The following is a 72,089-nucleotide window of genomic DNA, read 5'->3' on the forward strand; positions in this document are numbered from 1 at the left end:
TTTTGGAGGGGGGTGAGGGAGTGAGAGAATCTGGATTTGTGCAGGAAATGGCCTAACTTCATTATCATGCACATTGTGTAAAGAGTTGTCACTTTGGATGGGCTATCACCAGCAGGAGAGTGAATTTGTGTGTGGGGGTGGAGGGTGAGAAAACCTGGATTTCTGCTGGAAATGGCCTAACCTGTTGCTCACTTTAGATAAGCTATTACCAGCAGGACAGTGGGGTGGGAGGAGGTATTGTTTCATATTCTCTGTGTATATATAAAGTCTGCTGCAGTTTCCACGGTATGCATCTGATGAAGTGAGCTGTAGCTCACGAAAGCTCATGCTCAAATAAATTGGTTAGTCTCTAAGGTGCCACAAGGACTCCTTTTCTTTTTGCGAATACAGACTAACACGGCTGTTACTCTGAAACCAGGCAGCCTGTGCAGATCTCAGAGCACTGGTGTTATATGCTCCTAGCAAGATGCCCTACTCAGTAAGCCAGCTAATGTTTTCTGCACCCGCTTCCGTTTTTGAATGGCTTAAGGGTATAGTCCACGTAGAGCCCATTGCAATAGTCCAGCCTTGAGGTAACAAAAACTGGAACAATGGCAATGACCACATCAGAAAGGAAAGGTCTCAACCTTCTAAAAAGGGGACTAGGTTACTGTTTAATGCTTCTTTCAATACAGTAGGTGGTGCTGATTATCTCCACAAGCAAGGGACCCAATAATTCACCAGCTAGGAAGGGCATTGCTTCAAAAACTGAGGGACAAAGTTCTCTCAACATCTCCAGTGCCTCAGGGAGCACCAGTTGAAACTCTAGCAGGCAAGATGCTGCCCTTGTTCCTTCAAGATTTTGCTCTGCCACCACAGACGCAGACAGCCCATCCATAATCTGATTAATTTTTTCTACAAAATGACTAGCAATTTGCTTACAATGGGGTGCAGTCAGACTAGTGACTGAACTGAGATTGTCTGGATTCACCAGATTATCTACCATCTGAAACAAATCTGTACTCAGATTTTGTGGATATTGTGGTGGAGAAAAAAATAATTTTTATTTGCCTCCTAAACAGCCATGTAAGAGTTTTAAAAAAATCTTTATGCTGCAACTGATCAGCCTTATTATGAGACTTCCACCACCAGCACGCTAGCTACCTTGTCTCTCAATTCATCACTGAACAGCCACAAACAAGATGACCTATGAAAATGAAGTCAGCAAAGAGAACACCGAGGGGTCACCTCACTAATGGTGGAGGACAAAAAGTATATTGTTCTACCAGACCACAGGGAGGGTCTTTTAGTGAAACCAGATTCTCCTTCAGAGCAATCTGGATCTTTTCTTGTTCCATTAATCTGAGGACAAATCATCGAAACAGATCCTTCACCTTGACAGGAGATGAGCTCCAACCTCAAACCACAAGAGTTAATTGTTGGTCCTTGACACAAGCTTAACAGCCAATTGTCTAAACTCCGATCTCAACCCAAAAACTGGAACCAAAGTGTGGCCAGCTATATGAACAGAGTCAGTAACTACCTGGAACAAGGTCATAGTGACCAGGAAATCCTGAGCTACCCAAGAATAGTCATCATCTACATGCAAATTGAAATCAGAAAACTATTAAATTTTGCCACTGTAGCAATCAGTTTAGTCAGTTCAAAATGGCATAGTAGTGCAACAGGTCAAGCAACAAACTGAAACCAGTCCTATCTTAATCCCAACCTGGGACTTTCCTACTAAGTGAACATACTATCAGATCCAGTTTTCGAGAAGATGCCCTCATTAGGCTGGATGCAATCAGCATGGCCATACCTCCTCCCTGCCGAGTCCCACTAGGTTTATAATGTACCAAATGTCCCACAGGTGGTGTTAACTGTGCTATCCCTAGACTAGCAGAATCATTCATCTTGATTTCAGTGATACACAGGATCGGGAGTTTAAGCTTTTATTAAAACACAGATTGTTGAGGATTTATTTCCCTCTAAGGGTTTTCATCATCAGGAACTGAAGACCAGGAACCTTGTCTCTTGACAATTAAGCCTCCTGAGGCGACACCAAAAATAAACAGAAATTAAATATGTTGTTTCTGTCTTACACCATCTCCTTACAAAATTATTACTCCCCCACCCCAATTGTCACTGAGATCAAGGAATCAAGCCCTGCAACCATACCCCATCCTGGGCTTCCATATTCCAGCATACAGCAGCACTGTTCTGTGATTTTGTCCATTTGACAGTAACCTCTAAAGGAATTCAGTCGCTGCAACTAGGTACCCCAAACAGCAAGCCCCAGGGCTAGCTGTAAAAGACATCTTAAACTCTTCCTAATCCATCGTTACTTTGCACCACAACTCACTACTTCACACTGACAGTCTCTTACATCTTAGGGCCCCCCACACCCTATAATGCCATCCCTCTCAAAACATAAATCCCCCTCATCATTACAACCTGTTGTCTCTCCCCACCATAGTCACACTCAGTGCAGCTCAGCCAGAAGCCAGCGAGTAAGGATACTGCCCATTGTTGACTGCCCTGCAGTGAAACCTGTTACACTTGGTGTGAGATCATTTGGCTTGTACAAGGAAACTATAATGCCATCTTTCCATTCTGCTAGTACTTTACCCTCTGGTTTCCGACTCAGCTGCGCCGAGAATTTAACTGCTCTTTCATGTGGCACACATCAACGTCAAAGCAGCTTTTGGTTCAGTTGACAGGTCTCCACTTTAGCTTATGCCAAAAAGAGTTGGTATTCAAAAGCAAAATGTTGCGCTAACTCTGGAGCACAACTTTCACACCAGTACCAATTCACAGCTTTTGACATGTTACTGCACAATCTCAGGCATGCAGCAGGGATGCACTCTCACCGTGGCACTGTTCTGTCAAGCTATTGACTGGATATTAGGACTTGCCATGCCACACATTGGAACCAAGGCTAGTCAAGAAGTGTTTACCAACCAAGACTACGCCAGTGATGTCACCCTGCTTGTGGAAAAGTCAGACTGAATTTCAGCCCTGCCCTCCAAGACACCACCTGCACTATGGGGTTGACAATCTCATGGCAATAGATCAGGTCCAGAACCTCAGAGCTGGGCTACCAGAACCCCAGTGCAGGTGGGATCGAGTACCATGGAGAGCACTGATGAGAGTTCAAATAGTAGTAGCAAGCCGGATGTTCTTCAGCAAATAGGTCTTGCTGCCTCTTGTATGAAGTCTCGCCTATGGATGCAAAAGTCTTTGCGCTGAGACAAAGTTCAGGATCAAACCTGTGTACTACCTGCATTGTTAGAAAGGTCAGAAACTTGGACCCTCCTACAGGCAGACTTGGAGCAGCTACACGGAGCCACCTGGGAGGTCTTCTCCAGAGATTCATGGATTTGTAGGATCTTCACTACAATACCATCACCCATGGTCACTGTGGCTGGTGCACTGATCCCTGGCAGGTCTATGAATGTGTGTATCATCACTCTGTTGCTATTGCCAAATATGGAAAGCAACATCAACACAATCACCCACTCCCATTGTCTCTGCATCCCAGTCCAACTTCCATGAAATTAGCTGAGAGAATTCAAGATCATCCCCACCTCATAACCCCAAAAACTTGTTCTCATAATGGTACAAACCCTTTCATCCATCCTCTCAAATTTCAAGACTCATTCTCAAAAAGACAGACTGCACTCAAGTTTATGACACCTCCTGGCTACTCACATTTCTGATCTCATCACCACCTATAACCGGCGTCCCTGCCAGAGTTTAGACCCATAGGTATCTCACCAAGGGAGTCTTACCTTAATGATTTCTTATCCTGCTGGCCTCTCAACCCAACAGGGGAAGGCGGGGGGGGGGGGGGGGGAGGAACAAAAAAAAAAACGAAAAACCACATATACAGCATACTACTTTTCCTCCATCTAAATCCCTCAACATAAATGATCCACTATTAATACCTTTTTTAAAAAGTAACTGCCTAGCTAATTCTAGAAGTTAATGATTTGATTAGGTTTAAACTTATAAAATGGAGTTAGGTGAATTGGAAAAATATTTACGAAGTAATCTCCTGAATAGTACAAATAGTTCTGAGAATACTGATACTTTTAAGTCACTTGGAATCAGAACAAGATACCAGGAAAGGCAAGGAGAAGAATTGAGATATCTATGGTATAGAAGAGAGAAACTGTACTGGAAGTAGGCTCTGGGATAATAGATCCTGTTATATAAGCAAAAGAAATATGTAAAAAAAAAGTCTATGCCTTTGGATAATTTAAAATCTATTATATTTCAAGGTCCTTTTGTTAAGGTCCAGTTATTTACCAAATAAAATGGCACTTAACACAGAGTTTCCAGTATTAAAGTGCATGTTAAAAAAGCAACACAAGATCTACAAAATCTTTACGAAAACTTCAATTTTTTTTTCCTAAGGCAGACATGAAGTACATAGCACAGTACATAGTAAAGCACAGCAGAAGCCCTGAAATAATACGTTTAGAGCACGAGTGAGAAGCAGTGATGGGGCTGTACGTTAAAAAGGAGCTGTCTACCTCAAACGAGAGAGTAAACTATTATTGGTTTGTTTCAAAACACTAATTGGAAAAAAAAAGACTGCACTGTAACGAACATAATTAAAGGTTCCAGGAGGAACTGGTTATCCTGGAACACAACAGTTAACATCTGAAAGACTTGGGGCCCAGTCCTGCACTCCTTCCTCTGATAAATCCCCCCTCTGAATTCAATATGCATTTTGCAATGGTAAAAATAGGTTGTTGGTTTTTTTATTTTTTTTTTTAAACACCACTAGTTTAAAATATTGACCATTTATATAAAGATTATCTAGCGTTCTACAATTTGAAGTTAGAAAAATGTGATGCCACTCCACACTTTAAACTGGAAGCTTCATTAAGTCTAACACTGCTACTTCTGAAGACTTCTGTCTGCACTTTGTGATGGTTTTCTTTCACTTCAGAATAAATTTGAGTCCCACAGGGGCCCTGAATTAATATTTAGATGGCCACAAAGCCTCACTACAACGCACTGGCTCTAACATGTGGGGAATCTGCACGCAGAATGATTAGAAGATACTAAAGTTTTGCTATGGGATCTATAAAATCCAACCAGAACCAAAATAGGCAAATTTAGATTTGTGTTCATAGGTTATTTCAATCAAGACCAGGCAAAATCCAAAATGAGATATACTGTACCTAGGACTAGACCTGTACAAGGCAACAGCCTCATCCATAACTCACATCTAGACCCGGCAATGACTATCTCAAGACACCACAGACAGCGATAAATATCCACAATGGCTATTGATCATATTCAAGGCAGCATTATTAAAAGCGCTGGGTTGCTATTTCAACATCGAGAAGAAAAAAATACCTAGACAAACAAGACAAATTTTGTGACCTTCCATCTCTCCCAAAATCTTTAGTGGCAATGTAAACTCAAGATTCAGTAAGTGCAACAAATCTTTTATACATCTAGACAAACTTGTTTATTTTCTTTGTTTGAAATAAAGGAGGTAAAAAAAACCTCTATGTAATCAGAAGGAAAAGGAGACTTGAGCTTCAGAAAGAGCCAAACAATAGACCTCACCCCACCACAAGATAAAAAGGAACCAATTGTTGAGGCAGTTGCTGGCTATTAAACCTCATCTGTAAGTAGAAACACCACCAAGTAGAGAGCAATTCAGTAAATCACCTATGAGCTAGGGCCATTTTGACCTACCATATATATGGACCAAGGGTGGAAATCTGTTACGTGTGGCTTACCTTTAGAAAAGATGTAATTCCACTTTCAAGTATCTCAGCAGCAGACTTTAAATTTAGCCAAGATGGAGTCAGTAGAAATACTAGAGTTAGCTGAGTAACCCCCACCTACCTACCATCACTCCTGCATTTTATTTTCCTAATCTCAACACAGAGAGATCTAAGAATAGGTGCTAGGGAGCTGGACACGTAAGGGCAACCAACTTTTTAATTTATTAAAATCATAAGCAAACAGTAGGGGTTCTCTGTGCACATTCTAACCAAATGAAAATGGGTAACTGTTACAAAATACCCACATGCATCCAACGAAGTGAGTATTCACCCATGAAAGCTTATGCTCCAATACGTCCGTTAGTCTATAAGGTGCCACAGGACTCTCTGCCTCTTCTACAGATCCAGACTAACACGGCTACCCCTCTGATAACGGTTACAAAAGCCTCTGTCATTCTTTAATATAAAAATAAGGATCTTAAAAAAAATTATATTCAGCTTCCTGAGCACCAGTATTTGAGTCACAACACTATTAACAAGGACTAACATTAAATTTGCTTAACTAAAATCAAGACAAGGATAGTTTTTTGTCACTTGTAAAAACTAAGATTAGACAATGATTTCTTAATTACATAATGGAGATCATTATAAGTGTAGAAGAAAAGGGTTCACTCCAACTGCTAAGTTTCTCATAAGGCAAAAAGTATTTTTAATTCCAGTGGAATAATACAACAAACCAGACCCAATGATAGAGAAATAAAGTTTATAGAAATGCAGATGTTGAAGTGTAGCTGCTGGTAGTAACTGAATTTGTTTGAAGAAAAGCATTCCAGTTTCACTAGAATACACCTTTTGTCTAAGCACACTTTGTTAAAGTAACTTCCAGTCTGATTTATTTCCAAATACAGTACATTTATCCAAACAAGAGCATGTACATTCAATATAGAACATTTCCAGCAACAGTTACAGTCCAGTTCCCATTCACAGTGTATTTTTTTTTAGTGCAAAGCACTAAAAAGGCCAAACATTTTTTATCCATAAAAGCATTTTTTTTTTAATTCATGACCTTGTGATCAACATTTTTAGATTTTTTTTAATACAAAAAGTATATATGACAAGGCACCTCCCTAAGCAAGAGAGTGAACCTATATAAAAACATGGTATTTCTTCTGATGTACAGTACCTTTCAAATTGTGGCAATTTGACACAAATCACTAAACAAAGTATCTTCTAAAAAGTAAAAAAACATTGATGCACAGAAGCCTGCCAAGATTTTCATAATGGCAGGTGTGCTACTGTTTTGCTAAAATCTTGATTATAAAATAAAATAGACAAAAGGATCAGTAAGCATTTTGCAAATCCTACAATAAAGTCAAGTGCTACCTAAAGTGGTCATTTAAGATCTTGCGAGAAAAAAATATTTTGAGTTTCTCTCACACTATCTTCCCTTTTATTAATATTTAAAGAAATAAAACTAGCATTATAAGAAGTGGTTGTGCATGGATTGTCTGTGTCTATAAAACATCAGAAAATATTCACTACCTTCATATTAACATTAGTGTGTTTTTTTAAAACAATAACTGAAAAATTAACTGCAACTATCATTAAAGTGCTTGTGTATAAAATTTAAACACAAAATTAAAGAATATGGAATAGGGAATGTGGGTGTTTCTGTAAACTTCCTAAATGTTTACAAATGAAATGCTGTGCTGTGAACCATGCATGGAAAAATAAAGTATTGGCAATATCTCTGCAGCAACTTTAGTACAGTGAAATTCAGTACACCCCAAAGTTGGGAAATTAGTCAAACTGAACAAACTGAAGTTATGACAATTTCTAAAAATTAGAACAATTCAGCCAATATACACTAATATGGTGTTTGCTCTTATACATTCATTTGTAATAAATTTAAAACAGTACATAACAAAGCAAAGGTTTGCCAGCCAAGTAGAATACCACATAAGTCACAGAATTGGTTCATCAGCATTAGCAGTACTAAGGCCAGTATCTGTGGTGACCTCTCAAGTTGATTTCCTAAATGAAAATAAGTTTTCTTCTCCAAAATGCTTTTTGTAAAGAGTTTTTTTATTTTTGAAGCACAAAAAGTTCACTTTCTATTGATAACTTTGCTGAACTGCATAGAGACAAGGGTAGTTAACTAGTCTATAGATGCATGTTGTGCATTGCAAGTCAACAGTTACCTGACAGTGTTGGAATGAGGCACTGTCATATAACAAGCCATGAGAATAGGTATTAATTTAGTAAGCAAACAATAGTTTATGAAAGTATTTCCTCATTTTTCTTATGGTACCATTTTCAAGATATTAGTGGTTCTAACACCAAATTAAAGTCTTTCCACTCAAATGAACTCCAAACTTTCCGTACATCACTTGAAGTTATCTGAGGAGAAATGGGAATAAATTAATATTTTGAGTTTACCAATACAACTTGTTTTCTAATTATACAACAGTGAAATCATTTTTAAACACAAGGTGGTACCTAAAATTTACCACAAACAAAAAATTTAAAAACGCTCTCTTCCTCAGACAAGATTACTGTAATTTTAAGAGAACCCAGCTCATTATTAAGTTGCATTTTCTTTAGCAGAAAGTGGTTACTAAACCACTGAAAACCCACCTACGTATGCCTGACTGGTAATCCACTGCAGAAGGTGAACCAAGACAGAGTTGCCTTCGGGAAGAGAGCACTTCTGAGTTGAGGTCAATAGCAGGTACAGAACAAGGCATATGTATTTAGCCTTATTTTCACTTAACAGGTATTTGTTATAAGGAGAGAGTTCCAAAGTAATAATTTAAAGACTACTCCTCTCCACCCCCCCGCCCGGCATGCCTGTTTTTATTACAAATCTCTGCAATATCCAAAAAGCCTTCAGGTAAAAACTATAATGATTCTGAAATCTAAAATGGCCATCTGTAGGTTATTTCCATTTAACTAAGATACAATATTTTATTAGAAGACTACCTCTGTGTCACCATTTTTTCTTTGAAGCAGGACTTCAGAAAAACAGTAAGTCATCACGATAAAAAAAAAAAACATCCAAATTTAAGGCCCTATCCTGGAAACTCTTACTCATGCAAAGAGATGTTTTTAGGATTATACCAAGATGTTGGGAAGGTGAAGGAAACTTAATAGAGTAAGTTAAAAGAAAAATAATACAGTTTACTGCTGGCTGATCATTCCAAGTTAGATGTAGAGATTTATTTACTCTGCTGTAATTAACTTTTACATCAGCTATAAATGTCCCATAATATTTTTGTAACTATCCTACAAATGTGTACATTAGCAGGACAAACCATGTGAACAAGTACCAAACAAGTGCAAAACTAATTGTAAAATGTCTACTGTAAACATAAGCCAATATAAAATTGATTTTTATAATATTAAAACAGTTTAGAAGAACTGTACAGCCTAACTGTATTAGGTTGCAACTTCCTGAAGAAAAAAATTTAGAAATTGACTTGTCTCCAAGCCACTGAAAACGTTTTACTGAAGAGGCAAATGAGATAGCCACATTACTTTTGTATCTCCCACACCATCAAGTCTATTGAAAAGTATCTGTTCAGGCAACAAAATAATAAAATTGGGGGCGGGGGGGAGCGTGTTTTTGTTTTGTTTGTTTTTAAATAAAGGCAAAACACTAGTTGTTTCTCACCAGACAAGAGCTTTTGATCTTGTACTTCTGCCTTTGGTTTTGTTTTCTTCTGGTGAATGAGATGCATTTGCCTTGTGAGTTTTCTTATGATGTTCTAGAAAGGTCTTTTTGGCAAATGCCTTTCCACATTTATTGCATCTGTGAAGAGAAAAGTTTTTTGTGACTTTTACTTCTATGCCAACATCAGCTCCTTCAAACTTTTTACTCGGTGAGTTACAGGTGACATCCTGTTTTGAACCAATCTGTCTTGCTTCATCCCTCTGAGGGCCTCTTTTTGCCACCTTATTTAGAACAAAATCAATAGGCTTTTTTATTGCTCTGATTTCTAAACTTGCAGTTATTTTACCAAGGTAACGTGATGACTTTTTATGAACTACAGTTATATGCCTTATCACATCACGTTTGCGACGTGTTTCGTAAGTGCAGAGAGGACACCTGTAGAATTTAACATAAATGTTATTTCCATCTGTGTGCAACTCAATGTGTTTTGTCAAGTTCTGTTTAGAAGTAAATTGACGTTTACACAGTTTACAGTAAAGCTGCTTGAAGTCAAAGCCAGCTGAAAGTTTTGGCTTCCTTGTTTTTTGCTGGCCACCTGCAGCAGATGGATTGGTTGATTTAGGGGTTTCAAGGTCTCGTTTAACTTTATTTTTCTGTGCTGCCGGTGTGTTCTTTTTCTCATTTGAATGACTTGTTCCCTTTAATTCATTCTGTGGAGAAAGGGTTATGGAAGGGGTTGAAGATTCTACAGAATCTGCTGGTTCAACTTTTACTTTTATTTCCGTGCCGTTGGCAGTATTATTGGGTCCTTTCTCTCTTTTAGAGTTCTTTCCGGAAAGCGTTATCTTGTGAACAATTTGCATGTGCCTTTTAAGCATTATTTGTGAACTATATTTTCTCTTGCACAGAAGGCATTTGCATGCAGTTAAATTGTATTCAGCCTTTGACGAAGACTTTTGTTTTCGGGTCTTAAAAGATTTTTTAGCAGAAACTGTATCCAAGAACAAAGGTTGCCCAGGCTTTGTAGCTATATCAGGAGTAATGGAATCCCTCCTTAACCCCCTATGAACTTCATCAAAATGCCTCCTTACATTGGCTTTTGTAGCAAATGATTTATAACATACAGGACAACTTCTACCTAATGTTACAAGCACATTCTTATTTCGTCCTTTTGTGGAGCGCTGATTTGGTTTCTTTTTCGTTTCTATGTACTTCTTTAGTTCTTCCATCTTTTTTTTGTGTACTTTTCTAATGTGCCGACGTACACTTCGTCTGGAATGAAATTCTTTTCTACACAGACAACAAATCAACTGGTGGCCAAAATCAGAATTATCAGAAGAGTCCAATTCAGGATTTAATGCTGGAGGTTGTTCGTCAGGAGCAGGCATTACATTTATTACAGCATCAGCAGCTGGCGACTCTAAAGTTTCTGTATCGGGAGTTGAAACAGTTTTGGGCTGCTCAGTGGTAGGTTCCTGTATTTGTAATGGATCTTGATCAGGACTACTGCTAATCTCAATATTCTCTTCTGGATGGTCAGTCCTTGAAACATACTGAAACACAGCATTCTGATTTGTTTCTATAGGTTCTAGCTTAATTACATATTCTTGTTTGTCCACTCTAGGATAAATGGCTTCCAGGAGATTATTTACAGCTTGGCTTTGTTTATCATTGACATCTGGGAGGTCTGTAAAAACAAAAGGTTATTGTTTAATCATCTAGAAATCTCAAATTGTTTGAATTTTGGCCCAATCATTGAATTATGTGCCCACGAATTTTGTTTTTAACTCAAAGTTCATGTTTGTACTACCTTCCAACAATTGCTATAATTACATCCAGCCTAACTGGGGAGAAATCTTGCTTAATTTGCCAATTGAATCACCAGTTACCATTTCCAGTAGTGGATTTTCTCTGGATAATCAACGAATATTTTTATTACATCAGGATAAATGTCCTTAGAATTATTAAGGAACTTAGTTTACCTCAGAGATTAACTCCTTCTGGTACACTTAAACTGGCAGCCCCCCAGTTTAAGATGTCCTTTGTATCTGTAATGAATTTCTTTTCTAGGAAAACAACAAACCAACTACTGGCCAAAGTTAAAAACAACAAACCAACTACTGGACAAAGTCAAAATTATCAAGATGCAACACCTGACCTTGTTCTTCATGAGTGTTACCTAGTGTACAATATCATTAGGGAAAACTTTTCCTGGGGCTAGAGGTAGAGTAGTCTCAATGAAGGACCTGCAACTCTGGATGTTACTTCTCCCTGCCTCCCTTCACCCCACAACTTTGTCCGTCAGATCCCAGATGTACTGACCTTTTAGGACACACTACAAGGCCTATACAACCACAAGCTTTCCATAAGGGAACAACATAAATAGGGTACGAGGATGAAAGGAGAATTTCATTTGTGGTGGGTTGGAAGTTTCATTGGCAGAAAGAACTTTTTATAAAATGGGTAGTGCCTAGAGTGCTAGATGGGTGCTTGGTAAATTGAAATAGATATACATAAAACAGAAATTCGATCAGCACTTTTCAAAATAACCTTAATATGATTAGCGTTCAGATCATTTAAATCTGTGTAAACAAATCAAAAATTGTTTTAATAAGCTACTTTAAATTTTACTTTAAATGTTTCAATTTTAAACAGCTATATTAATATTAAAATAACTTGCGATGGAAAGGTCAAGGCAGCATAAGGTGTTTTAAGCTCAGATGAAATTTTGTTTGTAGATATTTACGACAGACTAAAAAGGATAATTATTGATCCACCCTTCCAAGTGAAATTAGTTATATGTTCAATTTATAATGAGCCCTCAACCAATTAACAAAATACTCCTCGTATGTTCCTCAAAATCCATTATCCTGAAAGTCTTACTGAATCACCAAAACTAAATTAAAAACTGGGACACATTTCCCTGCAATTCTATTATTTTCAGGATATATTAATATCTGCATATGACAGTATATTAGAATATATTATAAACTACCTCTAAAGATGTTTTTAAAAAAAGAGTTGTCAATAACCTTACAGTTAACTAGAGATAAAGCTCTATTAGATCATCCAGAGAAGATGCAAGTTTACAGTTCTTGATATAGGATGTGAACATTAAACCAATACTACATTTCTCGGTCTCTCTCAAATCCATTGACTAGCTAACACCTTTCCTAAAAACAATCAGTCAATCGATTGGCTAAAATGGCTGGTTATGAAAAGAGACCAGAATAAAATGGCTCTCTGAAGTAATAGCAGAGCAACTTGCCTCCATCAATTCCCGAAACCTACTAAGCTCCACCCGCAAAAAACAGATCAAAGTTGCAGAGGATGGATTCTCTAAGAAAATCCGAAAATGTAAAGATACCTCACTCAGAAGACTGTTTCTGGCAGTGTGGTGGGACACATGGCAGCCAAATCAGGCAGAAATGCGAGGGCTGAAAAAAAATCAAATTGCTTCCGAAGCAGACATTCTGGAGATGACCTCAGAGTAGAATTCCATCAGAGATGGTATCACAACCAAGCTTCTTGCAGTCAAGAAGGAAGTTACGGACTTGGAATAGTGAGCACTATGCTAGAGACTGGCCTAAGAGAAGCAAGTGAGAGTAGGTCTACAGCGCGATTAGATACCCACACATGGCTGGCCTGTGCCAGCTGACTCAGACTAAGGGGCTGTTTAAGTGCTGAGTAGACTTCTGGGCTCAGGCTGGAGCCTGGGCTCTAGGACCCTGCAAGGTTGCAGGGTCCAAGACCTTGGGCTGCAGCCCAAGGCCAAAAGTCTAAGCTGCAATTAAAGAGCCCCTAAGCCCAATCCAGCTGGTGTGGGCTAGCCACGGATGTCTAAATGCAGCGTAGACATACACAGAGGGCAGAGCTAGAGCAGAGAGTTATTCTGCTTATAGTGGATTACACAGAAAACAGAGTGAGAAGGATCATCAGAATTAAGGAACTGCCTGAAAATGCTGAAGGAGGAAACCCAATCTGGTAAGTAAAAAGGTTAATTGTGGAGTCATTACAGCTGAGCTGTCTGTAAGAGGTAAAGGTGGAGAAAGCACACAGGGCACTACGCCTCCCTTCCTGCCCTTCCCCCCACAGGCCTCATAATAAATAATAAACCCAGAGACCTAATGCTGAAATGTTGCAATTATCAGCAGAAAAATTTAATTATGAAAAGAAGTTAGAGCATTCAGAGTTCAAACTCAAGGGCCATGATCTCTCTGCCCTAACTTTAAAAAAGAAAAAAAACAGCACTGGGAAAATTACAGCAGCACTTAGCAGGGCAGATATCCACTGCAAAAGGTGATTCCCACTTAGCTTTCAAAAATCAGTATTATAAGACTTTAAACAAGGAGAAAGTACATTCAAGATGCTTGGGATAGAAATCCAAATCTCAAATGTACAAGACGACTCTCCAGAGGTATCAGAGTAACAGCCGTGTTAGGCTGTATTCGCAAAAAGAAAAGGAGGACTTGTGGCACCTGTAGCTCACGAAAGCTCATGCTCAAAGAAATGGGTTAGTCTCTAGGGTGCCACAAGTCCTCCTTTTCTTTCTCCAGAGGTTGTAACTACAGATAAGCCACTGAAAAACCCTTGGCAAATAGTAAAACCCAGGAAAAGGGAATTAGGAAAAGAAAAAACATACGACTCTAGAGACCATACTGGCAATGGCAGAAGTGAAACTGAACAAAAGAACTCTGATACTAGAGGAGTAACCTAAAGACTAACCCGATTTCCTGGGAGTCACCAGGAATGACCAATTGAACAGTAATTATGTTAACATTACAAAGAAAACAGTATGAAGTATGCTTTAATTGGGATGATCAGTAATAGCTGTGTTCTGCATTTTAAAACAGACCAGGAGTGGACAAACCACGGCTTGTGAGCCATATTTGGCTCTTTTACAGTAAAAGTGCGGCTTGTGGAGTCCCCTCCACCCCCACATTTTCCACCTAATAGACTGGGAGCAAAGCTTGGGGCTTCTGCCCTGTGGCGGAGTGGTGGGGCTAGGGCAGGGATCAGCAACCTTTGGCACACAGCCCATCAGGGTAAGTCCCTAGCGGGACAGGCCGGTTTCTTTACCTTCCGCATCCGCAGGTTTGGCTGATTGCAGCTCCCACTGGCAGTGGTTTGCTGCTCCAGGCCAATGGGGGCTTCGGGAAGCGGCATGGGCCGAGGGATGTGCTGGGTGGTTTTTTTACACCCCTGAGCAACATAAGTTGCATCAACTTAAGCAGTAGTGTAGACAAACCCAAAGGTGCAGGGATGCATATTCACCTGAAGTGGAGCCCCACAGGGACGCTCCTCGAACAACTTTCTGTTTCAAGTCCTGTCCTGTAAAGGACCCCCAGTTCCTTAAATGTATAACTGCTCTTTACACCAGCAGAAGAGCAGCTGTGCAAGTAATGGGGTTAAATCTCCCATTGAATTAAAAAATTGCTTAGTCTCCACCTGTAATTTTTGCACTGGCCATCGAGTCTTTTGCTCAGCGGATAAGAAACAAGGAATTCACTGCACGAATGAAACCTGCAGGAGCACATAATAAAATAACACTCTATGCAGATGTAATAATTTTATTTAAACCAAATATTTCCCTAAAATTAGTCTCTAACAAAGTCCAGGACTTTGGGAAAGCATCTGGATTTAAAACAAATTTGCCAGACTCTGAAAAGTCACACCTCCAGAAAACATGTAGGTACAAATGGACAACAAATGCTATAAAATATTTGTGTGGAACGTTGGTGTAGAGGGTTTCTACATCCATAGCGGCCAGGATGGTGTTTTCAGGAAGATCACCGATGGACTGTAGTTTCCTCAGGAAAAATGCTCTATCAAGCATTCTTATAACTACAATACCCACCTGCTGAAGTGAACAAACAGACTGACAGAGCCAGAAGAGTACCCAGAAGTCACCTACTACAGGACAGGCCCAACAAAGACAACAACAGAACGCCACTAGCCATCACCTTCAGCCCCCAACTAAAACCCCTCCAACACATCATCAAGGATCTACAACCTATCCTCAAGGATGATCCCTCACTCTCACAGATCTTGGAAGACAGGCCAGTCCTTGCTTACAGGCAGCCCCGCAATCTGAAGCAAATACTCACCAGCAACCACACACCACAACCACTAACCCAGGAACCTATCCTTGCAACAAAGCCCGTTGCCAACTGTGTCCACATATCTATTCAGGGGGACACCATCATAGGCCTAATCACATCAGCCACACTACCAGAGGCTCGTTCACCTGCACATCTACCAATGTAATATATGCCATCATGTGCCAGCAATGCCCCTCTGCCATGTACATTGGTCAAACTGGACAGTCTCTACATAAAAGAATAAATGGACACAAAATCAGACGTCAAGAATTAACACATTCAAAAACCAGTTGGAGAACACTTCAATCTTTCTGGTCACTCGATTACAGACCTAAAAGTGGCAATTCTTCAACAAAAAAAACTTCAAAAATAGACTCCAACGAGAGAATGCTGAACTGGAATTAATTTGCAAACTGGATACAATTAACTTAGGCTTGAATAGAGACTGGGAGTGGATGGGTCATTACACAAAGTAAAACTATTTCCCCAGGTTTATCCCCTCACCCCCCCACCCCCCACTGTTCCTCAGACGTTCTTGTCAACTGCTGGAAATGGTCCACCTTGATCATCACTACAAAAGGTTCCCCCCCCAGCTCGTAATAGCTCACCTTAAGTGATCACTCTCGTTACAGTGTGTATGGTAATACCCATTGTTTCATGTTCTCTATGTATACAAATCTCCCCACTGTAGTTTCCACTGAATGCATCCGATGAAGTGAGCTATAGCTCACGAAAGCTTATGCTCAAATAAATTTGTTAGTCTCTAAGGTGCCACAAGTACTCTTTTTCTTTTACAGGATGTTAGAATTTATATGGAATAAGAACAGACCGAAGAGTAAGATACTTTATACAGTTACATTAAACAGGGTGGACTACCTGTCCCAAATAATCTACAGTACTATCGAGCCGGCCAGCGCAAAGCAGTAATGGACTGGGGACGCTTTAACCCAGCCAACACTGGGTCTTTATTGAACAAGAAAATTGCAGCAGTGTAGACATCGCTAGGCTCCCTGGCTTAATGAAAAAACCACACCTTCCAGAAATGTATACACATTCTTTAGCAAAGGTTACTCTACAGGTTTGGACTAGAATTAGAGGTAAGAAATTATTTTCCCTTGCCAATGACACTCCTTGCAAATAATCCTGATCTTAATCCACATCGCAAATCAGAGAACTTCAAAAATTGGAGAAGCCATGGAATACACACGGTTGGCCAGCTACACAGTAAAGAAACTAACTTATTTAGAGATCAAAACTAACTTTAACTGGTCTGCTCTCCCCTGGTACCAGTACTTTTAAGTCAGGCATTCTAACTTTCTGTATAAAACAGGTTTTCAAGAAAGTGAACTTTAATGACATCTGGTCAATAGAAAGCAAAACACATAACTAATTTCTATCAATCTTTGCAGACATCTTTCCCAACCAAAAAAAAGTTCATATATGACAGCTAGGAGAAGGACCAGTTTAGAAAAAAATTACCACAGAGAAATGGTGTTTGATCTGGAAAAGAGGACAAGACAACCTCAGTCTGTAACACAAAAAAAGAAAATGTCTTTAAGGTACTATTTCACACCGCTCAGGTTCAAAAATGAATATTGACTGAATGGTGATTAATGTAGAAACTGTGATGAAAGGGGAGATATTTATACATATATGGTCAACATGTCCAGTCATTAGAAAGTACTGGGATTCAGTCCCTAAGTAGGACCACTTAAATTGCAAAGAAATCACAGTTTTCAGAGGTTGGTCATGGCATAAATGGCAAATTTTGAAAGTGTGTTACACATCCATAAAATTTGCTATTTATGCATGACCAACCCACGAAAAACATGTCATTTCTCTTCAGCATTTCTCAAGTTAGGGGCCCCGACCCTTTTAAGGGGTCACGGTATCGTCACCCTTACTTCTCTCCCTGCTGCAGGCAAGTGGCACGGCCTTCAGAGCTGGGTGGCTGGAGATCAGATATCACGGGGAAGACCATATTTCACAGTCCATGACACAATTTTCATGGCTGAAAATTTGGTAGACCCCTATCCATAAATAAATATCATGAAGTGTTGGATATTTATTACCAAATAATCCTTTGGTAATCCTCTTAGGGCTTCCTAATGAAAATGGTGACAAAAGAGAAAATGAAGAATTAATCTCTCATCTTCTAATAGCTGCTTGGCTACTGGTAGCCTCTTACTGGAAAAAGAAAAATAGCTCAACCATAGAGGAATGGTTTAAAAAAAAAAAATAAGGGAGGTTGTGTTTATGGAAAAGTTAACACACCATTATGTACCCAGCAAGAGAAGGGGGGGGGAGACAGATGGATATTTAGATATCTGGTTACATTTTATTCAATATTTCAAGTACATTAAAAAAAAACAAACAAAAACGAAAAACGGCACTCCTGCCGATTTTTTTTTTTTTTTTTTTTTTAAATAGTAACATTTGCTAGACAAGTCTGGTCTGTTATATGTGTACAGAGATTTCACTCAGTTTGATCAAACCATGAGAATCAACAAACAGGTGTTGCAACGATGCTCAATCTGTAACGCAGTAACACCCCGTTAAACAGAAAGATCTGATGACTATATTCCTCATTAAACAAAAGCTAATTGTTGTAATGATTGTTTTGTTTCTGATATTTGCATGGCAAGGATTTGTAAACTCATTAAAACTTTGTAAATGAATAGATTTTAAAAATAGCTGGTTGAAGGTTCACAGATGCTTTGCATTTTTATTATACCTTCATACTCACAACAGCAGCTTTTAAAGTTTGTTTAAAAATTGAGGCTGTTCATATGTATACCTATAAAACGAAACAGGGACTCAATCTATTTAATAGAGTTAAATATACTACACAAAAAAGGTTGTCAATAGCGCTTGCTTTTCCTTGGACAGTAATTGTGGTAGTCTTGCTTGGACAGTTTGTTTTGTTTCAGTGGGATAACAAACAGTTGTAGATAGAATGGCAGAGATAAAATTAAAGTTAATCTGATTTACACTTTTCTAACATTAAAATCAACACTATCACAAAAACCTTACACATGCTGACTTCCTCGGTATTGATAGGTCAAGAGAAAATTTAAAATACTGTATCTTACTGATGTATACTTTTCTTCTCATACTTTCTCACTGATTTTTCACTTGCATGCAAGGACTCAGATTAAGAAATTTGTCAGTTTATGAAGATCTCTGCACATGAATTTAAGTAACATTGTAGACACTGTCCAAACATCGTGAAATTAGTTTCTGCATTAGGACAGAAAATTATTTTTAGTTGGTGCACAATAGGGGTCTTTCATATGCCTTTATTCATATAACATAATAGATGTCAAGGCTAACCCCCCTCCCCACCCGCAGTTAAATAGAGGACAAAACACCAAGGGCTCGACTATAGCTTTATAATCTACCCTGAATAAAGAGTGGTGAATAGCTGCATCTCAGAGCAGACCAGAAAACTAATGATGACTTAGGGTCACAATTTGTCTCTTACTCAGAGGAGGAAGTAAGTTACTTCATCCCTTTTCATGGAAAAGCTTATTCAACCCATGTGACTGACCAACTACTTTGGCCAATAATTTAAGTGGGGAGCCAAGGCTGCTCCTCCTCACCCCCTTCTTGTGGGGAGAGGAGTATCAGACAAGCAGTCACCACAAGCTTCTTAACTTCCTCAGCCACAATCCGAACAGGGACTAGTAAAGGAGGCCTTATTCCTCACTTCCTTATAGAGTCAACAAATACGGACTGTGACAATCTAGCATAAAAGGGGCTATTGGAAAAGGATTCTAAGCTTTGAAGAATATTTTCAAATATCTACATGTTTTTGAAGCATCCAACCCTGCATAGACAAATATTCTAGAAGAACAGAAAAGCAATCCCTAAGGGCATGTCTACACAACAGTAATTACTGAGGTGGCTGATGTCCACACTACCCTCCTTCTGTCCGTGGTGCGCGTCCACACCAGGAGTGCTTCTACTGACTCAAGAGGGGCAGTGTGGGGGCCTGAGAGCTCTTCACACAGCTCTCCTCCAGGAGCCAAGCTGCCCCCTGGGCTCTCATCTCCGAGAGTTGGAGACAGCCACCAGGGCTTCTCATCTCCCTGTCAGGAGTGGGCAGCAGCAACCTAAGCTTCTTGCCTTCCTGCTTAGGGGACAGCTGGGCTCTAGCTGCCTGGCTTTCTTGTTAATTTCACGGCTCCAGCATGCTCAAATTTGAGTACATCTAATATTATGCTCCTCTAAAATTTAATATCTACAAAATATTTGCCCATTACATCTAATTCAGCAAGATGGATAAGTGCAACAGAAAAAAAATGTAATCCAGGAATACTGCCAATTGCATTTGCTCAATGCGTTTTCAATTTCAGATCAGAAACTCTTGATAACATGGTTTAAAAGCATGCTCGGTAAAATATATTTTAAAAACTGATTAACTGCCAATGTTTTCACTGCTGTAAAGAGTGTAGATATGGTCCTTTCCCAAAAGGTTTTAATAAACTGTTAGACACATGAGCTACAAAATTTTAATAGCTCAATTCCATATAATCCTATGGATAGAAGTTGCACAGAATACAAAAATTAGATGGACGAGTCCAAAATATGTTCTTTCCTAAACTTTTCACCCTCCTCCCTTTATTTTTGTCTATTTTTTTCTAGTTCAGTCCAGAAAGTATGAGAGAAAGTTAATGCCATACACTTGCATGGTAATAACAGAAATGCTTTACCCATATCTTCAGTTACTAAATGAACTTTATTAGAATAACATCAACCCATCCTTGTTACTTTAATGGAGCAGCAGGCACAAATAAAACCTCTGTGCATGAATATAACTTTAAAGTAAGATGGGAATGAGGAAGTAGACCATTAGCTAGTCAAAAAGGCACTGTAGGCCAATAGGTAAGGCATAAGGCAAAGACTTAAGCCTGGTCTACATTAGGAATTTATAGCTATCGCTTTGGTATAGCTACATCTCAGAAGTGTGAAAAATCCACATACCTGAGAGGGGTAGCTATGCCAACCTAACGCTCAGCATAGATCAGCACTAGCTCAATGGAAGAATTCTTCCGTTGACTTAGCTACTGCCTCTCGAGGAAGCAGATGACCTACGCCAAGGGGAGAAGCCCTTGTCAGCACGGGTAGCATCTACACTGACGCGTTACAGCAGCTCCACAGCAGCATTTTAAGTGTAGACATACCATTAGGAAACCCAGGTTCTAGTCCCAGCTGTCACTAACCTGTAGCGTAACACCAGGCAAGGCAATTTACCCCTCTATGCCTTCACTGCCCCTTCCATGCTTTGTCTGTCTGGGCTATTTAGGTTAACATCTCTTAGCTTTAGGAGTTTTGTAGCACCTAGAACAATGACCTGATCTCAGCTCGGGCCTCTGGGTGCTACTGTAATACACATTACTACTATTTCTAACTAAAAGGTTTTTTTAATGTTGATCTTTTCCCTTTCCCTACAGGTCACTAAACAAAGTGATTTAAAACTTGCCTATACTCAGAGGTACTGTGTCAAGGGTCTTAGCCTATGCCAATCTAAGTTCTAAGTCTATCACATTTGTAAGTTTGTCTCCTCCACCTCCATAAGAACAAAACCAAATTCAGGTTGTCATCTGGGTATACATTATTTTAAATTAGTGTATATTTTGTCATAATATACTAATCATTTTTAACAGCAAATTATGTGTCAGGTCCATCAATAATCTTGTGTTTTTCCTCACTGCACAAAGGATTGGTTGAAGGAAAATAACAAAAATCTTAAGAGTTCAAGCAACAATATGCTAACAAAAGGCATGTGTAAAAATAAAGGTGACCAACTTTTAGATCTTGAAAGTGTCCTTTTAAAATTATTAATAAAATACCACTACTTGTTCAATAATATATCAAGGCCAACATGAAAAATTACCTAATACTGTATGGCACATCACAATGCTATCAGCCTTGGCTCTAGATCCCTAAAGGAGAAATCTTCAAAATCATCACATACAAGACCTAACCTCTTTTATATTTTCTCACTCTTTTTTCCTGTGGAAATACAGGAGTTTTCAACTACATTGAATTTCATGACTTGGCTCATGATTCTGCAAAAAACTGAACACTTTCATAACTTTACTCATCCTTTGCAGAACCAAGGCCTTAAGTTGCCATGTGGCCCAAATTAATATCTTTGGAGCATCATTTGACCTCGTTCTCTGCATAAAAAACTCCCATTTGACACAGGAGATTTTCCAGCCAGATTGAAAAAAATGAGTCTGAAAGTGACAAGCTAATAGAAGTGAAGTACTTCATTGCTTCACTGATCCTCTAATTTACCTGGTAGATTAGTTACATCTTGTTTCTGATGGTGTTTTTACATATAATATAGAAGGGAAAATTTCCTCAATTCTAGGTTGTTTGATTAAATATTTCAGTGAATAAAACTTACTGTCATCCATCTGGAGACTTGGAGGACAATAGAACTTTTTATGAGTAATTAAGTTTGGTAATCCTCTGAAGAGACTGCGGCATATTTTACATTCAAAAATGGTGTCCACGTCTTTTAACAAGATATGTTTAAGTTGTTTAGTTCCTGGAACAAAAGAAATTTTACACTTAAAATAAGGTACTTTTTTTTAAAGTCACTATCTGATTAAAGCAAAAATATTTTCAAGTCAAATAAATTTCAGTGCTAAAGCAGCAAATAATACAAGACAAAATGCCATTATCATTGTCATTTGTAAATCAGCTACACACTTTCTGGATTATTACATAAAGACTAGGCTGAAGAAGAAAAAAAATCAAGATTACAGATATTGTGAAAAGTAAAAGGACTATAAACTTTAAGATTAAAACCAACAGCTAAATTCAGAAAGGGAGTTTTTGGTTAATGAGTTATAATTGCCTATCAGGTGGAAGGAAAGAACAGCCACCTAGTCATTTAAATCATTATTTAGCACCTTTTCAAGCTCCTCAGACAGCTCTGAGGATGTACAACAAAACACGTTCACTCAGAAAGACTGTCAAACAGGGCAGAAAATTGTAAAGAACATAACAAAATGAAAAGAGAAGAGTAGACAAATTCTAGACTTTTACATGAGGGTACCAGAGATCAATGTAGTTGCACTTATATTAGAGAGCAGAATTTGGACCCATATCTTTAGTCTGCCTACTGTCTTCCTCGCTGAAGAAAAATACAAAATTTAAGATCAGTTTTGAATTAGCACATTGTGTCAAGCATAGAGTTTGTGTTTATAAGCATGCAAATGTTACACTTTAGTTTAAAAACCACATACATAAAGTGCAGATGTGCCTTGCTAATGTGCTCCAACCCTGACTTTTCCTGAAGAGCCAACTAAAGTGGTGAGAGAATAGTTCATGCTCTAAATCCATTCCTTCACTGGCCTCTGTGTTGAAACTGCTAACAAGAGTGCATATAGTGATGGTGGGTTTTGTAATATGGAGACTTGTCCACTACAGATTTTAGTGAGACACTGGTAAATCAAGATGGGGCTTAACTGAGTTATTATTTCAAATTTCTTTAATATGCCAGGTCATTAAGAGAGAAGTTAAAAAAAAATACCTGAACAAATAAACAAAAAGAAAACCCATGAACTGGAACAAGATTACCAGTTAATGTCAATCTATTAGATGTAAAACGATAAAAACTTTACATGATTACTTGCGCTGTTGATTCATCACAGTTAACTCACGTGATTAACTCAAAAAATTAATCTCAATTAATTGCAGTTTTAATCGCATTATTAAACAATACCAATTGACATTTATTAAATATTTTTGGATGTTTTTCTACATTTTCAAATATATTGATTTCAATGACAACACAGAATAAATAAATGTACAGTACTCACTTTCTATTACAAATAGTTGCACTGTAAAAATGATAAATAGTATTTTTCAATTCACCTTATACTAGTACAGTAGTGCAATCTCTATCGTGAAAGTGTAATTTACAAATGTAGATTTTTTTTGTTACATAACTGCACTCCATAACAAAACAAAGTAAAACTTTAGCGCCTACAAGTCCACTCAGTCCTACTTCTTGTTCAGCCAATCGCAAAGATAAACAAGCTTGTTTACATTTCATAGAATCATAGAATATCAGAGTTGGAAGGACCTCAGAAAATCATCTAGTCCAACCCACTGCTCAAAGCAGGACCAATCCCCAATTTTTTTTGCCGCAGATCCCTAAATGGCCCCCTCAAGTATTGAACTCACAACCCTGGGTTTAGCATGCCAATACTCAAACCACTGAGTTATCTCTCCCTCTCCCCTTTATGAAGACATAATGCCATCCACTTCTTATTTACAATGTCACCTGAAAGTGAGAACAGACATTCACATGGCACTTTTGAAGCTATCATTGCAAGGTATTTACGTGCCAGATATGCTAAACATTCATACGCCTCTTCATGCTTCGACCACTATTCCAGAGGACATGCTGATGCTGCTCGTTTAAAAAAAAAAAAAAGCGTTAATTAAATTTGTGACTGAACTCCTTGGAGGAGAATTTTACATCTACTGCTCCATGGTTTTACCCGCATCCTGCCACATATTTTGTGTTATGGTAGTCTTGGATGATGACCCAGCATATGGTTATTTGATTTAAGAACACTTTCACAGCAGATCTGACAACACACAAAGAAGATTCTAATATCAGATTTCTAAAGATAGCTACAGCACTCGACCCAAGGATTGTGGGTTAAGAGATTTTAGCTCACTAAGTGGGAGTCCTCCTGTTAAAAACAACTGGAGGTGTAGATACGAACCAAGGGACGCACCCCACCCATGTACTTATTCACTACACCAATACTGACTTGGACTCTCAATACATTGTATGGGTGGCATACCCAAGATCACTTATCCACTGACATTTTAAAAACTCCCACACCCCAGTCTGGGTCTATGCTGGTTATGTACTATGTATGTATCTTGTGAACCTTGTAACCGATACTTGTAATCCCTTATAACGCAAGGCTGACCCCAGATGTACAGTACCTTCCCTCTTAACTCGTGAAAATTTAACTTTAAACATTAATATTACTACCTTTTCTGAAAATATAAAACTTAGTATTAATTTATACAGAATATACAGAGATCAGATGCAAAGATCCATAGCATCTATAGCAGCTTTGAGCAGTTGAACTAAAATAATAAAATAGCTGCCATAAACACAAAAAGTGAAACCTATAATAGTCACTGAAAGACTAACTTTGATATACATACTTAAAACAAAACAAAAGATAAATTTAACCCTTGCTTTCTGCATTGGAAGTCAAGAACTCAACAGTATTTCCTCTAGATTTAGTATAATCCAATTATTTGTAACAGTCTATAAAATTGAACAGCTGAAAATAAGATAATATACAAGTTTTTGTGTGGTTTACATATCTTCTGACAATTATGGAACTAGAAAAGAAACTTGCTATAGTCCCACAATTTAGCAGAAATACAAATATCTTCATTAACTGACTGAAAATACTCAAAAATATTTTTGACTCAAAGATTCTTCTGCGGAGTTGTGAGCCCAGATTATCCAACTTCAGTAAAACACAAAAAAACAAAACATCCGAAATGCAAGATTTTGAAGTTATGTTGATTTTTAAATTTTACAGTGTTTGATAAAAACAAGAGGTTTTTTTTTAATATGAATTGAAAAGTATATCTTGACAGTGTTTTGACCATAAGATTTTAAAGATATTCTTAACAGAAGTTAAAAGTAGATAGCACTACATGTACCATAATATCTAAGTGCTTTGAGAATTGAGACAAAGACTGTGTGATCGTAACTCAAAGCTCAAAGTCAAAGGAAAGGCTCCCTTTGACCCTAAGAGGTTGTGGACCTGGCATTATGCACACAATTATTAACTTTACACTAGGATATTATGATTTTAGTATTCTCATAAAACTTCTGTTTTCTACCTTAAACTATCTAAACCAGCGTTTCCCAAACTGTGTTCCGTGGAACACTGGTGTTCCACATGATGTGAATAAGTGTTCCATGAAAGAATCTAGAATTTAATTTTGACTCTTGCACTTCATTTTTGTACTACTTTATACACGCTTTCCAGTTAGAAATTGTTAGTTCAAGTTATTTTAAATTTGTATTTTTGCTTTGTTTTGTAAAGTAAAATATATTTGAGCATAAATAAATGCAATTTTTTAATTTGAAAACCAAATGACTACAAAATAATATTATAAGTGTTCTGTAATAGGCTAAAAAGTGTTCGTGACCAAAAAAGTTTGGGAAACGCTGATCTAAACCACAACACTTAATATCAAGGCTGGCATTGTATCTGGAGATCTCCTCTGCCTATATACTGCAGTTCATATGAAATGTACTAGGGTCACTCATTGTTGAAGTCCCCAGTCAACACCATACATACACATTGCAATTGCATCTACGTAGACAATCAAATCACACAGGTTAATCTTTGTCTTAACCATTCAACAGGTAAGGGAAGGGCATTATGCACATCCATGAGGGAAACCAGATAGCTCTTGCCGATTGGCGCAACCCACAAGTACATGGTCTAAACTGCCTACTACAACAAAGCATGGAGTCAAAGGTCTCCACTTGTGGAATGGTCAAATGTGCTGCTAGTAACTACATCTGAAGCGGCTGAGCTTTACCCCAAGATGGCATGAAAGATCAAAACCAGGATGCTGGGCTGTTGGATTTGTCATGATAGGTATTAGCTACATTTGAAGCTTGAAAATAGGAATACAGCAGAACCCTGTTTATCCAATCTAATTGGGACTAGGGCCGGGGCCAGATCGGACAATCAAAAATTTGGATAATCTAGAGAATTGGAAAGTGTAAGGCTGCAGCACCATCTAGCGGCCACAGGAGTGATCATCAGCTTCTGGACCTGTGTACGCTGGTTGTTCAGTTAATACAGAGCTGGATAATGGCGGGTTGGATAAACAGGGTTCTACTACACTCGTGCCTGTTTCTGCCTGGCCTAGAAGCTACTCTCAGCGTAGGTAGTGAGTGTCAGAACCTGGTCACAAGTACTGTGGTTTGGTCTGAAACTCGCATGATCTACCCAGGAGTCATGATCTACTGTTTGCAGTATTGCCATTTCTTCTTCACCTCCCCTTCAAATGTTTTGTCCCTGTCCACCTCTGTAACATTTATCAGGCAGGTAGCAATACTATTTGAAGGAACTGGGTAATGGTGCTGTGCTGCAGCCTTCTGAGCACCACCACCAGTAACTAGGCACAAGAGGCTGAGTTAAAAATGGAAGCATTATTTCCCAGTATATTAGCTTTTAGAGAGTTTAAGACAAACCCTATTAATTATAATGTGAGTTTTCTTGTAAAGAGACAGCTGAAAAATGAAAATAATCTTTCAAGAAAGTGCACGTGATTTTACATATTTTTATAAAATATAAACAACTTTATAAAAATCAAAGAAACTATAAAGATTAATCTACTGTGGCAATTTACTCAGGTACTTTAAAAGAATACAACTCAAATAAACCATATAGAGACTCTTAATTAAAGATGAGTATATTAGTTAGGGACTATCTGGAGACTTTTTTTGGTCTTTGGCGTCAGGGAAGACTGGCCCATAGGTTAGAACAGCATTTCACAAACTGGGGTCCGCAGACCCTGGAGGTCCCTGAAGGTACTCCAGATGGTCCGCAGGCCCCACTCATCAAACTCCTCTCCCTCCGGAGGTACAGCGGGACTAAGGCAGGCTCCCTGCCTGCCCTGGCTCCGCGCCACTCATGGAAACGGCCAGCACGTCCCTGAGGCCCCTTGGGGTGGGGACAGAGGGGTCTCCATGAACTGCCAGCGCCCGAGCACCGACTCCGCAGCTCCCATTGGCTGGGAACTGTGGTCAATGGGAGCTTCAGGGGTGGTGTCTGCAGGCAGGGGAAGCGCACCTGGCCCCTCCCGCCTAGGAACTACTACCAGAGAGATGTGCCAGTCACTTTCAGGAGCCACCCAAGGTAAGCGCTACACCCCAAACTCCCTCCCGCACCCCAACCCACTGCCCCAGCCCACAGCCCCTCCTGCATCCAAACTCCCTCCCAGAGCCCGCACCCCCTCCTGCACCCCAACCTCCTGTCCCAGCCTGGTGAAAGTGAATGAGGGTGGGGAGAGTGAGTGAAGTAGGGGGGATGGAGTGAGGGGGGAGGGAACAGGTGGGGTGGGGCCTTGGGGGGGAAGGGGTGGCATGGGGGCAGGGCTTGGGTCTGAACGGGGAGCTTGGGGGTCCCCAAAAAAATTAAAATGGGGGTCCTCAGGTTGCTGAATTGAGAATCGCTGGGTGACAGCACTAGCCTGGGGCGTGGAAGACTTGGGTTCAATTCTCTGCTCCATCAGAATTCCTGTGTGATGTTGGGCAAGTCACTTAATTTCTCTGTGACACAGTTCCCCATAATATTTCCCTACCTCACAGGGGTGTTGGGAGGATAAATATATTAAAAAGTGTGAGATGCTCAGAGACTATGGTAACAGGGGCCATTCGAGTACCTAAGATATCTGCACTTTATCCACAAGTAAACAGTTCACATAAAACATCCAGTGGAAAAAAATATGAATTTACTTAAACTGTTGGTGTAGTAAGGCACCATACTCCAGGATCATTCGTCATACAATGCAATATCTCAGAAAAATATATGCTATAGTTAATTTCAGAATCCCAAGTCAAAAATATTGATGTAGTCAGACAGGTGTTATCGTCACATCTGTATCATCAAGATATTCTTCAAGCTGACCTAGAACGCCAAAAAAATTAACCATGGCCCACCGTAACACTTCACAGATGGGTTCCCTTCAAATAACAGTTCTAAGTTAGAATCCCTTGAATCAAATTTCTTCAAATACTTAAATATTTTTGATATACCCATTATATATTTGTAATAGCAATGATTTTTTTCTGCCATCACGTAAGCATTTTGGGGAAAAGGTATGGAAGATTGGTGAGACTTGTTTAAAAAACAATACCAACTCAGAGAGAGTTCATAGCAACTTCAAACCAGAGAGAAATGTGCAAAGAATCCTTTCTGAGGGCAAGCTGTTTACCTGGATCTCATCCAGAAACAGCTGAATTTTTGCACAAAGTAGAACCATTGAGGAAACATACCTAAACATATTTGAAGATTTCCTACATACAAAATTCCACTAAGTGCACTAATTAGCGTGGGGAGCGGGGGGGTTTTCCAATTTGTTAATGGCACCTGACAAAAGATTTTCTGGTCAGTGAAGGTAGCATGCTTCTACCACACCAGCAGCAGTGGAATGAAATTTACAAGGAAATAGTCAATTTCACTGATACTACTGCCCAAATATGTACTATATAAGAGTGAAAATAACCAGATTCTTGTGAGTTTAACTGTAACATTTTTGGAAACTGTCAACAGAACAGAGACAACTTCCTTGCTGTTGTGGGCACACTGCAGGGGAAGAGAAAAGATCTCATCCAGCTTTATGGGAAATGGGGATGGATGCAATGACCACTAGGCTTCTCAGGAGGAGGAAGCCTCTCAATTCCACTGAAGCATCTCCATCTTTTATATTTATTTTTGGATAGTACGCAATTGTCAGCTTATCAAGTCCCAGTAACATTCTGAGACTATGAAACTAACTCATCATGAAGCTTATAGAAGACTGGCAGGACTTCAGCTAGTGCAGCTACCCCACTGACAAGAAGCACTGCAGTAGTCGTAAGAATCACAATGTTTGTGTATCACATATGCAATTTTATCATTCAAAACTTCAGCAATTTGTTCTCCTGGTATAATAGCATTCAGCATGCATACCCTTATAACAATGAGGACAAAGCCATATGTATTTTTTAAATGTAATATTAGATTATGAAAAACTATTGGAATTGCTTAGAGGGTAAAAACATCCTGCTCTCTTGCCCAATTTCTGATGAAGTGAGCTGTAGCTCACAAAAGGTTATGCTCAAATAAATCTGTTAGTCTCAAAGGTGCCACAAGTACTCCTTTTCTTTTTGAAAGGATCAAAGGTTTCTTCCATAATGAAATGTCATTTGTTCAAAAGTGGTAACTAGTAAAAAACCCTAGTCAAAAGTTGTTTTTCTTTCTGACCAACTGTCTTGATGCAAATGAGAAAAGAGAGGGAAGTAAGCCATGAATTTATATGACATGCCAGTAAAGATATTCTGGAATGGCCTGGGTACAAATTACTTGAAATTAGGTCACTCTGCTACCCAAGGAGACTCCAGATAATCTGCTTCAGGTGGGAGAAAGGCACACACAAATTTGAGGCCTTAGGCAATTCCATCCAAATGTTCCATCTTCTTATAAAAGGTCACAGATGACGTATCTCACATCCCATTTTCCCTCTGGTCACTGTATTATATGTTTCTTAAATGCAAATGAAGGGAGAATACAGAAGTCTCATCAACGACTTTTCCCCCCCAACATCCTCATACCGCGGATAGCCAACGATGATCACAAAGATCTGCAGGAGCTAGCACAGCCATATTTCTTGGAAGTTATATAGTAAGAGAGATGATTCACAAGTCTTTCAATCACACACATAGCTATGTTGCCACAGATCTAAAAGGAAAATCTCTAAATAAATTTAGATTTTAGCATTAAAGAAATCTCCCAAAACTTTAACACTGCTACTGAATCTCTGTTTTTATGCTGTGAACTATGGAAATAAAAATGTACTTTAGTACATTTCAAATGGGTCTGCCCTTGTACTGGATCAAAGCTTTCTAACATTACCTATACTGAGCATGCTCAACCAAAACTCAGTTTTTACTGTCAGATACATATATTCATTGTCATGTACTGGCACTTGTGATGGGGTGTACCAACCTCGCACTGGAGGGAAAGGATTAAAGAGCTGATCTAGGCCTAAGACGCTACACCCCCTTCCCTCTGTTGGGCATGATCCCAGTGAAGGGAGCATTTAAAAGGGATCAACTCAGCTCAGTCTGGGCTGACTAAGGAGGAGAGCAGTGAGGTGCAGCAGCCTCCTGCTGGAAAGCCACCGAGGCTCTACACCACCAGGACAGAGTCTCATCACCAAGCCGCTGGAAGCTAGCTGACCGCAGGAGCAGAGGGTGGCGACTCATTAGGGCCAACAGAAGAGACTCTGGAGACAGATCAGAGAACACAGGAGCGACCTCATGTCCAACCTTTGATGTCGTCGGTGGAACTGAAACAAGTGAAGGAAGTGATCCAGAGAGTGCACTTGGAGATCTCAGGCCCTGAGCCCTGTGTAAGGACCACTGTTTCAAAGGTCAGATCCCAAAGGAGTAGGATGGGCCCAGTTTCCCTACCCACTCATCAGTGGGTAACACTACCCTGAACAATAGCCACTAGGCCAGCGATTCTCAAACTATTTACCATTGTGGACCGCATATGCGGCTCTCTATCTGTTAAGTGGGCCACATCCACACAATATATATATTACCCTGTCAGCTGTGGCTGGCCAGTCAGGCACATGTCTCTCGATGCCTGCTCCCAGACTGTCAAGGGCAGGGCTGATCCCACCCACCAAGCCATGGGGGACCCTGGCTGGGAAGCTACCCATGGGACACATTTCCACCCTGCACCAGCTCTCCCCCCGAGATGGGACTTACAGGGCAGCCTCCTGCTCTGACTGTGAGCTCCAGGTCAGGACGTGACCAGCAGGGGACCGGCAGGCGGGCACTATCTGGTACAGGCAGGTCAGGGTGCAGCCTGGAGCATGCTCCCCGCCCCCCCCCCAAAGGTGACACACAGCTGTGGCTAATGAGGGGACGTGTTCCCCCACTCCCGTTCCGATTTCTCCAGACACCTCTGGCATGGACGCCCAGAAGCGAGGAGGCAGTTCTCACCCCAGCAATGGCCCTCTCAGTCATTCCCTTCTCTTCTCCCTCTCCCATCCCTCTCTTCCCCCTCCCTTTTCCTCTCCCCACCACATCCTCTTTCCTCTTCACACTGTCCCCTGCCCCGCTCCATCCTGCACCATTCCCCTATCCCCTTCTCTTCGCCCTATCCCAGCCCTCTTCCTTCCCCACTGCCTCATCCTGCCCCCACATGGGCACTAACCATTATACAGAAACAAAACCCAGCACACATAGAAGAGGATGACAACAGGCACTAGGAACCAGGAGGTAGTGTCTCGGAGTTGCCAGCTCAGCCAGGGAGAGGTGCTGAGCGAGTTGGCGCAGCATGGGAAGGACAGAACCTTCCCCCCCCCCACCCACCCTACACAGGCTGAGCAGAGCAAGCCCTGCTCAGCGCTTGCAGAAATCGGGGTGGGAGGAAAGGGAGCAATGCCCCTCCAAACGACACCTGGGTGGTGAGAGTTGACGACCCAGGGCCTCCCCCTACCCTGGCAACCCTACAGTGTGTCCCTACAGCATGGGAGCTCCTCCCCTACCACAGAGGGCTGCTTTGTCTTCCGTGCTGGCAGGGAGCACTACAGCAGGGCTCCATGGCACCATCTCCTCCTCAGCCAGCCCCGCCCTTGCCAGGACCGGGGAGCAGCAAACTTTGAATTTTTTTTAGCACACAGCTGGGTCATAGGTATGCGCTAACTGGGCCACAAGCTGCCTGCGAGCCGCAGGTTGAGAATCACTGCATTAGGCAAAGCAGCCTTTGAACTCTCGTCAGTGGGCGACACTGCCTGAAACTGTAACTGCCAGGGAAACTGACCCTTGGAATTTTGCTGCTAGATGCTACGCTCCGGAATAACACCATTAGGTGATGCTACCGAACCAGAATACACAGCCAACCCTTGACAGCACTGGAGAAGACAAAAAAAATCCTAGTATTGTAATAGCAGTGCTGTTATACTACTATCTATATAACAGTGCAAGACAGACACTAAATTTTTTTTAATTCTCTTTTTAAAGTTTGAGGAAAAAACATCAAGAAAAGGCATGGACCCTTAGCAGAAATTGTAACTGAGATAATGACAACTGTGCCACAAAAGCAAAATTCCTTGAAACTGTCTGAACTTAGCAACTTTAAAAATGAAGTGGTTTTAAGAATATAGCATAATGTAATTGGGACTATCTTTTCATCACCTTGTATAAAAATACTTCCTAAAGGAACTGATGATCTCACAAGAACAGAGCTTGAAACTCAGCCAAACATTTTGCAATTATGTGTAGAAAATTGGTTTTATGGAATCAGTAACCTTACTGACACACTTGTATTATCACACAGTTAGAAGGAAATAATTAAAAAAAAAAACAAATACTCATACCTGATCGAAAACACTCAATAATTTGTTGAATACCAGATTTTGACATCTGCAGAGGTTGCTGTAACAAAGGAGGATCACCAGGTTCTAACAAATACACTGCAAGACATCAAGGATGACAGTTAGAGAGGACACACACACACAGACACGTATATATATGTAGATATATTTTAATATTTGAGGCTGGTTGAAAAACAGGACAAAGTCATCAGGAAAAATTTTGTTCCCTTTTTCATTGAAGTTGAGAGCTAATAAAGGTGACTAGCCCTATTCCTTGTAATAATAAAAAGGGCTTAGGGATGGCATTTGGAATTTTGCACTCTCACCTCCTTGCTGTTGAAATTAATTTGAAGAGTGACAAATTTTCTAACAAAGCTGTTTATTTCAGGCAATATGTTGTGATTTTGATTAGTTTTTTTAAGTGTATGATGTTTCATAAACATGGATATGAGTATGTACGTACACAAAAAAAAAAGAGAACTGTAGATAACTCAGTGGTCTCTGCCAGCTTAGACTATTCAGTTCATAGAATTGCCTGTTAGATTGGCATTACTCAAGACACCTTGTGCCATCTCAAAATCCTAGTCTCATTTTTTGGTGCAAGCAAAAACAAAATAAGTATGTGAGGAAAAAAATGAAAATGCCAAATTCAACATCTGCATGCATATGGGCAGATCCCAGTGACTTTAATTGAAGGTACAGATTTATATTCAAGGGTTGACTGTGCCCTCAAAAGAACTATTATTTAGAACAAATGTACTAAATAAGTATGAACATATCTAGTTAATGTTTACTGCAAATTATATATTTCAATTCTTATTCATTTTATATTCAAGCATTTTTTAATCAAGCAAACTTCAGAAATGATCTCACCTAAAATGACACTTTTTCTAAATCTGATTTAGATTCACCTCCCATTCTTTGTAAACAATATTAAAATATATTTATAAACTCTAGTGACAGGTAACTAAAAAGCTAAGACATCCCCAGTGGTCAAGAGAGTCCTATTTTAAGTGGGATATACTGGTGTATAGAAAATATCCATATTGATACGGACACCATAACCCTTACCCTGCAAACACTTACACAGATGAATCATTTTACACACAGGAATAGCCCCATTTAACTCAATGAGGCTACTCAAATGCAAAGTTACTTATGTAAGTGTCTGCAAAGTCAGGGCTCAGATCTCCTTAGGTATTTCTACACTGCAATTAGACACCTGCAGCTGGACCTATGCCAGCTGACTTGGGCTTGCATGGCTCAGGCTGCTTAACTGAAATGTAGATGTCTGGGCTTAGACTGGCACCTGGGCTCTAGGATCTGCGAGATAGGAGGCTCCCAAGATGTCTACATCACAATTAAACCACATATATTTGTATTAAAGGGGTCAATGCATAAGATAAAACCATTTTTGAACATTAACAAAAATAATTTAGACAAGTTTCAAAGACAAAGGGCAATACTGCCCTAGAATATGAGCAAATATAAACAAATTCAAAATGCAATGATTACTTTAGGAAAAAACAGCCTATAGAATGGTGGACTTTTTATTCTATCCAACTATGCCCATACCATAAACACTGTTAAAACACAAACATATGTAACAACCATTATAAATCATCTAATTGCTTGGTGATATCTAGCACAATGACATATTGTATCCTACTAACCTACTTGCCATTCTTCGAAAAATAAAAACAAAAAAAAGTACACTTTGGACTAAATACTGCCTCCGATATACATGTGCTACTTCCACGTGACATCAAGGGGAGTTTCATGTGTGAACTGGACAAAATGCATGGTTGTAAGGCAAGAATTGTATATACAATCTATTTTTTTAAAAATTACAACAACTCAAAACTTTCTATTTAGATAGAAAGGTTTATTGTTGAGACTATTCAATTTATTTCTCAAAACTACCTTTAGCCAAGCAACAGATACACTTTCAGAGTTGGTAGACAACACTTTCCTCCTATTAGTCCCAAACATTCATGCCATTCATACTTTAAAAAAGGAGGATGGGGGGGAAGAGATTAAAAAAGAAGAGGAAACCTCCTCATAAACAGCATTACCACAACAAAGCAATAGACAAAAAGAAGAAGAAATTGGTGAGGAAACATTTCTGTTTGAAACTTACAACTATAAACATTAAGTAAAACAATAATGAGAAGTCTCTTAACAAAAAGATAGTTGGACTCCACAGTGCACACTTCCACCTTTACATATGACATTTTCCATGTTATTATACAAACCTAATTTCAAAACAAGCAAGTGGTAGTTTGGGGCTGGGGGGGGAGGGAGGTCTCAAAAACAAATACTATGACTTTGTCAATATTTAACAGATAAGATATAAAGTAAATCCATCCTCTTATATTTGGGCATAACAGAATACAAAAGAACATACAGACTAGAAAAAAAATCAGAACACTACAATTTTTAAAAATGCAGATACAAGGTGACTGCTCTTGGTATCTCGCCTTCCCCTCAGTTCAGTGCACACAATGCCCATGTGAGCTTGGGGGTTATTATGCACCCTGTAAGAACTAAGAAATTGATCTTCCTGAAGTAATTTACTGTGACAGTTTTAGGATATTTAAAAAACATTTTAAAACTGCAATTAGGAAACTTCATATTTGCCAAAGTAATGGCTTCATTATTACAGCATATTTCTGTACAGCTAGTTTCTGAAAGCCTCTTAGAGGACAGAATCAATTAAAAAAACAAAGTATTACAAAGCACTATACCTGGTTCACAGCACCCATGGTGATGATGGTCAGTCTGACAACACTTATCCCTTAGAGGCATTTTCTGTGTGCACGACCTACTTTCCTTCTACATCCAGCAGCTTGTTTCTGCTAAAATAAGCAAATTCTCTGTCACCTCCCAGACCATAAGACTTAAACAACACTAACATCATACCCCCACATCCTTAAGACTAAAACAGCACTGAACTCGCTCAGAGGTCAACTGTGCCTTTTTTAAGATGGAAAGTCTATATTATTTATCAACTATTTTCAAATCTAAAAAATCTGTTTACTTCAGTGCATTTCGATGAAGGGCAAACGCTTCAAGAGTAATAGAATCAAGGAAACCCTTGTTCCTCCTAAACTCCAGTCATGTCCCTAAATAAAATGACAACATAACCAACATTTTGGATCCCTGGCTCCTACAAGAACCAATGTTAGGCATGTGTAAAACATAAGGCTGCACAAAGATCCATGGTTTTGGGGTCCCTTATGTTTGTCAACACCACTTTGCCTAACTGTAGGGACTTAAGCTATCTTTCAGTTATTCTTGTTTGTACTACCATAGCACCCACAATTGTTAAAACCCACCTAGACCCTACTGGTTGATGAGATTCACACGACTCATCCCCCAATAACAACAAGCATCCATAAAGTTGTGAAAACCCAACTATAACTCCTATTAACAATATTGACCCACACAGCTGTCAAATGTTCAGCTCCATAGCTGCTCTGTGCCAGGTACTGAAGTGTGACTGAGGCCCCATATACTGTATGTTACTTCATGAATGCCCCCGCCGAACTTTTTTTGCCTCCAGACTAGGGACAGGAAAACCCTGCCCTAAAATACCTCCAGAAACCTGCCCCACCCCTCTGCCCCAACAACAACAGGAACCCTGCCCTGCCCTCCCGACCCCACGGCGCCCCCAACAGGAACCCTGCCCTGCCCTCTACCCTCTCCCCCCAGGAACCCAGCCCAGGAACCCAGCCCAGCCCCCCCCACACACACCACCGTGCCCTGACGCCCCCCCTACCCCACCCCCCCAGGAACTCAGCCCTGCCCTGCCCCCCACACAAACCCAACCTTGCCCTGCCCCCCCAGGAACCCAGCCCTGCCCAGCCACCCCCCAACCCAACCTTGTCCAGCCCCCCCACCCCATGAACCCAGCCTTGTCCACCACCCCTTCCACGAACCTGGCCCTGACACATACCCCGCGCTCCCCCCAGGAACCCGGCCCTGACCCCCTCCCCGCCGCCCCCTGGGGGGACCCGGCCCTGCTCTTTCCCCCCGAACCGGAGCAGCGCGCAGCCCGCGGGGAGAGCGGGACCGCCGGGCGCCTGAGCTGGGAGAGCCCGCCCCGCACACGGGGCAGCTCGCGCCGTCCCCGTTTCCCTGGGCGGCGGCGGCAGCTGCCGCAGCCCCGCGGGGCCCAGGGCTCCCGGCCGCCCGGGCTGCACTTACGGAGGCTCCCGGGGACGGAGTGCGGGGCAGCCGCCAGCTCCCGTCCCGGGCGGCGCGGCTCACCCACGAGCCCCGCGGGGAGCGGGCGGCGGCCGGGGCTGAGTCAAGCGGGTCCCGCGCGGAGCCGGCAGGTGACAGCGGGCGCCAAAGCAGCGCGGCGGCCGGAGGCAGGGAGCGGAGCGGGGCGGGACGCTGCGCCCGCGCAGGGAGCCGCCGCACCAGCCTCCGCCGGGCGGACTCTTCCCCCCCGCGCCTCCGAACTAAACTTCCCCGTCCCGTGTCCCGCCGGCGCAGCAGGAGCGGCGACCACTGACCCCGGAGCCGGATGGGCACAGGGGCAGGAAGTGACTGCGGCCGCGGCGACTCGGGGCGGCGCACTGCGCAGGCGCCGCACCCGGCTTCCCCTCGCCCCGCCCACACGCACAGGTGCCTGTCCGGCGCGCGGGCGGGGCGCGCTGTCGCTGGCAGGAGGAAGCGGGGCTCGCGGCTGGGCGGCCACCCACGTGGGCGAGTCACGAGCTGCTTGTCTCCTGCCCCCGCGCTGCTGGGCACCGCTGCAGCCTGTCGCAGCATCGCCGAGCAGCCCGCTGGCTGCGCGGTGCCCAGTGGGAATAAAGCCGCCGACGCACCGCTGCAGGATGCTTGGTAGCAGCATAAAGTGCACAGTCGATACAGGGCACGCTGCCTCTTGCACTCTGTGCACGCACTCTAGTGTGCACGCTTGTGACACCCCGCACCCCTGTACCCCGGCCTCCTGCACAGCTGCAATAGACGGTACAACTACTCTGTGGCACAGTCCGTCATTGCACTATAATACACTACACTACGTACAGCAGCAACACTTCGTACTAAGAGGAGTTGTGAATGTCTCCTCGGCAAAAACGGAGGTAGCAGCTGCCTCAACACTTCTCCCCCCATTGCCACTTGCCTCACTGTGGGCTGCGTGTCTTAAAGGCAGAGATAAGGTGGATGAGGTCATATATTTTATTGGACCAGCTTCTGTTGGTGAGAGCGACCAGAAGAGCTCTTCTTCAACCCTATCCAAAGTCTCTCTCTAGTTCTGAGCCTTGCCTTATCTACAATTTGCTGAAGTTCTCCCATGCTTGTGCAAACACCAGGGGCAGCTCCACCTGTACAAGAAATGGTGGAAGAGTGAGTATAGCCTGACAGCTGGTATTTCTACCCTTGTGTCATCTAGGGCTGCTCTGAGCAAGGTAAAATGGCAGTGGTAAATGCACCATTGGCAGGACAATACTACTGCTCTCAACGATGAGAAAATTGTAGACTGCCCTTATGGGGCTGGAGGTTGCTGCCAGTTGTATTAAAATAAATAGTGGGAGGACCAATCTGATGGATTGTAACAAATAATTTTGCCGGTTTGTGATTCATATCCAGTCATATCTCTTCAGTTTGTTGTTTAACTGTAGGTGTTTGTGTGTTTTTCTGTAGGTGTACCATTCTCAACCTCCTTAGTGCAATTTACAGGTAATTATTTTCACCTCACAGTAAATGAGAAAATCAAATTCCCTCTGTTTCTGCCAAAAGGAAATTAAATGAGCAAATCAACAGAAAGTTCTCTTTGTGTGCACCCTTTGCTGCCATTTCTGGCTTTGATGAGGAAATGTGTACAATAAACAACCTGCTCTCCACACCACTAGAAAAGAGACAAATATTGGTTAAAAAGGGACAATATTAAAAAAGGAAACCATCTCTCAGACAATTGGCTTGGTTAGTGGCTCAGTCACTTCCTGGGTAGAAGTTCATGGTAGGGCTCAAGGTCATAAACCAAGTTCTGGAGTCATATTCAATGCCAGCACAATAATAAAATTATATGCTGTTTAGTAGTGCCATTCTTCAAATCAGATGGGATAGTAAACAGCTCTTGTATCTATCTCTGGCCAATATATTTTATACAACTAAATTCTACTTTTAAAAATGTAGACATTAGTTTTTCACCAAATTATTATTTAAAGAAATTTTATTAGGATTTACAAAAGTGACCAGGTGTCTTGATTTGTATATGCTCCCTGTGCATCCCACCTAGGGCTTCTCTCTCCTCTTCACATCTCTAGGCTCCCATTCCCCAAAGCTCCAAGCCCTCACATCTTACTAACTCCTATACTGAAACTACTGCTCTCTAGCTCCTGGCCCAGCTTCTGGCCCCCCTCACCAAGCCCTCAGTCCCCAACAGTTCCCTCTCCATAAGACTTTAGGTTCCTGCTCTTCAGATTCCAGGTCCCTGCTCCCATTTTCCTTTGTCCATCCAGTTTCTTGGACCCCACATTCCCAAGATTCCCACTACTAAGGCTCCCAATCTCCATTGGTTGTTGTGCATTCAGATCTCACATTTCCTTGCGGTTTACATTGTTCTCTTATTTTGAGAAAATACAAATAGGGCCTTTCCTATATCATTTATTATAAATTTGTCAGATCCCCTATTATTTGTCTCCTCTCTAAATTATTTAGCACTAATTTTAAATCTCATTTCCAAATAAATTCTGCTTAACAGTTGTATGCAAGATTTTTTATAGATGAATCTACAGTAAATATTGTGCTTTTCTAATGTCAGATTAATGAGCATGTTCCTTCGTCATAGCTTCAAACAGATTTTCTAAGCTGCTGGTAAAGGCATTAGTGTCTCAAAAGTGGTTGAAGTTCTTTATTTTCCATCATAAATATCTGTATTTTAATCAAGTTGCAAAAAATGGGAAATATCTTATGGAATATGGTATGAAGGCATAGACTCTAGAATCTTGACTGGATTATTGTGCCTAGGATCTCTTGGTTAGGGAGTCAATATAATAGAAGCCCAATTTTATGGGCTTTTCATAAAACCAATGGGTCATGTAATCTATCACCTACTCTGACGCTGGGGGATTGAGTGTAAATTTGTGTTTTGATTGTGTAAGCAGCCATGTCAGAGGGACCTGGGGTAGTAACCAGTGCAAAAGGTGCCCCACGCAGATAAAATCTAATGGCCTTGACTGCTTAATTTATTGCTAAGATCTCCTCCTCTGTTACCAAACAGTTTCTCTCTGAGGGCAGGAATTTTCTGTGGAACATTGTAGAATTGATGTAGGACGTTCTGCTCTCCATTCTCTTGCCCCTGCTAGAGAATGGCTCCAAGATCCTGCTCAGAGACATCTGTCTGCAGGATGAACTCCTCATAAATCTGGACTTCACAGCATCATTCACTGCACAGGAGCTGTTTGAACTCCCCAAAAGCATTTGCACAAACTGGGAGTCAATGTACTGTTCCTTTTTTCAACCCAGGCGACTAGTCAAAGTTTGGGACCGTAGGGGTGTTTCAGTTGCGGGTAAAAAAACAATGATAGTGTGGTACACCTCTATCCGGATATAACGCGATCCAATATAACACGAATTCAGATATAACGCAGTAAAGCAAAATTGGTTTTCTGTCTCGTCTACAACATACAGTACTTTTATTCTGTTTAATCCCAGTTTATACATTTAATGATGTGGTAAACCCAGGACAAACAGCTACAAAAGGGGGGGTAGTAATTAGTCCCAGGGGATTAAAAGGCCCCTCCCTATCCACAGGGCAATAAGGTTCAGCTGGAAAAGGGGTTGCTAGGGAACCAATTAGGTTCAGCTAACTCCAACTACTTGGGACCTTTTTAAACCCTCCCCTGGGTGGTAGGAGGGGAAGAGTCAGGGAGTGAGAGGAGTAGGGAAGTTGCTAGTAGGCTGTTTGCAGCAAGACCCCAGACCTTCTTAGTAGGGAGGCTGCACTTGCTCCCCAGAAGGGAAGGAAAACAAACACAAGGGACTGACTGAGGAGAGGAGTAGCAGGACCCTGTACCACCTATAAGGATTTGCCTTACCCCAAACCTGAGTCTCCAAGGCTAAATAGGACTGAGCCTACTGAGGCGAACAAGGTATTTTGTCACAATGATTACTGTGTACACATTCAGTATGTATGTTTTTACAAGTCTGCCTTGGATCGAAAGTCGAAACACAAAGCTGAGTGCATTTACAGCATTTTTAAACTTTCGCTCTGATCTTCATTGCATAAAAAACAGTCTTGTCTGCAAGTCTTAATTAAAGTTATAATGTTGACAGTTTAAATCCACTGATAGTTTAAAACCATTGAAAGTTTAAATTTGTTTTGCAGACAACAAAACCATGTGTGAGGTGGTAGCTAATTTTCAACGGCCGTTATAATAAAAATCGCCTTTGTATATATAACCACGACAAAAAGGAGAGTTTAGTCTAACTTTGTTGTTGACTAACCTGCTGCCACCTTGCCAGTTTAAAGTTGTTACAAAACCATCCATGGTCGGCGCCTCGGCTCTTAAAATGTGGCTTGTATCAAATTACATAGATACAGTACATTGTCTGTCCAAATGTGCATGTATCAAAGTGGTGGAACGAATGTGCAACAATGAGAAGGCAGGGGTAAACATATGTTGCCTGCCCATGGTCCCATTTGGCATTCTCATCTCTCCCACCTATTTTAATCTCGTTTCTAAATTGTGTGCAGTATAGACTAAGCTTAAGTTGTCTCACTGGTTGTATTTTGGAAACATTGTAACTCTGTGCTGACATTTTCTAAACAATTTTTAAAAAGTGTTCACATTAATATTAAAATACCATTGATGTCATGGCAAGTAGTTCACAGCCATGGAAACAAAAGGCATGGATAGTCAAAGAAAAATTGGAAGCTTTGGACAGACTGAAATCAGGAATGAGCCAAGCGAAGGTCTCAAAAGAAGTAGGAGTGGGGGAATCAACGTTAAGAGGGTGGATCAAAGAAGAGGAAAAATGCTAGTTGAACTGGATGAAAGTGAAGGCCTGGAAAGGAAGCTCCTAAAAACTGCTCAGGATAACCAACTAGATAGAGCAGTATTTACGTGGTTTACCCAAGAACACTCTGATGGCACGCCAATTTCCAGTGAAACAAGGGAACAAGCGGAGAAATTGAAGAAGGATCTCGATTTTAAACGCTCGGGCGAGGACACTTCTGCACATCAAGGTAATGAATTTAAAGCTAGCAGCGGATGGCTTAATCATTTTTTAAAACGTCATGGCATTCAGCAAGTCACAATTTCAGGAGAGACTCGCTACGCAGATATAAAAGCTTGTGACGAATACCCGCTAAAGTTACAAGAGATCACCATCGAGGGTGGCTATGCTCCAGAACAAATCTATAACGCTGATGAAACCGACTTATGTTACCGTATGCTGCTGGATAGAACGCTTGCTTCAAGGACCAAAGAACAAAAGGCCAAAGGTTTTAAGGTGATAAAAGAGAGAGTGAGAATACTTTTCTGCGTAAATAAAACCAGTTTACATAAACTTAAACCTCTGTGCATAGGCAAATCCAGGTCACCTAGGGCTTTCCACCATAAGAACATAGATTGGCTTTCATTAATTTATCACCATTCAAAAAATGCCTAGATGAAATTGGATATTTTCGAGGAATGGTTTAATAAATATTTTGTACCAGCTGTCCGGAGCCACCTACGCAGACAAAACCTGAAGCCAAAGGCAATGCTCCTACTTGACAACTGTCCCATCCACCCCCGCAGCTGAGACCTTAACCAGCAAAGACAGGAAGATAAAGGTGAGCTACCTTCGTTAAGAACATGACATCCAAAATACAGCCCCTCGATCAAGGCATTATAGCCACATTTAAAATGAACTATCCTAAAGCCTTAGTAAAGAAAATTGTTGAGGACAACAGTAGCATAACAGATGTAATCAAGAAATTGAATTTGCTGGATGTATTTAACTTAGGCGAGACAGCCTGGCTAGGAATCTCTCTGTCAATGATGGAGAAATGTTGGCATCGTGGTCTTAAAAGTGCTTTTGTCACTGAAAGCAATGACAACCAAGATGAGGAAGACGAAGATGAGAACAACTTTGAAGGTTTTACAGAAGAAGAGGCCATGGAGGCAGAATGAGTCTACAGGGAACTTATGGCTCAGAGTGGGATAGCTGATGTTCAAGAGTGGATGGAGGTGGATGCTATGTGTCCAACTTATGAACGACTTACAGATATAGATGTAATTCATAATGTTGCCCCTCAACCACCTGGTGCCTCAGAAAATGTGTCTAACCCTGAGGATAGTGACGAAGAACCCTCGGAGCCACCGCCCAAAGCTGCTGATGTGGTTGTAGGGTTAGAAATTGGTCTTAAGTGGCTAGAAAGTCAGGATGTGGATAGACTGCAAATACTGCAGTTAAAATCCATAATTGTCCTGGCGAAGAAGAAGGCTCATAGTAGCATGAAGCAACAAAATATAACAAGTCCTTTTTTTTTTTTAAATTTAAAAAAAATTTAAGGGGTGCATCTTAAATAAGAAAGCATCTTGTACGCCAAAAAACGGTATTTACCATTTTATCAATGTCTCTAAAACTTTAGTACTTTACCTTTTTTAGCTTTTCAGTTAGTATGGTCTGCTGAAAGTTTTTGGGTAAGAGACACCATTTTGCTTTCTAATCTTGTTTAGCATGGTAAAGTTTAGGGATTAGATTGCAGTTTTGTCTTTTATTTCTTTAGTAACCAATTCTGACTTTTATGCCTATATCCCTTATAATCACTTAATCTATCTTTCTCTAGCTAATGAACTTGTTTCAATCTTTTATGTAAACTCATGTGTTTGGGGGCTCTCTACTCAGGTTAACAAAGGCAGTTGCATATTCATTCCTCTTTTTGATGGAATGACAAACTTTTAATGAGCTTACACTGTTTGGAGCAGGGGGTCCTGAGCAGTGTAAGGCGCACATTTCTGGGGTGCAATGCTGAGGTTGGGGAATTTGTGGGTGTTGTCCTTTGTGTAGTTCATGAGTGTCTGGGAGAACATTCATGTAACTAAGCTGGGTGTGACTGTGCTTGCTGGTGGCTGTGAGTGAACAGAGCCTGGAGGGGTTTGCTATTCACTGGCAAAGCATTGTAAGAGACATGCTGGGCTGGAGAATTAAAGGGACACAGTGGTTCAACCAGAGGTGCTGGAACAATTTGTACAGTGGGGGTTCTGAGAGCAACTGAACCAAGCTGTAAACCCTGAATATGATGGAAACCTCTTCAAGCCAGGGGGTGCAGCAACACCCCCAGCATCCCTAGTTCCAGCACCTATGGGTTCAACAGACCAGATTGCACCCAGGGGAATTCACACTCTGGTCTTTACCTTCCTGGGGGTTGTAACCTGGCCTCATGACCCACTGGGACCTTCTCAGTGGAAGCCTGTGTATCTAGTGAAATCCTAGCGGATCTTAAACATAAAAAAGAAGCTTACAAGAAGTGGAAGGTTGGACATATGACCAGGGAAGAGTATAAAAATATTGCTCGGGCATGTAGGAATGAAATCAGGAGGGCCAAATCGCACCTGGAGCTGCAGCTAGCGAGAGATGTCAAGAGTAACAAGAAGGGTTTTTTCAGGTATGTTGGCAACAAGAAGAAAGCCAAGGAAAGTGTGGGCCCCTTAATGAATGAGGGAGGCAACCTAGTGACAGAGGATGTGGAAAAAGCTAATGTACTCAATGCTTTTTTTGCCTCTGTTTTCACTGACAAGGTCAGCTCCCAGACTGCTGCGCTGGGCATCACAAAATGGGGAAGAGATGGCCAGCCCTCTGTGGAGATAGAGGTGGTTAGGGACTATTTAGAAAAGCTAGACGTGCACAAGTCCATGGGGCCGGATGAGTTGCATCCGAGAGTGCTGAAGGAATTGGCGGCTGTGATTGCAGAGCCATTGGCCATTATCTTTGAAAACTCGTGGCGAACCGGGGAAGTCCCGGATGACTGGAAAAAGGCTAATGTAGTGCCAATCTTTAAAAAAGGGAAGAAGGAGGATCCTGGGAACTACAGGCCAGTCAGCCTCACCTCAGTCCCTGGAAAAATCATGGAGCAGGTCCTCAAAGAATCAATCCTGATGCACTTACATAAGAGGAAAGTGATCAGGAACAGTCAGCATGGATTCACCAAGGGAAGGTCATGCCTGACTAATCTAATCGCCTTTTATGATGAGATTACTGGTTCTGTGGATGAAGGGAAAGCAGTGGATGTATTGTTTCTTGACTTTAGCAAAGCTTTTGACACGGTCTCCCACAATATTCTTGTCAGCAAGTTAAGGAAGTATGGGCTGGATGAATGCACTATAAGGTGGGTAGAAAGCTGGCTAGATTGTCAGGCTCAACGGGTAGTGATCAATGGCTCCATGTCTAGTTGGGAGCCGGTGTCAAGTGGAGTGCCCCAAGGGTCGGTCCTGGGGCCGGTTTTGTTCAATATCTTCATAAATGATCTGGAGGATGGTGTGGATTGCACTCTCAGCAAATTTGCGGATGATACTAAACTGGGAGGAGTGGTAGATACGCTGGAGGGGAGGGATAGGATACAGAAGGACCTAGACAAATTGGAGGATTGGGCCAAAAGAAATCTGATGAGGTTCAGTAAGGATAAGTGCAGGGTCCTGCACTTAGGATGGAAGAATCCAATGCACCGCTACAGACTAGGGACCGAATGGCTAGGCAGCAGTTCTGCAGAAAAGGACCTAGGGGTGACAGTGGACGAGAAGCTGGATATGAGTCAGCAGTGTGCCCTTGTTGCCAAGAAGGCCAATGGCATTTTGGGATGTATAAGTAGGGGCATAGCGAGCAGATCGAGGGACGTGATCGTTCCCCTCTATTCGACATTGGTGAGGCCTCATCTGGAGTACTGTGTCCAGTTTTGGGCCCCACACTACAAGAAGGATGTGGATAAATTGGAGAGAGTCCAGCGAAGGGCAACAAAAATGATTAGGGGGACTGGAACACATGACTTATGAGGAGAGGCTGAGGGAGCTGGGATTGTTTAGCCTGCAGAAGAGAAGAATGAGGGGGGATTTGATAGCTGCTTTCAACTACCTGAAAGGGGGTTCCAAAGAGGATGGCTCTAGACTGTTCTCAATGGTAGCAGATGACAGAACGAGGAGTAATGGTCTCAAGTTGCAGTGGGGGAGGTTTAGATTGGATATTAGGAAAAACTTTTTCACTAAGAGGGTGGTGAAACACTGGAATGCGTTACCTAGGGAGGTGGTAGAATCTCCTTCCTTAGAGGTTTTTAAGGTCAGGCTTGACAAAGCCCTGGCTGGGATGATTTAACTGGGAATTGGTCCTGCTTCGAGCAGGGGGTTGGACTAGATGACCTTCAGGGGTCCCTTCCAACCCTGATATTCTATGATTCCTGGCCACAGCCTCAGTCTCAGCCACTGCTGGCCTCACTCTCAAAAGGAGGACCTGTTTCAAAGGTCTCTCAATCATCCCATAGTCCAGTTCTGCCACCACGACGTTCTGTATGAGTCGTAATGCCTCCTTCAGGTGTGTTACCTGGTGGTGGCAGATCCACTTTTTGGGCCCTCTTGGTAGGATCTGACAAAACAGTCCAGTGCCATCACCTCCGCTATTTCCTCAGAGCACTGTACATCCTCCTTTGCCATCAAGGGCAGAAATCCCATAACCATCGCCACTGCTTGAGGCCAAGAATCTAGGGAAAACTGTTCCCATCTAAACTGGTTTTCCTTCCCCGATGAGCCCCAAATAGCTCCAGATATCTGCTTTTTCAGCACACCCTAGTCCTTTGCAAAGGTCCCAAAGCACAATAGGCAGCCGGGGACACTGCTGTCAAGCATGCTGCTATCTTGATAGTCCATATTTCTTGGGGCAATTGGTGAACAGTTGTCACCTGTTCCAAGGTCTCTAGAAAGGCCTCTGTCCCCATCTTAGTGAGAAATCCTCCTTCATCCAGAGGTAACTAAGAGTATGTCTACACTGCAATATAAACCCAGGATCAAACTTTGGCTCAAGCCTAACCCCTCTTCCATCTATACACAAATCACACTAACCCAGGGCTCAGACCCAGGGTCCCAGGACCCTCTGGGGATGGAGGGTCCGAGCTTGAGTCAAGCCAGGACATAGGATTCGAGCCCTACTGCTTTGCAGTATAGACACAATCCCATTTGACTCGTATCCTGGAAGTGCAGCAGAAGTATCCCACAATCCTATGGACTAACTTCCTTAGTCCTCTCTGATCAACTCAATTGAAAATGGAAGTCAACTCTCTTGGTGTACAGCAGCAGCTCAATGAGTCAGACTCAGCATTAACCATTCCATTGTCTTCTGATCACTGAGCTGCAAGCATACCATCAGAGATCGTTCTGTGTTTGCAATGGAGATTGAACAGAACAAGCCTTTTGCAAAGTTCGCTGCTTCATAGTCACAGGAGCACAGCCAGATTTTGGTAAATTTCTGATGTGAGGTCAGTAAAACTGTGAACTTTAGCAAAAAATACCAGCAATGACCATGCATACTAACAGATAGCTAAAAAGCTGGCAGCTTTACAAATTTTCCAGACTGGGGACCAGTGCATGGAGTGGATTAAGCAGCTCAAGAGTGAGTACCAGGAGACCAGGGACCAGAACCACACCTCAGGCAATTCACCAATCTCATGCCCTTCCTATGAGGAGTTTGACCAGGTGCTGGGCACTGCACCCAGCACAGAGCAAGCCAGCCAGGGTGCATGATGACCTGGTCAGCCAAGATGGTGCCAAGGTGACCCCTGAATCTATCATGGGAACTGATGGGAGCCAGCAGCAGACTTCAATTGAGGAGCAGAAAGTGACTCTGTTTCTTAAACCAGTACCAAGCAAGCTGTTGGACAGGATCAACAGCAAATTCTGGATCCCATACTCAGAAGAGCTCTTTGATGTCCTCTGCCACACTGCTGAGCCTGCAGAAAACTAGAGGAGACAGAAGCTGCCCCCGAGCCTGGTAATTTTCTGACTCCAATATAAAGTTTATTGCGACAGTAATGGCAGGGTTTTCCGCTCTAAGAACCAATGCAACAGTTATAAGAAGCCCCGCTACCAGTGTATATCCTCTCATGGTAGATTGTATCCCAGGGCCTTGGCATCTCCTCTCTTCCCCTCCCCTCCACACCACATGGAGTTCAAAATGGCGATCAGGAAATACAAACAATAAAGAATAGCTTTAAAGAGTATTTTTACTTGAAAGGCCCAAACTTTTGCTAGGGCCATTCCTGTTTAAAAATAATAATCTTACATTGCCATGCCTGTACATATGCCATTCTGTAACTGCTCAACTGTCTATGGAGCTGCCTGGAAACAGTGAACTCAGTGTGTGTTTTGGAAACTGTGTTCCATTTCCAAATCCAGTCCTTTTCTGGTGGAGGTAGTCCATGTAGTAGGCAGGTAACAAAATCATTTCTCCCAAGTACAACTGGGGTGTTGATTTTTCTCCAGAAATGTGCCATCATCAGGGAGGAGGAAGGCTGTGGAGTTCTGCGTGTTTGCATGCAGCCATAACAGGCTAAGCCATGTGGAAGCTAATGCAGCATCTTGTTAGTTCCCTCATGGATTCTGACCCAATCCTGGTTGCTGATAGCAGAAAACTTTTCCTGAATCAGGAATTCCAGATAGGTAGTCACATTTCAGGGAAGAGCGTATTTTCTAGGGCCACCTCACTAGCTGATCAGCTGACTCCATTCACAGATGTGCTTCTTCAGTCACTAAGTTTGAATACTTCAGGTGTATACGTTTCAGGGGTCCAAACCAGCAGCTTGGAATAACATCTCCCTTTGTCAATCAGACACCACAAGAATATTTATGTCCTCCACAATGTGAAAGGCCTGAAATGATAGAAAAAGCCTTTTGTTGCAAGGCCACTCACCACACACCCCAACAACCCAAATACCTATGCAATGTTTATAAAACAGAAAAATCTTACAAATTTTAAACTTACCATTGTCTCTGCATTTTTGTAACTGCAATTAACCAAGCCGTGTTCAGAGAGAATCCCTCTGTGGATTGAAGCATCCCTTTACCCATATATTTTGGTTCAATTTTGAAATGTAACATTTTATGTCCTTGAGATTCCACAAGAACTAATTCTGTGCTCCTCCACTGAGCTGTTTGAGACAAGAACCCTCTGTTTATTATCCTATTTCAGGACCCTCGGCTTCCACTGGCTGGTGTGCATCCAGAACTTGAGCCCTGGCCCAACGTACCTTCACAGATTGTCCCAAGTGGAAGGGTTTCCGTGATGAAGTTTTGGTCTAAGTTCTTGAGAGGGCTGACATGCAGGTCCATTACCAGAAGCAGAGGGACTTAAGACTGAAGCACTGGCATGCTGAGGGTCGTGAGAAAAGGGTGAGTCTTGCTGCGCAACTGGAGGACAGGGTTTCAGAGAGGGAGCAGGCACTTGCAATGCAGTTCCTGGAACAGGAATGGCAGCTAAGGAGGTGACAGAGCGCAACAAGGAGAACTGTTTGAGTGACTCATCTTCATCATGGCTGGTAAAGCACCAGCTCCTGCTGCCTCTCCCACACCATGGCCTGATGCCTCTGCACCATACCCTCAGTCCAGAAGTAGCTTGGATAATTCAGTGTCATTGTTCGTGGCAGCATTGAAGCCCCATGAGTGGCTGGGCTGGGCTGGGCAGGGCAACTAAACCCCATGCAGCCTTTCTTCTGGAAACCTTCTCATGTGGATACCTTTATCCCCCTACCCCGGCGCCAAGTGCATGGGAAATGGGGAAAGGAGAATGTGGGGGCGGAGGACAAGCAGCAGTAGGGGGGTTGTGTCATGTTTGCACTGGTTCCTGCACTTTTCTTTATTTATTTTTTATTTGTTTTTGTTTTGGAAATGTTCTTCTGTTGTTGTTTTGGGGTGTTGTAATGGCAGCAGGCCTGCCTAGCAATGGGTCACTGTTGTACTGTTTTAACACATGTTTACAAATAAAGCCTTTTATGTCATCAAGAAAGTTTGATGCTATCAGTGCATCACATCATACAATCATGACTTGAGATAATAAAGTTAAAAACATGATCAGGAGCAATTATACATTCCTGGGCAAACACTATTTCTCTATGCTGTTAGGTACAGCAATTCACACTGCAATAACTTCCTTATATGAACCCATACTGTGATTCACCCCTCCTTCGCCCTCCCCCTCACCCTGCAATTCATTATTCACTATGTCATTCATAAGTATGTTGCATGGCTATCAAGCCAACACTCATCCCAAGCATCAGACCCTCCCCCCAAATCCATTACTTCCTTTTCCCCCATAAGCACATCCTTACAGGTACTAGTCCTCCTCTTGCATTGGGCCAGGCAAGTCCATAGTGTGAGAACACAAAACATCCCTGACTTCTGTTGCATAGGTGCAGCCAGCTCCAACTGAGGTAGGTTCACTTTCTGACAGAGGGTACCGATTCAGAGGCCCTTCAGGGGGAAATGGCTCAACTCTGGTTTCACAAAGATTGCAAAGAGCACAGCAAGCCACAGTAATGCAAACAGCATTGATGACACTGGCATCCAACCTTCTTTTGACAGGGCCTCTGAAATCAGGACACAGTTTTATAAGCCAAGGCAAAAGGGAGTACACAGGGTCCCCCAGAATAATGGTGGGGACAGTAACTCCATTTATGACAATGTCATTTGATGGGAATAATGTCCCAGCCTGTAGATGAATGTAGACTCCCAAGCGGTGGAAAAACTCTTGCATCAGGAACTTTTCCAATGCAGCTCACAGTGACATACATAAATCAGTCTCTGTGGTCCACAAGGACCCACATTACAATGAAGTAGTACCGTTTACGGTTTATGTACTCATGCGCTCCTCGAGGAGCGCATAGTATGGTCACATAGGTCCCATCAATGGCTCCAGAGCAGTTAGGAAATCACATTCTCTCAAAGCCAGCAGTTATTTCAGGAATATCTTTAATGCCCACCACCTTGGGGAAAATCACATGCCTGGTTGCCTCAGAATCCTCTGCCACCACTTTACCCACTGTTGAATTCCAAACACCAAACTGGTTGGCAGTGGACCTGTAGTAGTCTCAGGTAGCCAGCTTCCAGGCAGTTATAGCAATGCGCTTCTGGAGCGGCAAGGGTGACCTCCTGCATGTATCTTTATGCTAGATGGTGGGGTAAGCAGCTTACAAAGCTCCAGAAACGTGGCTTGCTTCATGCAAAAGTTCTGGACTCACTGCTGGTCATCCCAGGTGTGTGTGATGATGTGGTCCCACACGTCTGTGTTTGTGGCCCTGTGCCAGAAACGCTGGTCTACATAGGGGACATCAACAGCTATGCTGACTGTACTGAGCAGCATCGCCAATGTGAGTCTGCCATGCTAGGGTACTCTTCCTTTTCTGCCTTCTCCGTCTGCTCCATCATGAAATCCATCAGGTACCTTTGGTGGGTCAGAAAACACTGCCAAAATGTCCACCAGCACCTCAGAGAAGCTCTGCCCATTTCCTGACACAGGAGTGAAAACGCAAGGAAGGGAAGTTCTTCAGAACGCACCTCCTCCATGTTGCTGGCTCTGGTTGCTGGGAGCACACAGACCAAAATGATTGCTCAGCAGGCTGTGTTAGCAGGCTGTTCAAATTTCCTGTAACATGCAGGGTGGGCAGCAAAGTTTTCCCACTGTGCTTCATGGTCAAAGGGCTACAGCGGCCACATTGCAGGAGGGCACTAGGGACTCTGGGATATGGTTGGATTGACTCAGGTCTGCATGCTGCAGTGTGGATGCCAGAACCCCAGATTCAAGCCTTGCTTAGAAAAGTCTTAGGATAGGGTTAAGAATCAGTATAGACGCTCAAACCCAGGGTTGTTTAACATGGGTCAGCTGACTCAAGTCCCGCTAACCCTGGACTTACATTGCAAGGTAGACATACCCTAAGGCACCACATCCATTTGTGAGTCTCAGCCATCCTGATCCAATAGTTGCAGCAGAAACTGCTGATAGTTTTCTTGTTTCTGCTGGAACGGCTGTTGCTGTAATTGTAGCTGTTGTTGCTGCAGCTGCTGCTGCTGATGTTCCCTCAGCCATTTGAACAGCGCTTCTGGATCCAGTCGTATATTCAGGCTGTGGCAACTGACCATATTCTCCCCCAGATGTAAGGTGTTGGGCTCTCTCACCAGCCCAAGAAAGAACTAGTGCCAAACTCAAGCCCATTTTTGGCCCTTGCCTCAGAGCACAATTTATTGTTACTCAAGCACATAAACTCATGCAGTAACATCATAAAAAGCTATTCCTTTGTCCCAACTAGACTGCAGTTGCCAGAGGCCTTTCTCTCAGCCCCAGAAAGAGGACATGCCTGGCCCTTCCTTAAATACCCTGCTGAGACATGACAGTCAGATTGCCCTTAACCCATTCCTGCCTGATTCACCCTGTCACAGACTGTATATGTGGACAAGGAAGAAGGGGAAAAGGTCTGAGAAAAAACAAGGTCGTCTATAAACTGAATCAAATATTCTCCTAAGTGCCGGGATCACAGCATGGTGCAAAGTGACCATATATAAATGCTACTGATGCCAATGTAAATGGCATCACACTTCCTAAATCAAATATAAATCTTTTGGAGATAAGCCAGAACCTAAAACTTTTTGTCTCCTCTTTGCCCATATTTGGTAGTTCAGACAAAATGAAACCTATGTCTGAACCACCCTAAATGTTATTTTTATTTAAGCAAAACTGAAACCTGACTGAGGTTGTTTTGCAAAAAGCAGAACATCCTCACATTTCCTGGTATTTCTGCTGAGGCATGATAGAAACTGTAGAAAACTAAAACTTTCCTTCTGAACCCATATTTCCTCCTAACTACTGCCACCCCCAACAATGACCAAAAAAGAGATAGCTTGGATAAAGGAACCTGGATTTTTGAGTTTGTTTTTTATCAAACCCTTTTGAGTTTGTTTTTGAGTTTGTTTTTTAAAACCAAAACACAGAAGATGAAGTTTCACAATATTAAAAAACCCCAACTGCCTGCATCAATCTGAAAAATTGGTGGGTGCTAATCATAAAAGATTTTACCCTCGACTATATAGTGTTGAAATAAACAGTGTTGGCTTTTGTTTTCTGTGTAGGGGACACGATAAAGCCATACAAAATAATAAATGGTATAGAGAAGGTACTTCTCTTCTGCTTTCCTCTCAATTTGAAAACATGGTGACATTCAAAAAAACTGAAAGGCAGCAAATTTTAAAGTAATAAAAGGAAATGATTTTTCACACAATGCACAATAAAGCCAGTGGAACTGATTGCCAAAAGAGCTCAGCGAGTCCAAGCATTCATCACCAAAAAGGACTGGACATTTATGTGGATAACAAGAATTACAAGACTTACAATAAGAAGTTAACCCCCCCAAAAAACTAGTAAGCAGGTCCACCCAGCTAAAGAAAGAGTTAATTTAGCTTTTGGGGTGAGGGGCGGTTCTTAATAGCTCAGAAGCAAAATTCCAGAGGGTTGCTTTCTCCCTTCATACTTAGGCTGAATAGCCTCTAATAGGAGTGAGCCTTGCAAAACCAGTAGTTTTAGTGTTCTTTCTGATACCTGACTTAACATGTAATGCTAAAACATGTTGACACCTAGGTGCAGGAATTATCAGCACTGCTTTCAGCTTCGTAGGCTGAGCAATAATGCAATGCTCTATTTGTTAGTGGTATAAGTCATAGAGTTCAAGTCCAGAAGAGATAACCAGATCATCTAGTCTGCCCTCCTGTATATCACAGGGCACTAACATCACCCAGCACCTGTACACCAAACCCAACAACCCAAATTAGACCAAAGTATTACAGCCCACAGGAGACTAAACTATTATGTGCCACAGACACATGATAAGTAAGTGCTAAATCCAGGGTCTGTGCTTGTATTGGATGGGATGTAACTGCTTTTGCTGCTCCTCGAGATACATGGATTGCTGGAATATGCATGAAGAAGCAATGCACTTGAAATTCCATCTATGTAGGGACAGAAGAAAAGGACTGTGTGTCAGTTCTTTAACTAAGATTGGGATGAGGGACAGTGGCTTCTCTTATTGGGCCATATTTTATCCCCATTCAGAACAACATGTGAGAGGGGAAAGAGAAGCCCTAGGACACTCACCATGATTCAGGTCAGTGTGTTTTTGAATAATCCTTCATACAAGGGATATGGCCACCCAAACTTCGGGCTCAATTTTGCTGATGACATTTATGTTCAATGTCCAATAATAAAGTGATGAGAGTAGAATGAGAGAGACAGAGTGGGACATTTGCTCATAAGGAACCAGACGTTAACTTTTCTCAGCCGGTTCAGACACTATAGAACCACTAGCCAAACAAAGGCAGTAGTCAGTAAAAGTCGGAAAATCATTAATGTTTTGGTCGCACAGAACGCTTTTCAGGTCTACCAGTCAGTTTCTGTTTTTTTCTGCAACCTGGATGCTAACTACAGGAGCGCTAAGTGTTTTAGAGATTGAAGGCTTTCATCCCTCAGTAACATAACTAGTACTGCAGAGATAATATCTTTAACTCATACCTAAAGCTAACACTGTAGCTGAACCATCCCTACAGGATTTTCTTCTCAAGAAAAATCAAGACAAAGAGAGCCCATATTTGTGGAAATGAATAAAGAGGGTTCACAGTGGATCTAAGTGGGAAAAATTCTAGCAGCTAACCTTTAACTGTATCACCTTAACCTGGGCCATTTGTATAACCTGTACTGAGAGACAGCAAGAGATACAGAAGAAGTAACGTATACAGCAGCACAGACAACCTTAATTATAGCATTTACTATCTTCTGAGTGCACAGCTTATCAATTTTAATAGTCTTTTAACAAAGTTGCTTGTAATTTGCTTGTTGGTTTTTTTTAATAAAACTGCCCCAACCGCAAAATTTAATCAGGTGGAACCATATTGACCCCTCCCCACCCTATATGGATCATCAATAGGGCTGGAACCTGGAACCTTTAGATGTACAATAGAGACATTTACTACAGAAGATCAAGAAGAAACTACTACTAGTAGTAGGCTGTTAAACTTTATGTGGATGAGAAGGGGACGCAACACATATTTTGACAGCACAACTATTTGCTAGACAGCAGAGAAATGATGGGATTTAGTAATACTGGGTCCCATTCCTCATTGTGGAGAGCAGTGTGATGTAATGGTTTAAGGCTAGCCAAAAACTTTCCATGAGAATGCTTTTTTGAAGGAAAATAAGATTTTTGATTACAGATTTTTTTCCCCTGAAATTTCTCAATTTCAGTGGAAATTTTTGGTTTTTCATTGAAAAAATAACACCCCAAAACTCAAATATTTTTATTTGAATATGCTGCCTCAGGGCCTCACAGGCGTAAAAGTTTGGTTGCCTCATGTCCTTACTCTCCTCTGTGAGGTGGGCTCCCTAGCTAGACTACATTTCCCATGAAGATGCCCAGCCTATGCATGAGGCACTTGAACTACAATTCCCATGAGGCACCGTGGCATCATTTCTGAATTGAAATATTTCGGATTGTGGCCAAAATATTTCAGTATTTTAATGTTTATGAAATTTTATGGGGGAAGAAGGGATTGGTGTCTTTTCTGAGCAGCTGTGTAGTGGCTCAGATAGGTACATTCCTACATTCTTTCTGAAATACACTAAGACATGAATGAGATCATGCTCAATACTAAGCAGTGTTGCCAACACTCATTATTTTAATCACAAGTCTTATGATTTGGGAGAGGTGGTGTTCAGCTGATGGAATCAGTTTATTACCTGAGAATCTCAGCTTTCATTAAGAAAGGAAAGTATGTTTCTTGTCCTCATGGTGGTGGAGAAAAGCTTGGAAACTTGAACGTACAGACTTAAAACCAAGAACACAAATAAAAGGAAGCCTAAAATTATTATTTTTAAAAGTTTTTAAGTCACTCTTCTATGGTTCTTTAACATTTGGGATTGGCAATACTGAATAAGGGCTATGAAGTGAACAGCTTTAACACCACTCAGTGGAAGAGATGAGACTAGAATTCATAGTCTCCCCTTGGCTTTCGGCCCAATGCATTTTCTCTTAGCCAAAGGTGCAGGGAAGGTTTGCATTCTTTCACATCCCAACCAGAGCTCTAAAGTAGGCTCACGCCATGCTTACTTCATTGCACATATAGAGAGATCTATGGGGCTGAAGAATGCCTAATGCAAATAGCATGTCCAGAGATTTTAGCAGCAAGTATTTAATAAGCTCTACTGAACGTGGGCAAATAACAATTTTCCAAGACTTACAAATTAATCAAACTGGATGATTTTTTTATATGGACAGCCAAAGAACAACCCTCTGCTGAATTAGAGATGATAATTTTTAACACAGACGTTATTGCACTCAACATGAGGTAACACTATTTTGGACCTCATTTTGATGGATAACGATGAATTAATCACAAGACTAGAAGTTGGTGGTTGCCTGTGAACCTGTGATCATGGCATGATTCCATTCAATATGGGCAAACAGAGGACAGTCCCAATCAATAATATATATATTTGGTGCTTTCAAAGGGATAATTTTGCAAAGTTGAGGAAAAATATAAGCAACATTGATCAGAAGGAAAAATTTAGACAGAAAAATGTTATGAAAATTGAGAGTTCTTTAAGAAGAATTTATTAGATAGCCAAAAAGCCACAGTTCCACAATCAAGAAGAGGACAACTTTGGCTAAGAGTTCACACTGGTTCAAGGGCGAAGTGAAGGCAACAATTAGAAATTATATATATATAACAAATGGAAAAGGGGGGAATAGCTCTCAGTTAGTATAAATGAGAAGTCATGAAATACAGAAAATTGATAAGGGAAGGGAAGGTCATCAGGTAAAAATCCATAGCTGGCAGGACCAAGAACAAAGATGTTTTAAAGTATATTAGAACTAAAATAAATGCTAGCAATGGTATAGGCCCACTACTAAATGGGGATGGTAAAATTGTTAATAATACAGAAAAGGCAGAGGCGGTCAATATATATTTATGTTCTATTTTTGGAGAGAAGCAGTATGAGGTACTCATATCACATGAAGATTAAGTACTTTCTTGTCCAGTAGTAACTGAGGAAAGTGTTAAACAATATCTATTAGGGATAAACCTTTTTAAATCAGCAGGCTTGGATAACTTGCACCCAAGAGTCCTAAAAGAGTTGGCTTAGGAGCTCTCTGGCCCGCTCATGTTAATTGTTAATCAATGTTGGAATATAGGGGGAAATTCAAGAAGACTGGAAAAGTGCAGTTTCTGCCACTATTCAAAAAGGGCAGCTGGGATGACCTGAATAACTATAGACTACTTAGCCTTACATCAATCCTGAGCAAAATAATGGAAAAACTGATATAGGATTCAATTGATAATGAACTAAAAGATGGAAATATAATTAAAAGAGAGTCAACATGATTTTATGGAAAATTGCTCTTGTCAAACAAATCTGATTTCATTCTTTGATGATATTGCAAGTTTGGCTGATAAAGACAACTGCATAGATGTACTACTACACCTAGACTTTTGTAAAGTGTTTGACTTATTACCACACAACATTCTGATTAAAAATTTCAACTATACATTATTTAAAAATCACACATTAAGTGTCTTAAGAACTGTGTGATACCATGGCAAAAAAGGCCAATGCAATCTTTGGATGTATAAATTGGGGAGCAGTGAGCACGGGTAGGGAGAAAGGCTAAATTAAAGAATTTTAATTGTGCACTATGACACTTGGGGCCCTCCCACTTTCCCTGTCTGCAGGGGGTCATTAGAGAGCAAGACCACCTCACACTCAACCCAAAGTGGATGGCTCAACTTCCCCCTGGCCCATTGTCTCATTCCACAGCGTGCAGGTGGGGCCTTTACCCTTTCCTGGTCCTGGGTTGGGGTGTGTGTTTCCCCTCACTGGTGATCGGGGTCCCCTGTAAAATGAGGGCCCTGCGCAAATACACCAAGTGTACATTAGTTAATCCGGGCATGAGTGGAGATGATTTTACCTCTGCATACAGCCTTTGTGAGACCAATACTGAAATACTATGTCTAGTTCTGGTGACCACATTTTTAAAAGGATGTTGAAAAATTGGAGAGGGTGCAGAAAAGAGCCACAAAAATGATTTGATGGTTGGAGAAAATGATCTTCAGTGGGAGACTTAAAGAGTTCAATTTATTTAGCTTATCAAAAAGAAGATTGAGGGGAGACTTAGTTACAATATATAAGCATCTTCATGGGGAGAAAATACTGGGTACTAAAGGGCTTTTTAATCTAGCAGAGAAAGGCATCACAAGGATCAATGGCTGTGTCATAAATATAAAGGGAAGGGTAAACCCCTTTGAAATCCCTCCTGGCCAGGGGAAAACTCCTCTCACCTGTAAAGGGTTAAGAAGCTAAAGGTAACCTCGCTGGCACCTGACCAAAATGACCAATGAGGAGACAAGATACTTTCAAAAGCTGGGAGGAGGGAGAGAAACAAAGGGTCTGTGTGTCTGTCTATATTCTGTCTTGGCCAGGGATAGACCAGGAATGGAGTCTTAGAACTTTTAGTAAGTAATCTAGCTAGGTACGTGTTAGATTATGATTTCTTTAAATGGCTGAGAAAAGAACTGTGCTGAATAGAATAACTATTTCTGTCTGTGTATCTTTTTTGTAACTTAAGGTTTTGCCTAGAGGGGTTCTCTATGTTTTGAATCTAATTACCCTGTAAGATATCTACCATCCTGATTTTACAGGGGGGATTTCTTTATTTCTATTTACTTCTATTTTTATTAAAAGTCTTCTTGTAAGAAAACTGAATGCTTTTTCATTGTTCTCAGATCCAAGGGTTTGGGTCTGTGGTCATCTAGGCAAATTGGTGAGGCTTTTTACCAAACCTTGTCCAGGAAGTGGGGTGCAAGGTTTTGGGAATATTTTTGGAGGGAAAGACGCGTCCAAACAGCTCTTCCCCAGTAACCAGTATTAGTTTGGTGGTGGTAGCGGCCAATCCAAGGACAAAGGGTGGAATATTTTGTACCTTGGGGAAGTTTTGACTTAAGCTGGTAAAGATAAGCTTAGGAGGTTTTTCATGCAGGTCCCCACATCTGTACCCTAGAGTTCAGAGTGGGGGAGGAACCTTGACAGGCTGGAAGCTGAACTCAGACAATTCAAATTATAAATCAGGCACAACTTTTTAAAACTGAGGGTTATTAACCACTGGCAAAAACACCAAGGGAAGTGGTAGATTCCCCATCTCTTCAGGTCTTTGAATCAAGATTGGATGCCTTTCTGGAAAATATGCTTGAGCCAAAGTTACCGGGCTCAACTAGGGTGACCAGATGTCCCAATTTTATAGGGACAGTCCTGATATTTGGGGCTTTTTCTTATATAGGTGCCTATTGCCCTCCACCCCCATCCTGATTTTTCACACTTGCTATCTGGTCACCCTAAGCTCAATACAGGGCTTACTGGGTGAAACATAATGGCCTGCAACATACAGGAGGTCAAACTAGATGATCTGATGCTCCCTTAAACTCTATAAATCTCTACTTCCTGCTCCAAAGCCCTGAGACACAAGAGTTCTACTCAGAAATGTTTTGGAGAAAATTTAAGATTCTCAAAACTACATATCTTTCCCTCATTTCTGAAATGGCTTAATTGTTATCAATGAAACTTTCCTAATCATTTCAGCCTGAAGCAAAGAACAAGCAGGGAAAATTTCAGCCCCAACAGTAAAAGTTTGGCAAAGTGATAAGCAACTGAAAAAGGGCTTACAATGAAAAGTGTTAGGCAACGTTAACTATAGATGTTGCTATCATATATGGATATAATACTTTAGAAATATAAATAAACATAAAGGTTTCAGTTGTGCTTTAAAGCCACAATCTGCAGGGCAGGCTATACCAGTTTCTACCCATCCAGTGGTTGCTCTTGTATTTTGGGCCTCTGCTCCTTCTCTCTAGGTTTCTTTTTATTATTTCTCTGTCTTCACTGATATTTGCAACTCCTCCTAATTTATATCATCTCTGATGTTTATTAATATTCTGTTTATTCCCTCTTCTACTTCATGAATGAGGATATTCCTCCACTAGATACTTTCGCTCAATCTGACACTTTGCCTTTTAACAAATCCTTTGTTTACATTCCAGTTGCCAATTTGTTATAACCCCTGGTTTATGATCCTTCAACTTGTTTAGATAAACTTTTGTGTATAGTCAGCCAATTTTCAGTCCACGCAGCAGAGTATTAAACTATTAAATACCTTATTGTACTAGTGCCACTGTTGAAGTTATGAAATAACTTCAAACAAATTAATACTGGTGTTACAAACTAATGATACTCAAAAAGGAGGTAAGTCCACTTTGGGACATACAGGTAGCTGGATTTGATGGCATAGCACATAAACTGCTCTATCATTCCTTTCCAATAGGAAACAGAGAGTGGTAATTGCTCCTCTTCCTCAAGGACCCTGGAGATCCAACACTCATGTTGTATCCCCTTCTCTGCAAATTATCTATATGAGTCTATTTGGCAAGATGATGAGACAGCATTATAATAAGATATCTCTCATTGTCCACAGATGCAATCAAAGCTACTGCTAAAATGTCAGATTTCATCTGGGATCTGATCTCCTGTAGGCAGAGCGGCTGTCTTAAATTCAATACAGGCAAAATTGAAGTGGTACTGGTCAGAAGGGAGAAAAGGCTTTGGAGAACTAGCTGGGACACTGTCCGCCCTGTCCATCAAAGGTATCAACCTCCCCTCATCCCACTGCCCAATTTGTTAAAGTGCAGGAGTCTAAGCAGTCCTGTTTAACTCCATCACTGAATTGTAATAGTAAGGAAATATGTGATGGGTTTACAGATTACACACGGGAGAGTAGGAGATTAAAGAGCAGCTCTTAGCCCACTCAGCCACACCTGCAGGCAGGGCTTAAAAAAGAAGAGCAGCTCAGTTGAGGGGCAGGAAGTGGAAGGGAGCAAAGGGTGGCTCTGAAGTCTGTGGGTCAAAGTATTACCCCAGGGGCACCTTGCCTGAGGTCTCCCTGCATGGACCTAACGAAAACCTACAAAAGAGAGCAGTGACAGAGTGTGCAGGTCAGAGACTCAGAAGAAGGGTTTTATGCAGGTGCAATTGGCAGGGGCTGGGATAGGAAGTGGTCCAGGGAGGATGGAGGCCTGGTACCCCAAAGGGCCAATTGTAGCTGCCCACTGTTGGACCCTGGATCAGGAGTTGGTGGAGAGGGTGGGCCTGCGCTCCCCATCCCGCACAGCAGATAGCACAACAAGGGCAGCCGTTGCCTGAGGCCCATTAGAGCAGACCTTGATTATTCAAAGTCTCAGCCCCCGCTATCTCAGTGCAGGAGGGGAGAGCTAGAAACTCCTGCCTGATCACTGGGCAGCACTGTGGGCAGTGCCATACTGTTTACAGAATGCCTGTGGCAAAAAATGCCTTTCACCTGCAGCTTGCTATGAAACTCTGCCTCTTCCTCTTGGACAAGGACCAGGCTGTAAAGATCCTTGCATTTGTCACCTCCAGACTGGATTACTGTAATTCAGTATAATGGAGGCTATAATTCAAGACACACTGCAAGACCTCCCTCTTTTTCCACAATAACTGGAATGAGATTAACAAATGCAAGTGGAAAAAAATAGACCCTAAGCAGAGCTTTCCATAACCACAGAAGAGGGAAAAGCTGAAAACAACACGAAGACCTCACTGTGCTGACATAATTAACATGGCAAGCCCTTAGATGCTACAGAATTTGGTGTTCTAGACAACCTTAAGATAAACTAACTTCATTTTAGAATAATTTTATGCACAGTGTCTGCATTAATTCCAGTCCTCTTTATCTGGCATTTCTTTCTTTACAGAGACAAGGTTGGTGAGATAATATCTTTTATTAGACCAGCTTCTGTTGGTGACAGAGACACGCTTTTGAGCAATACAAAGTTCTTCTTCAGACCTGAAGATGAGCTCTGTGTAAGCTTGAAAGCTTGTCTCTCTCACTAACAGAAGTTGGTCCAATAAAAGATATTACTTCACCCACCATATCTTTCTAATATCCTGTAACCAACACGGCTACAACAACACTGCATATTCCTTTCTTTGGCTTTTTAAGGTTCATTTGAAGGGCTTGATTATAATCTCAGATATGATGGCAAGCACTGTGTGCTGAGAGAAACTTCCTACTGCATTAGCTTGTTCATTTGAAGTAATCACAATGCTCTTCAATATGTAGATGAATATCTGAAATTAGAACCAAGTCTTCAGCTTCTTCTTGCCCAATAAACCACATAATTATAGCCTAGACCTTGGCTGCTTGTCATCTCCACATAAACCATGCAACTGGAGCCAAGACTTTCTTGTTTCTCCATGTAATAAAGCCTTCTGCTGCTTTCCACTTCCCCATCCATGCGGTTAGAATAATTGTACCCAACTCTCGTTTTACACCCATTTTAGAGCAGTTTAGTTCCTTTGATTTAGTGGAGCTTCCCCTGATGTTCATCAGTCTGAGAGGGAGGATGATTGTTGATGAAACCCAGCAGCTTCAGCTGCTGGTCCTCCATTTCTGCCCTGCAATTAGAATCTAGGCATCAGCTGATGATCCTCTATTTTAGCCTTGCTATTAGACTCTTGGTCCCAGTGGCTGCTGCCTCATTTCAGCCGTGCATACTTTTGCATCAGTTTGAAGAGTGTGTTCTCATCTTTATCTCACGGATTACACAGTGAAACATTTGAGTTTTTTCTACCATACAAATCATAACTTGCAGCGTAAAATAATTTATTTAACATAATTTCCTTTTAAAAAAGGCATCCTTCCACATGAATATTTTTCTGTTTTTATTATATGTCCCTGTTGCCTACCTAGGTTTGACAAAAAAACTTATCAGGATTAATTTTTACAGATAAGTTTTTTACAATCAAATGGCCTACAATGAAATCTATTATAGAAAATCAAAATGGTTTGAGTAACAATTAGAGACACTTACAAAATTATAACTTAAATTGTCATCTTCTTAGAGCAGTCAGATGTTCAGTTCAGTACACAGAATGTTTTTTTCTCCTGTACAATCTACCTACAAAATGAATATAGAAAAATATTGCTTTAATTCATGTTCTCAAAACTGATTTATATATGTCTTATAAAATAGTGACTAAAAATGTACCAGAATAATACCTACCTCTAGTATAGCACTTTTTGTCAGTGGATCTCAAAGTGCTTTACAAAGGAGGTCAATATCATTATCCACATTTTACAGATGGGGAAACTGAGGCATGGAATTGAGTAAACTAGACTGCCTGATATTAAATGAGGATATTGATATAATAGTCATTGTGGAAACTTGGTGGAATGAGGATAATCAATGGGATGTGGCAATATCAGTATGCAAAATATATAGGAATGACAAAGTAGGATGTGCCAGTGGGGGAGTGGCGAGATGCAAAAGAAAGCATAGAGTCAAATAAAGTAAAAATCTTAAATGAATCAAATTTTACCATAGAATCTCTGTGGATAGAAATTCCATGCTTGAACAATAAGAATATGGCAGTAGGAATGTACTACTGACCATCTGACCAAGTCACCGTGAAATGCTCAGAGAAATCAGAAAGGTACAAAGGCAGAAAATGTATTGGGGTATTTCAACAATCCCCATATTGACTAAGTCTCAGGAAGGGATGCAAAGATAAGATGTCTAAACACTCAAGGACTGCTTCTTGCAACAGCTTGTCCTGGAACCCACAAGGGGAGAAACATTTCTTGATTTAGTCCTCAGTGGAGCACAGGATCTGGTCCAAGAGGTGAATGTAGCTGAACCGCTCGGTAATAGTGACCATAATGTAATTACATTTAACATCCTTGTAGGGGAAAAAATGCCAGAGAAATCCACCACCACCACAGCATTTAACTTCAAAAAAGAGAACTACACAAAAATGAGGAAGCTAGAAACTGCACAGAGACTATTTAAAAACTCCATAAAAGAGGCTCAAACTAAATATACACCCCAAATGGGAATAAAAAAACAGTAAGAGGATTAAAAAAAAATGTTACCATGACTAAACAACAGAGTAAAGGACGTATTTAGAGGCAAAAAAGGCATACTTTAAAAATTGGGAGTCAAATGTCAGAGAAGAAAATAGAAAGGAGCCTAAGCTCTGGCAAGTCAAGTGTAAAAGTATAAGTCAGGCCAAGAAAGAATTTGCAGAGCAATTAACTAAGGACAAAAACACTAACAGCAATTTTTTTAAAATTCATCAGAAACAGGAAGCCTGGCAAACACTCAGTGGGGCCACTGAACGGTCAAGGTGCTAAAGGAGCATTTGGGGAAGACAAGGCTGTTACAGAGAAGCCAAGTGAATGCTTTGCATCAGTCTTCACTGCAGAGGATGTGGGGAAGCTCTCCACTCCCAAACCATGCTTTTTAGGTGACACATTAAAGGAACCGTCCCAGATTGAGGTGTCAATAGAGGAGGTTTTGGAACAAATTAATAAATTAAACAGTAATAAGTCACCAGGACCAGATGGTATTCACCCAAGAGTTTTAAAAGATTTCAAATATGAAACTACAGAACTACTAACTGTGGAATGTAACCTATCACTCAAATCAGCTTCTGTAGGAGATAACTGGAAGGCAGCTAACTTAATGTCTATTTAATAAAATGGCTGTAGAGGTAATCCTAGCAATTACAGGCTGGTAAGCCTAACTTCAGCGTCAGGCAAAATGCTTGAAACTGTAGTGAAGAACAAAATGATCAGACACATAGATAAACACAATATATTGGGGAAGAGTCAACAGAGCTGTTCTAAAGGGAAATTGCCTCACCAATATTTGAGGGACTCAACAAGCATGTGGACAAGTGATCCAGTCAATATAGTGGACTTGGACTTTTAGAAAACCTTTGTCAAGGTCCCTCACCAAAGGCTCTTAAGCAAAGTAAGCAGTCATGGGATAAGAGGTAAGGTCCCCTCATGGATCAATAACTGGTTAAAGACAGGAAACAAAAGTTTTCACAATAGAGAAAGGTAAATAGTGAGGCTCCCCAAGGATCTGTACTAAGACCAGTGCTGTTCAACATATTCATAAATGATCTGGACAATGGGGTGAACAGTGAGGTGACAAAATTTGCAGACAATACAAAGTTACTCAAGATAATTAGATCCAAAGCTGACTGTGTAGAGTTACAAAGGCATCTTACTAAACTAGGTGACTGCGTGACAAAATAGCAGATAAAATTCTGTGTTAATAAGTGCAAAGTAATGCACATTGGAAAAAATAATGACAACTAGACATACAAAATGATGGGTCTAAATTAGCTGGTATCACTCAAGAAAGAGATCTTGGAGTCATTGTAGATAGTTCTCTGAAAACATCCACTCAATGTGCAGTGGCAATAAAAAAAGCTAACAGAATGTTCGGAACCTTTAGGAAAGGGATAGATAGTAACACAGAAAATATCATAATGCCACTATATAAATCCATGATATGCCCACACCTTGAATACTGCATGCAGTTCTAGTCACCCCATCTCAAAAAAGATATATTAGAATTGGAAAGGTGCAGAGAAGGGAAATGAAAATGACTTGGGTATGGAACAGCTTCTGTACCAGGAGAGATTATAAAGACTGGGAGTGTTCAGCTTAGAAAACAGACAACGGGGGAGTATGATAGAGGTCTATCAAATCATGAATGGTGGGGTCAAATGAATAGGGAAGTATTATTTTCTCCTTCACATAACACAAGAACTAGGGGTCACCCAATGAAATTAATAGGCAGCTGGTTTAAAACAAACAGAAGGAAGTACTTCTTACACAATGCACAGTCAACCTGTGGAACACATTGCCAGGTGATGTTGTGAAGGCCAAAACTACAATTGGGTTAAAAAAATAATTAGATAGGTTCATGGAGGATAGGGCCATCAATGGCTAGTAGCCAAGGTGGTCAGGGACACAACCCTATGTTCTGGGTGTCCCTAAATTTCCAACTGCCAGAAGATGGACCATTGGTCTGACCCAATATGTCTGTTCTTATGTAAGTGATTTGTCAAAATGAGTTACATGACTCCAGAATTGTTTCACATTAATTTTACTGAGAACGGCATATATATTAAGGACTCTGTTACTCTTATGCAGAAGCTGAGTCACATTAGGGAGTGGGGGAGGTGCTCCACCTCAGTAGTGGTGCCTGGAAGTGCCTTTGTAAGGCAGAATGCAAGCCTGGATTGGCCTGCTGGCCTACTGGGTGGCCACTTCATCTCCTGCACAGCTCACTCACAACTCTGCCTCCTATCTGTGAGGTCAATGAAGGGCGGGGGAGGCATGAAACTGCTGCTGCATCTTTCACTACAGGGAGCTGAGGAGACAGAGGAACAGTTGTTCCTTTCAGTGATTGGGAGGGATAAAAAGAGGAGGTAAAAGAGCCACTGTTCCTTTCAATGGAAGGAAGGGAGAAGCAGACTGAAGAGTTTGTGTGAGTGTACAGGATGGGGTTGGGATGAACAGGCAGTTGGATGAAGCTGGTGGATGAATGGTTAGAAGTGTAGGGGTGGGATAAATTAGGTAAGTGGGGGACTGAGAGGTAGAGCTAAGTAAGAGATTTAGGGAGAAAAGTTGGAGAGGAAAGAGAAACAAAGAAGAAGGGCTATAAGAAGATGTAGGGAGAGAGAAGGAATAAAGGACAACAGAATGAGAACAATGCAGACAAAAGAGCAGTCAAGAACTTTAGTAGGAATACAGAGAGAGAAAATGAAAGATGTAAAAAAGGGGAGACATTAAGTTACATTCTATAAGGTTTAGTCAAATAGAGAGTTGATTCCCACTATGTTAAAACCAATACAGTGTGCATATATACTGTGTGATTAGATTTGCCTCTTGAATGCATTACACCAGTGGTGAGCATCCTGCGGCCCATGGGCTGGATGCAGCCCATCAGGGTGATCTGATTGCGGGCCGTGAGACATTTTGCTGACATTGACCATCCGCAGGCACAGCCTCCTGCAGCTCCCATGGCCACGGTTCGCCATTCCAGGCCAATGGGAGCTACGCAAAATGGCAGCCAGCACGTCCCTGTGGCCCGCCGTTTCCCTGAGCTTCCATTGGCTGGGAACAGCAAACAGTGGCCACTGGGAGCTGCAGGAGGATGTGCCTGCGGACAGTCAACGTCAGCAAAATGTCTCATGGCCCACAATCAGATCACCCTGATGGCCACAGGTTGCCCATCACTGCATTAGACTGTAATACGTGGCATGTTTGATATAGACTAGCATATTACCTCACCACAATGAAGTGTGCAAAATAAGACAGATTCTCACCAAATACAGAATCAGTGACTATAAGCTGGAGGTGCAAATCAGGAGGCACAACACAACCTTGGAGAAGAGAGATCGTGCAACCAATGTGTCAGAAGAGATTGAGACAGAGCAATACTTTCTACTCCAATGTCCAAAAGCCATGGTAGTGTAAGAAAGATGACTGCCTCTCTGGCAACTGGGCCATGAGATAGGTGAGAAGACTGAGTGCCCCAGTTCTTCAGTAGCCAGGCTGGGGAGAGAGGCTGGGAGGCTATACACTCTGGCTCTCTGCTGGCAGGGTTAGGATGAGGTGGAGGCCCAGGGCAGTGGAGATTTCTGAGGTGGAAAATCTAGGTGGCTTGGCCTCCAGCAGCTAGCCTAGAAAGCTCTTGTCAGTTTTACTTTCTGCCTGTAGGAATAAAGTTAAATGGACAAGAGCGTTCTAGGCAGACAGAAACCAGAAAAGTCTTTCAGTTCTCACAAAAAAGAATTTTCCCAGAAATCCCTCCCCTTGAAAAAATTTACAATTTTGAACTTTCACTTCAATTAGGGACCCTTTCCCCACCGTCCCCCCTCCAAAAAAACATGACATTTTCCCCAATTTCCATTTTCCAATCAGCTGTATTTTCAACCTTTCATTTGCTGCCAGTCCTAGTCAAATATGGCTTCTTTGGGGCCATATGTCTGCATGCTTCATGGCACCCATGAGGGCTGGAGGCTATAGGGCCTCAGAGCTACAGCACTTGCCTCAGAGTCGTGGAACAGCAAGTGCACTCCATCATACCTTAAGGGGCCATCGAGCTGTTGTATAAAGTACAGATGACTACTGACAGCATAATTTGAAGCTATTGGAATTGGATAAGAGTAACTGAGGGATAATTAGGCTTGTAGAATCTTTATTACTGGGGATGATGCATCAGAACGGAAAAGCATAGGTTGATTTTCAGATCCCAGGGTGAATTTGCAAGCTGACAATAAGTAAAACCACATGTATTTGTAATCTAACCAAATTTGAAATGGAATCAGTGAGACTCAATAAACAGGGAACCCCACAATGACATTTTTAGAGGCTAATTTTTTCCAGAGTCGAACCATATTTTAAGATTTTGTTTTTATTAGATGCTCCATTTACTTTTCTCTTTTTCAAGCTAACTTTAATCTTTAAAAGAAATTGTGATAATAACAGTAGTGATTGCCAATTCTAGTAGCAGGTAATACAGGATCATTACTTAACTTATTATTAGTAAGATCATTATTAGAGAATAGTTACGAAGAGATTAGTGAATTTTATCTTTCACTAGCAACCTGAATACCACCCCACCCCCTGATTCATACTGCTAAGGTGGCAGGTGATGTGTGTAGGGCCAGGGCTATGGCTCCCCCTCTCTGCTCAGCTACCAGAACCACCTCGTCATGTGAGCAGGAGTAACTGTAGCCCACAAAGGGTTGCAGTAGCTCCATACTATCCCAAAGTAAGACAGTGGTTATATATCAAAAGTACTTAATAGTTATTTTGACTTATTTTATTATTGTGATCCAGGAACCTTGTAGTGCCAACTGGAAGGAGTACAGAGGGGGTGCACAGGGGTTACAGAAATCTCCTGAGTCTGGTATGTACATTCTGGCTCACCAAAAGAGCGTCCTGTGCGATCTCTAATAAAAGCCTGTGTCACATTAGTCATCATTCTCATTGTGGAATGTATATACAGACACTACCTAAGGAGCAGTGCGTATACTGAAAATACATTCTTAACGTTGTGGCTAGGGACTGGTCACCAGCAAAGGTGAAAGCAGATTTTGTTTCAGACAATAAGTGTTTATCTATCTGGATGTTTACATGTAAATTAAGTATTGGATGGTTCACAGTGGGTCTCCTTTCACCAGTCTGAACTAAATATCAATGAAGGACTGTAAAGCCTCAAAGAGAGAAAAGTAACAAGAAGAGGAAAACAGTGGGGTGGGGGGAAGAGAACCTTATCTTGAGGTGCACATCAAAGGTGTTCTTTACTATATTGCAGGGACAAAGAGGACGCCCTACCACCCTTCACTGAGGAAGCAAATGGACAGCAAATTTGATTCATGAAAGAGGGGTCTCAACCACGCTTGACTGAAAAGGCTGGAGAGAACTTTGGATGAGTTAAGCTTCTTTAGCCAAGAGGATAACTTATTAGTTAAGTTTAGTCTCTAGAAAGCAGTTATGATTCTGTTTTGTATGTATCCATTTGTTTCCAATATTCTTACTCACTATCACTTGAATCTCTGTTCTTTGATAATACCTATCAAAGTATTTGATAATACTTGTTTTCACTATAAATATATCTCTGTGCTGTAGTGTGCTGTGGTGTTAAGTCCTGAGCTGACACTTACGAGCTATTGTGTACGCTGTTCCTTTGGGAACCACAGGCCTGGTATCTCCATGAGCATTCAGTGGAAAAGGGGCTGAACGCTACAGGGAACGCCCTGAGACTCAGGGGGTGGTGTGTATCTGTCACTAGCCTGAACAGCGAGAGCATGGTGGCCTATGGAGGCCTGGAAGGCAGTGCTTGTGTTGCCAGAAGCTGGTGGAGTCAGGGGGCTGATCCACAGCAGGCACAGACAAGACTTCTTTTTTCTATGGGAAGGTGGTGGTGAGGTGCCTTAACCCTCCATGACCTCGGGAAGTATCACAATGATCATGTCCATATCACATTAAGGGGAAGCTGGCAAGTGGAGTCTGAGATTTATGTGTTTAATGAACCATAAAAATACCAAATCCACAAGCTCCCCTCTCTTCTCAATCTTTTGTTTCTCATTTGATCCACATGGTTGCTGAAAGCAATATTCATGGGCCCTTTCAAAGCATCTCTAGGCTGCATTTCACACTTAATCCCAGTATCTCGCTTAGTCCTCTCACTTTTTGGATCTTCATCACACCTAGGTCTGCCTCCCAGGATTCCACCTGGTCTGTATACTAACACAGCCTCTTTGCTGGTCACATTTGATCACACACCCTGGCCTTGAGTCGTACTCATCTCTAGAACTCTACTTCCAAAATGCCTCATGCCACCCTGGTAAATTCACAAAAGGCTAGCTCACTGGAGCTTTTTTTGGCTGCAATGCATGGATGGAAGTTGGGGCAATCTAGAAATCACTTGGAACAGTTTCCTGGGGGGGGGGGGGCGGATGGTAGCCTTGATTACTCAAGGCTCTTCTAACTCTTCTTTTTTCCAATGCTGCTTCTTGTTCCATCTTAGAGACTGCCTGGAGCTCAGACATGCAATGGAGCTGACTGCTTACATACTGATTCCCAATCACACTCTGTACATTGTGTTGCATATGTTTGGGTTTTTTCTCTCTCTCTTTCTCTGGCCACCCATACACCCCAACTAGTTTTATTTATGTTCTCAGCAACAGTTCCTCACACTCAGTCAAATTCCTTTGCCATTTGCTTGGCACTCTCTAGCAAGATTTTTTTCACTGCCTTTTATCTCACTCCATTTTAAACCCTTTCCTCTCTTAAAGGCCCAATAGTAGTTTGTTCTCTTTTTCTTTTAAAGATGGGGCCTGATTTGCAGAAAGTGCTGAGCTTCTGCACCCTGAAAAACAGGCTCATGTAACGTATTTCCCCAAAAATTGAGGCATCCAAAATCACCTTGGGCAATCTTTATGTATTGATGCAATACAAGGTCTTGATCCTGCAGTCAGCTCAGCACAGGCCCAGGGAACCACCCACTCAGAATGCTTTGCAGAATTAGGGGACTGAGCAATTAGTGCTGTCATTACAAATTGGCATGTACGTTGCAAGTTCATTCTTCTGTGTAGGGGTTAACGGTGGGTACCATTACTGTACTGATTCCACTATGAATAGATTAGTTCTAATGTCACACGTACCATTTGTCTTAGCTGGAGAAAGGTTTCAAGGTGCTCCATCCCTGCCTTATGCAACTCCTCTTGGCTTACTTCACATTCTGCACCCAGCTCCAGTCCAGCAGCCAAAGGAGCTGTGGGCAAGCTCTTCATTCACAAAGGAGGAAAGTAGAGACATGAGATGCAAGTACTTTAAATAAAAAAAGGATTGGACAAGGGAGTGTGTCAGTTCTTCTTTCCTTTTAAAGTAAGCCAACATGTGTCAGAGAAGCGCAGAACAGATCAGGGGAAGAATCATTCATGGCTGATGGAATAGACTGAGACAAGGCAAGGCTGACTTTATCAGGATCATGAGTGAACAGGCCAAGTTTGAATCTTTTAACACTCCAGTGAAAAATACACTTGAGAATCAGAAGGACTCCTTTTTAATCCTCCCACTCAATGTGAATAATCCTTTGCTATGCTTAATGTTCCTTGATTACATGTGCTGTTACTCCTTTTTGATGATTGGCAGTGATATTGTTGTGCCAAAAAAGGTTTAATGTTTTAGTAATTCACTCCTTCTTGTAGCCAGCTAAGATCAAGGTCTTTGATTCTCTTCTCTTTGATTCTGGTAAATGTGGTTTATTTAGCGCTATTGTTTTCATCCTTTAAAAAAAAAAAGGCTTTCTTTCAATTTCCTTTAGATGTCTCTTAGCGTTTTATGGCATTCCTTCTTGTCATGCTGTACTAGACTGTTTCAGAAGATAGTTTTCTTAAAGAGTTGACCCGTGCAACTGTCTGTAATGCCCTGATTATACGCTCATGCAAACTAGAAGGATACTCAGCTACCCAAAAATAAATCAAATAGCTAGCAAATAAAAGTGATTTACTCTGCTTCCCCTTAAATGATTTCTTAGCTTGATGTTGCAACCTCAAAGGTGACATACAAAAGGTTTTTTTTAATTGTATTTGTTCCCCTTATTGTTTTATTACAATGTGTTAAAGAAACCCTGAAAGGTGTTTTGTTTTTAAATCCTGCTTGGATTTAACATGCAAATAACAGAAATCTCATGTTGCTTGGTTATGCTGAAGGAGCCTCCTGGGGGTTTCAAAGCTCTCAAACCCTACTTGAAGGGTTGGCAGTCCTGTATCTTTATCCAAAATGATCATTCATCAGTGGAGATAAGTAACTAGGGGTTAATAAAAACAGAGTTTTAAACAGTCTGATTAAAAATCCTTTTCCCCCCTCAGCTGCTCAATTTTCAGTCTCAACCCCATGATATAACTTTGTTTCTTTGCTTGTCTCTATAGAGCTTTCCCAGCTAC

General features: G+C 41.5%; 1 protein-coding gene across 3 annotated transcripts; it reads right to left on the reverse strand.

The window, feature by feature from the left end:
* Positions 1 to 6,608: 6,608 nt before the first annotated feature.
* Positions 6,609 to 37,200, reverse strand: ZNF800 (zinc finger protein 800). 3 transcript variants are annotated; one of them, XM_077834579.1, is made up of 6 exons: positions 36,900 to 37,200; positions 35,438 to 35,548; positions 32,694 to 32,789; positions 21,925 to 22,068; positions 9,406 to 11,092; positions 6,609 to 8,132 (listed from the first exon to the last, which is right to left on the reverse strand). In XM_077834579.1, coding segments are annotated over exons 2-6 (1,989 nt in total). In that variant the 5' UTR covers positions 35,499 to 35,548; positions 36,900 to 37,200; the 3' UTR covers positions 6,609 to 8,131. The 3 variants fall into 3 exon arrangements, with proteins under 3 accessions (XP_077690705.1, XP_077690704.1, XP_077690701.1); XM_077834578.1 differs by lacking the exon at positions 6,609 to 8,132 and having other exon boundaries at positions 9,402 to 11,092; positions 35,438 to 35,545; XM_077834575.1 differs by lacking the exon at positions 6,609 to 8,132 and having other exon boundaries at positions 9,402 to 11,092.
* Positions 37,201 to 72,089: the final 34,889 nt, after the last annotated feature.

This window comes from Eretmochelys imbricata, chromosome 1 (genome assembly GCF_965152235.1).
Source record: "Eretmochelys imbricata isolate rEreImb1 chromosome 1, rEreImb1.hap1, whole genome shotgun sequence".
Taxonomy (NCBI): Eukaryota; Metazoa; Chordata; order Testudines; family Cheloniidae; genus Eretmochelys; species Eretmochelys imbricata.

What these genes read in the sequence shown, in the direction of transcription:
- ZNF800 (XM_077834578.1), bottom strand. Translation starts at nt 35,498, where the DNA reads ATGCCTCTAAGGGATAAGTGTTGTCAGACTGACCATCATCACCATGGG. An exon ending in CCATGGGTGCTGTGAACCAG is followed by an intron (nt 32,790 to 35,437) that starts GTATAGTGCTTT and finishes GATGTCTTGCAG; the next exon opens with TGTATTTGTTAGAACCTGGT. An exon ending in AAGTCTCCAGATGGATGACA is followed by an intron (nt 11,093 to 21,924) that starts GTAAGTTTTATT and finishes TTGTTTTTACAG; the next exon opens with ACCTCCCAGATGTCAATGAT.